Source organism: Melanostigma gelatinosum, assembly GCF_949748355.1.
Source record: "Melanostigma gelatinosum genome assembly, chromosome: 3".
Lineage (NCBI taxonomy): Eukaryota > Metazoa > Chordata > Actinopteri > Perciformes > Zoarcidae > Melanostigma > Melanostigma gelatinosum.
This window is the reverse complement of record NC_136636.1, coordinates 8,759,455-8,813,599: the sequence shown is the minus strand read 5'-3', so window position 1 is coordinate 8,813,599 and position 54,145 is coordinate 8,759,455. Positions and strand designations below refer to the sequence as shown.

The following is a 54,145-nucleotide window of genomic DNA, read 5'->3' as shown; positions in this document are numbered from 1 at the left end:
GGGGTGTTCACGAGATACGCGTAGATGTTGGCGTAGTTTACCGATCGGCACTGAAACCATCTGCACTCATCGTATAGGGATCCAAGTTACCAATAACCTTCAATTTGGCCAGGTAGCGAACCTTTGATGCACTATCCAGTGATTCAAAGTATTGTATTTTCACCGCACTTCCTTGTTTACGCGCCGCCATGTAGGATCTGTATGTACTCCAACATGGCCGACCGACCTCGTAACTAAGGAGATCGTGACGTCGGTGAGACCACTCCATGCAGACATAATGTGCTCTGCTGTCATTATGATGTCCTGTGAGCTTCTTGTTGACAGCACACAGTCTATAGTCCCATATTTACGACGTTTTATATGAGACATTGAATGCGTTGAAATAACGTCTTCGTGTAGACCACATATGAACGGACAGCGGAATATGATTTTGGAGAAATACGTTTAAAGTATCCAAATCGCGTCTCTTTCAACCTACAACTGAACAAACCATCAATATTTTAAAACAAATTGGTGTTTTGTGACACGTTGACATTGTAACCGTAATTTAGCCGGTTCAAAAGACGGTTAAAATACGTCTTAGACGTTTAAAATACGTCTTAGACGTTCAGACCCCACATCAACGCTTTTTCAACCAGAAATCAACGTTGAAATCCGGGTTAGTGCTCACTGGGAACCCGGAAGTAAGACTATTTCAAGAATAAAAGTCAAGGCCTTATAGTCTATGATGCAATCACATACTAGGGCAACGTTAGAAGAAAAATAAATGAATGTAAATAAATAAACCTGGGCCGTTTGGAGTATGTTAGTTTTTCTTCCGATTAAACAGACTATTAAAACGTACACAGACCGTGTGTCAGTATCTGCACGTCAGCATAATGAGGCACAGTCATTTCCTTTTCAGCATATGCTTCACTCAGTACTTTCTAGAATTACTTCCACTTCTCCTTATTTGTTGTGAAACGTGTATTGTCTTCTTATGGGTAGTCTGTATGAGCCATATGTAATATAATATGAGCTTCTCATTTAAGGTTGCTGAAACGTTAAGATGGACAAACCACTGAAGGAGCAGAAGATGAGCGACTCTGGGAAGCCCTCGGAACAGGTTAGTGTTATTAACTCACCGATGTATCTTTATGGCTTTACAGCAGCCGAATGATGACATCTTTTGTGATGTATGAAATTTTACTGGTTGGAAAGATTGACAGCCCTGCCCTAGGTCAAGGCTGTGTGACATGCTGTTTTTTTGCCTGTCATGTCATACATTCGTCAGTTGTGTAAGAAGGTGAGGGACGGAGGTTTTTGTGACTAAACTGCACTTTGACCTGCTGCTGAAACAGATGCCCTCTCTACTGTTGGAATCTGTGCTAAAATCACTTTGATATTAGATTGAAGTATTGACAGGTTTCAAAAATCATCAGTTTATGCTCAGTAATGTAAAAATAAGGAAAATGTAATGTTTTGTTTTTAGTTATCTTATATTTGATATGTAGAATTATCTGGTTGTGTTCACATTGAAGAATATTGTTCCTACTGTTGAATATATACAAAAAATACAGAAAGATAGATTTTTCCCCAGTTACTTTTACTTGGTTTTACCGCTGAGTTACAACTACTTCCTGTAACCTGCTCTCTGAAACGCGGTCATATTGACATTATTTATCAGGTTTCTATGCCTCAGCCTATGCTACACATTTAGACCCTGATTACTTGTATCTAGATGTTTCACCAGAATAGTCTCCACCTTAACTTCCACCCCAGTGAGCATTTTTTGGTTCAAAAGACGTTTAAAAGACGTCTATGCCCGGCGTTGAAAAGACGTTCAGAATTGGTTCAAAAGTGAAAGTTTTTTCGCCGACTATTTGTAGACGTTGAAAAGACGTTCACGCTTAGACCAGATTTAAACGTGATTTGCAATACTATAATTTTTCATCCTCGACATTGTGCTAACACTAATATATCATGATTTAGAGGCTTACTAAGAAACCACATCCACATTTATCAGTTGAAAGCCAGGATTGGACATCACGTAGACATCTGGTCTAAACGTGAGCGTTGAATCAACATCTACAAATAGTCGGCTAAAAACCTTTCACGTTTCACCGTGATTTAACCGTGTATTCAACCTCACCGTGTATTCACCGTGTATTCAACCTCACCGTGTTTTAACCGTGTATTCAATGCCGAAATGCTTACAGTGCTTCTGGGTATATAACACATCAACAGTTTCCACTTACAGGACAAAAGACCAAGTGACACAGCAACAGTTCATTTGTATTTATTAAAGCACAATATAAATATAACAATGTTCTTTATATAAAAACATAATCTCCTTTTCCTTCTTTAAATGTCGTTTTCAAAGCCACACAGGAGCCTGTTTCAGGAGACCTGCCATATTTTCAAGCTGGACATCTGTAAATAAAACAAGTCTGAGAAAAACATATTGACTTAGACCAGTTTTGAACGTCTCTACACCGGAGACCATAGACGTGTCTTCAACGGAACAATGCTGACCTGGATATTACACAATATTGTTTATATTGTTTGTATATTGCCATAACCCAAACAACAATGTTTTGACCATGATCGTATTAGTACAGCACATTAACTAACACACATGTCAACTGTTTACTGTTCGTAACATGCTGACGCTACATGCTAACAAGCTAGCAGCCTCGCCCGCATGATGAGCATAATATGATAGTAATGGTATGGTACCCAGTGGGTTCAAAAGTGGGTTCAAAAGACGTTTAAAAGACGTCTATTTGTGCTCACTTAACCGGGAGCTCCATCTACCAATCTGTGTTTTCGGTTTAGCAATTGGTGTGGTCAGATTTCCACATCAGCATTGTTTGTTTTGTCCAACCTCCTGATGCACACAATCGTGCTGTTTTCGAATTCTGTAAGATCACACTTCAAGACAACTCTAGGGAATCAATTATAATGCAAAAGCAGTGTGGTGGAAGAGATGCTGTTGTATATGCCTTTTTAAGTGGTAACATATGCAAATTGAAATGGAGGACTCATATCAGTGCATATTACAGGCATACCTTTATCAGTGAGCTTTAATGGAACAAAAATACATGGGCAGAAACAACATTGATTTTGCATACCTCTTCTGTAGTATAACTCTCTAGGCGCTAACTATTGGGTGGATTGCTTCCATGTTCACACACTGCTAAAATAACTTACAGCAGCCATGTTTTTCCATCTTCCCATTTAGCGCTTGCTTTTGCTCTGTTGGGCCTTATTGCCACAACCTGTCACATGCAGTCCCTTTACTCACAATTATATATATTATGAATATTCATTGTCCACAGAGGATGATTTCTGGCCACCTTTTAATTTGTCATATCAGGCCAAAGTTTCAACCTGTATACAGGATACATTACAATTTAATGGAAAAATTGCCATGAAATTTGCAACACTTTCATGCTCCCCAGAGTATGAACCTATTCATACATACTCCGCACCTTCTTCTGGCCTAAATGTCAACTTTGCACACAGGATATCTCATAAACTATTTGGTTCAGTTCTATAAAAATGTCAGCAAGGTCATCCTCCTGAAGGGTTTACATGCTTTGACTTCTTGACATTGTCGATTTTCTTCTTGTGTCTGTTTGTTTGCTTAGTATGAACCTGTGACTTATGTGTGCTCTCTCTTTAGCAGCCAATCACAGGCTGTCTGTTGAGCGCAGCCTTCTTCGGTGCCCTGGGGTCATCTTTCATTTACGGCTACAACCTCTCTGTGGTCAACGCTCCGGCTTTGGTGAGTCAAACCTTTGCAGTTCTGCTTGCAGAGAAGCACCATTGATTTTTCTCCATTTGTTAACACTGCTATAAAATCAATAAACATTCATTTCAACAGTGCTTCAAAGCCAGAAATGCACAGTTTCTCAGTCTTTAACCTTCTGGTACCGACCGAGACACATTCAACAGAAACTAGTGGGCCCTATTTTGAAACAAAAAATATACAAAAATGTGTAGCCAGAAGGTCTATTCAGTTTAGATTAAATGGCCGAACAATCAATCAGCGATAGCCAGTTCATATTCTACGATATAGCTCAGTGTTTTTAACATTTTGATCTTTTAAACTCAAAAGTTGCATCATAGTCACTTCAAAAAGATAATTTTAATTCATTACAACATTTTTAGTGATCCTATCTTAAGTCTCAGGATGGAGAAGAGGGAATGTAATTAAAGAGAATATTTGTTTACTGCATAGACCACTGTTAGTTCAGGGTCTCCTGTCAGATAAAGGAAGAAAGACATCAGGCTGGAAGACAATTATGTGTATTTAGCTAAATTAGAATGGCAAACAGCATTTTTGGAGGTCATCCTTTGTTTTTAGTCGGGCCTTGTTGTTTTTTAGTGGTAACTAGAAGTCCCACAGGTCATTTAATTAGTATTAAAACATTATAAAAACATAATTTTAAACATTACAGCTCTGCAGTTACCAATGCAGTATCGGAAATGTTGCACGAAATGTAGAAAACAGATTAAGGTTTCACTGAAAGGAGCCTCATTTTCGGTAAATGGACTGCAATATAATTTAATAAATAATTGCTATTTTTAAAATGACTGTGAAAACAAGGTGAAAGGGATCGCTCGTTGATGGATGAAAGATAAAACTACAAAGAATTTTGGCTGCAGTGGGCAGCATTTTAGTTAATGTTTTAAATTTTTTTTTACATTTGTCTAAGTGGACGACAAGCATGTTTGCATGTCCTCATTGACCCATCATTAGATTTTCTTTCAATATCAAACAAATAAAAATTGCAATTCATACCCATATTATGCTGGTAATTTTGTCATATATTTGTCTGTAACTAAAATAAATAAAAATGTTGAAAGAATCTCAAAAATTGCAATATCGACACAAACGGCAACAATTGTTTTGCATAACAATATGATTTTATAGTGCACTAAACGCCATGTGGTCTTAGCTTAATATGGAGTTACGGCTACAAGTCAAAAACTTCAACCCCACCACATTAAAAGCTGGTCACATGAGGACTAAATAAATGCCTGTATAGGTTTAACTATTCCACTATCCGATGTAGTGATCAGAAATACAATTATTTGCTTCAGAAGTCGTGACCCAAAACGCAGCTGTCTCAGAGAATCACCCATGTGTCCTAGTCCACTCTTCTTGGACAGCTCACATTTTGTCAACCTAATTTAACACACCGAATGAAAATGAAATTAGGAAGGTCTCGAAAGCCTCTACACCTTTAAATAGTGGGTTCATCCTACTATACTGTACTTGTGTACTTCCGCAGTATTGTCAAGGGAGATAATTAAAAAGATAATGTGAAAAGCTTACAACTGGTTTGAAAGTTGCTGCTTCGATTAAGTAGCGTGAAGGTAAAGGAAAAGAAAAAAACCCTCTATCTTTCCTTCACTGACACCCTGAGAGTGTAATTCGGTCACAGAGCAGCGGGGTTCTTCTTTTGGATACTGTATTTACGAGTTGAGCGAACCGCACCGTGATCACACCTAGCCGTGAGTGGTGAATTCAGTAAGCAATAGGAGGATGAGAGGGTGAGACAGGAAACCAGGAGGCTGTGACCTATGAGTCTAATTGGTAATTGTGTGAGCTCCAGGATCAGTCCAGCACGGCTGTGTTGCACACCATCATCACCAGCTGAAGGTGAATGATAGAAAAATACAGGTTCGCTGGAGATGCCCACTATTAAAATCCTGATCCTGGTCAGAATCACAGAGAACCGATGCATCACTAGCACCTCTGCGCTAATACTGACAAAACAAGTCCCAAGTGCTCTCACGAGAGTGTCCCTTCTCTTTTGGCTCTAACCTTTTATTATTTCTGAAAGGGGCCAATGATGGAGTCTTGTTTCTACAAGATAAACCAATTTCTGTTCAGTAGGACCGGGTGTAGCAGAACCCACGTGCTTCACTGTACATGTATGGCCTCCCAGATAGCCCCCTTATAAATCTCTCAGTGACAACCTGATTATGGGTGGTTCAAGCTACACAATGCATTAATATTTAACTCTATGCTGGGCTTTCAAAAGAGATGTGCATATTTCTTAGTCTTAACTATGCCGAAATGTAAATAACTTACTGCAGGCTATGCTCTCATCTATCTGGATTTCGTTTCGTTGTTGGCGGTAGTTTTTCCCATAACCGAAGTGAGGGTCTAAGGGCAGAGGCAGATTTGTGATATTGGGCTATAAAAGTTTAATCAACCTGTTTAATACAAATCCACTAAAATCTGAATCAATTCCACACATATCATACAAGCCAACATTCAGTTTTCCCCATGCACTTTTCCTCCAACAGCGAGCCAATCTGAGAATGTTGTGAAGCTGCAATTTGCAAATGAATATTAAAAGGAGTGTTAAAAAATGCATGGCCATTCAATTCTAATAAGATTCTAAGATCTTAGACATTATTAAACATCTACTCTTTTTAGAGTTGAAACATCTTTTCTCACATTCAAAGCAAACCAATATTCAGTATTCCTTATTTTAAACTCAAATCCAACTCATTGGGAATGCCAGGTGATGGCTTTATGCAGTTACTTTCTTTTGAACATTGTTTATGAGGGAAATCTTATTTCCATATCTGGGGTAGGGGATTAAAGGAACATAATTTACCCTGCCACATTTCTTTGCTTTAACCAGGTTTCTAATTTGCCTTTTTGCTTTTCTCATGTGCCAAACAAAGTAGCCTTCAAAAACATTTGCACCAGAAAAAAACTGCTCTTATGACACAGCCTCCCCTCCCTTTGTACTGGTCTTTGTGTTGGCCCAAATACGTCACGTCAAACACACCGAAACAGGAAGCAGCATAAAATGCTATCAATAAAACAAGACACGGTTCCAAATTCATGGAAGATTGAAAATACCAACATTAACAAAAATCAACATGCGACAACAACATACAACATACAAATAATTCAGTTGTTAATTAAAGTAAAAAAAAAATATGTAGAGGCTGAACTCTTGACTGAACTCTTAACTGACTGAGCTTGTATGTTTGCAGGGAGTGACAAAGTCTGATCCTGAGTAAATATTTATCTTTTTTATTTGATTTGGCTGCTTAAACTGCAGGAAAAATAAGAAGGGTTCCGTGAAAACCCTGTTGAAACCAATGTAGCCCCTTTTGACACCAATAAAAGAAAGGATGTTGGTGTTTTCAGAAGTCGTATCAACGTCGCATCAAAAGTAAGTTTGCCTGGCACTTGCAAGGACATACCACCCCTGAGAGCCACGGCAGACGATGGAGTGGCTGTTACCAGGGCCACTCAGCTCTGTCTGGAGCACGAACAAGACACGCTCTCCACTGTGCATCAGCCTTTCAAGTGTATAAGGATACCGTTTGAATCTTGTTTGGTGGTAGGATGATTAATGAGATTTTCTTTTCATGACCCTGAGCTGCGAAACATCAAACAACACGAGTCTCAAATGTACTGTAATGTAAAGGAAGAAGGTAATTTTGTTTTGTATGCTTTGAGCTGAAAGGTTCTGACATTAATAAAAGGAGACTTCAGTGGAAGCTTCAGTGCTTGACTCGTTGTAGATTGCTTTGATAATCATTTCATGCAGTCACTCAGTTTGCTCTCCCATGTACAACATTGTCAACCTGAAGAGACGATATAGCTGAACATTCCATTATGCGTTGTCATAGTGGATCCACCTTTTAGTTATAGTTTAGTTTTGCCTTTATAGTTGAACGAAAAATAATCTACCATTCAAATGAGCCATCATTTTAAAAGGTGTCTTTCTCTCATGTCTCTTTTGTATTGCAGTACATTAAAGCTTTCTACAACAAGACATGGGTTGAGCGATACGGGGAGCCTCTTGCAGTAGAGACGGCCACCCTCCTCTGGTCCGTCACGGTGTCTATATTTGCTATCGGAGGCCTTCTCGGAGCGCTGTCCGTTTCCATGATTATCAAAGTGCTGGGAAGGTGAGTCGACTCAGTTGCTCTTCTGATCAAGTCTTGTTCAAGTAACACAGAAGTGTTTCTCCGACAATTGTATCAGCCTGGGACCTGACTCCTGAAACAAGATTAGCGAATTTTCCAGCTAACTTTGGGTATCGTGAATAAAATGAAAAGATGTGTTGGTCAAGAATCGCTTGTTTACGGTATTCAAAACAACAGCCAGGCCCCCATGTCAAGACACTCCTTGTGAGCATCTTCACACTTCTTGAAATTAACATGTACTACCGAACAAATTCTTAAGTCAACACTTAAATAAACAGTTTCTCAGAAAACTGTTACTTCCTTTTGGCCTGTACAGTCTGGAAGCTGCTCTCACGATACTCTCTCTTACTGCTTCTTCATCTTGTTAGCCAGTGATCTCACATTTCACATCTCAATGGCAGGTAGATGTATCTTGGCTCTTGCCCCCCCCCCCCCCCCTTTACTTCCTTCACAACTCCTTGAAAGTTGGTCGAAGCAACATCAGTCCCAACTCTGCCAGGATAGGGCACAGGAACACCGGCTGTTCCATTTGTTTCGTTGAATGAATTGCAATGATTACAAAATTCGTTGAGGTGGAAATGTGCGGGCCTATACTTATCAGCTTGAAACAAGAATTTAGACTTTACGCCTCACAAGTCGTCCAAATTAGTGTGGTGAGGTTGACATCACACCTTTGAATAGTACAACACAACTCCTTTCTTTATCCTCTTGATGCCGTGACTGCCATTCTCATTTCTTTTATGAAGTTTATTTTAACCTCTGCTAGCTTTTGCTCTGAAACATGTTGTTGATCAGTCCCCTCTTAAAACTTTTTTTGACAATGAAATCATTTATGAGTATGTTTTCATTCCACTCTTATCGTTTCACATTTTTAACTTAATTGTATTATCCCCTGGTGTTTTATGATCCCTATGTTGTTTTATTTGTTTTTGTTTGTATCTGTAGTGCTACATAAATAAAGTTTATTATTATAGGAATTATTACATTCATGTTTTTTTATATTTAGATAAGCTAGCTGTTGGTTCTGCTATTTAGATATTATATCACAAAAAAAAGATTGTACTCATTTTGACAAATTGAACTGAAGTGAATAAATAATCTTTGTACAGAAATTACATTTGTGTAGGATCATTTACCGTGTACCTATATTGTTTCGTCTTTTTACAACCATGTTCTCTTCTTGACATTAGAAAGGGAACCTTGCTGTTGAATAACAGCTTCGCTCTAATAGCTGCTCTGCTGCTGACCCTGGGGGAAAGGGCCAAATCTTTTGAGATGCTCGTCATTGGTCGGCTCATAATGGGGGTTGACTCTGGTCAGTGTTTCATTTATACTCACCACTCACTAGGCAGTGTACAAACATCAGTGTGCTGCAAAATACTGCATTACTGCAGACAGTAATGGCAAAAATGTAATAATGTAAGTCATGGACAGACCATGGCAGTATACTGGACGATTTATAATCAAAGTTGCACAAAGAAACTTAAACTGTTGGCCCCCTGAGAATGCAACATATCAAAGTTCCTAAAATGTAGATATGCAGTCGGTATCTTTACCATTCAACTGAATTCACTTCAAGCTTATAATAGTTAAGATCACATCTAGAAAACCTAACTTTGTTTATGTGGAAAGGAAATGAGAAAGATGCAAATCACAAAGAGGAATATAGGCTTGTGGTTTAACCCCACCCCAAGGAAAAATACACGTCTATGGGAATTTGCAGATCTCGAGGGTGTTTTACTTGACAGACCTGAGAGCACTGATCAGTGAGCTATCAGCAAGACTTTGATTACAGATCTAACTTTCCCTTCTGAGCGAATATCTCCAATCATAGAGGAAGACCTTAACATCAGTGCTCATTCATCCTTGTGATTGTGGATCACGTGACCTGCAGAAACAAATTTCCGGGAGATTAAATTGTGGAAACCCAAAAATTGCCAGACAGCAGCTTGACTGCTGCTGGAAGAAAATGACCATGTGTAAGTGAGATACACTTATTTTGGCAGTCTGATAAGCACTTGACTCCTGACACACCAAACAAGTGCTCGAGTACCTATATCTTCAAATACGTCTGAGGTCTTAATGTCAAAAGGCTCAGGAACAATATCCAGCTCAGCACCGATGTGTTACCTACAGAAATATACTTTTTCACTGCAGTGCATTGAGTGTGTGCAAAATGCCGTCAGATGGTCAATACAGAGAAAATCAAATATCACAATATTTTTGACTAAATACCTCAATATTGATTTTACAACAATATTGTCGGCTTGACCATTGGTGCCTTTATAAAATATAGATTTTTTGGATAAATAATCATCACTAATTTGGATATAATGACCAAGTGGGTAGAGGCATATGATATAAGTTCAGAAAATGACATCACATTAAACATGGGTCTGTCTTTTGTCCTTTTCATAGCATTTGAATATGTTGTTGTTTCGACAGGTATAGCTCTCAGCGCCCTCCCCATGTACCTGGGAGAAATTACGCCAAGACATATCCGAGGTTCCATTGGCCAGTTCAACTCCATCCTCATCTGCTTGGGAGTGTTCACGGGACAAGTGCTGGGGCTGCCCGAGCTGCTGGGTCAGGTCAGTGTTGTTTTGTTGTGTGTGGCTCATGGTGGGGCCAGGCCCCATGGCCCTCTCGTGACCAGCCGCCACTGCCTGGAGGGAATGGTTTCCTCTTTCCCCCGTTCTCACCTTAATGCCCCCAACTTTAGCAATCCATACTCGGCCTGCTGCTGAAGCATTCTCATGGCAGCAATGCAATCCAGTCTTCACTTGATTATTCATGTGCTAGATTTTAAGTTGATCTTTTAGAGATGAAAACATACTTAGTGACTCTCTGCTGGGGCCAGGGAGCTGCGCTCCTTACAACAATTGAAATACCAATGAATAAGAAAAAATCAAGTGTGTCAAATGATGCTCTGTGATATGGATTGTATGACAAATCCAATATTTTAGAGTTAAGCATTCACATACTGAATCAACACTACATTGGGTCAGTGTGTGGAGTGTACCAGAAGACAACATTGTCAACATCAGCACATTCTTGGTTTTGCTGGTGGTCTGTAGTTAAATTGAACTTGTTGGTCTGATGTAGGCTATAGTAGTAAAACCCACAATCACATTGGAAAATGTAACACAAACTGGTTTGCTAACATGTCTTCCATGAGCATTTTGTGACAAGACAGTGAAGTAATATAAGCTTTACTAATAAGAAGTTATTGGGTTTAAGAAGATAGAATACCTTGTAGTAAGCTGTTCTTCTCGACTGTGAATTAGCACTAAGACACATTCACTAACTAAGTAACACCAAGCACATTCTTCATACACTTAACTGTTCTCACACATCCTAAATCATTTTTCAGACACACAGTTTCTCACTTACCTCACACTCCCCACAAACCACACCCTTACAAACACCCACAAGCACGTGTTTAAGAATAATTTATTTTTAATTTCATCATTATTTTAATATTATGACGTTTTTATTTTATCTTAAAATAGATTTTATTTCATCTTATCCCATCCCACTCACACAAAAACAATCATACACCAGCCACTAACCAAAATGGCAACCAAGCCTCTATCAAAGGAGGTGAAGGATGAAGAACATCTGGATCTCAGCATTTGCAACAGAGAAACCAAAAAGGAAAGACTCAATGGAAGGAAGAAGTCTACACCCAGCACAAAAACAGCTCCATATTCTTCGGAACACTCCGATTTAACTTATTTATTTATCATTTACTCTATTTCTATGATCAGTACCCAATACACACACATTATGTTAGGACTCAAAACCATCCAAGACATCACCCTCACAAAGAAAAACACACAGAGAGCCAGAGCTAGATGTATTTTGAAAGGGTTTGACCAGATTTTCCTCTCCTATTTTGTGCTGACATTGACACATGGGCTTAATGTCCGAGATTCCAGCAAAGTAGGTACTCATTTTTCATTTATAAGTATTGGTTTATCCCATCCATAATTTCGACCTGCAGACGAATATCAAATATCAAATGGAGTCTACACCCACTGCTATGTATTCATGTCACCGCTGTCACACCCTTCCACAAGCATCACAGACACCTTTGACATCTTGTGATAACACCACCATGGTCTTTGCTCCTTCCTTTCAGTGGAGGCATCTGTTTAATGAGAGCTGGTCTAAGATGTCACTTTGTGCTCCAAAATGGTGATACGCTTTGACAAATGATAATTACTCTAACCTTCATGGTTAGCCACTGACCTTTCCTCAGTAGGGACACATGCATATTACATTACAGCAAGAACAGGCTTTTGTCAACTCCCCTGAGACCCTGAACTAATCAGCATGCCTCAAATGCAGCTTACACCAGTAAGGTTAGACTCAGAGGGTGCCTTCATCTTTACATCCTCCATCATACCTGCCTTTGGCTTCAGAGGGTTGTGTAAATGGGCAAAACAAATCAATGGATTGTCAACACTTTATTCAACTAAATGTCTCATATAATGTTTTATCTGTCCTTGGTCTATCGAAGCCACTTTCTCTATAAAATCCTTCAGTTACCAGACTGCAGAAGATAAGTAAACTGTAATTAGTTTATAGAGGAGGTGACATTCCTTACAGCGAAAGGCAGAGGGATGATAGGCTTTCCTTCTTATCCTGGCAGATTTCCACCACTATAGTATTCCAAAGGATGAGATTCTGGTGACGTGAGCTTTTTACCAAGAAGATCTGTGTTGTGTTGCGTTTATACTTTCTACCGATATACAATAACTCCAGGGAAATGTTTATCTCTCAGGTAATGGACGGACTACCGAGATAAAGTATAAAGGGAAATGCAGAATGCGATCTGTGGACCAAATCATTTGGCATGCCATATGCACTGCTGGATGGATAATAAACGCTCTTATTACTTACCACTTAATTGCTCTTCCAGGATATATAAATCACAAGTAATCTCAAGGTATTTTCTTTCCTGTAATGCACCTCGTAATCCATCATGCATTAGTCTTTAACCATCTCATTGTGAGTGGCAGCCAATTAAATCTCACCACCATCTATGGCAGCGGTTCCCAAACTTTTTAGGCCACGCACCCCCTTCTACATCCAGACCGGGTTCACGCACCCCCAATCCCCCCCCCCCCCCCCCACACACCTTTAAAAAAAAAAAAAAGCAACAGAGCCGCATAAAAATCGGACTAATGAGAGAACAGTTTGCTCGCGCGTGGCGTTTGTTTACAAGATAAAAAACACAAAAAACTCTTCCTGCACCGTGCCTTCGAAAAGGTAACGGACGTACACCAGAAGATTGGCCAGATTGGCCACATCTGTAGGCTCGTCTACTTGCAGAGAGTAAAACTCACTCTTCTTCACGCGACCGACCAATGTAGCCAGGATGTCTTCGGACAAAGCATCGATGCGCGCGACAGTGTTGTTGGACGTGGGATCACGTCCAACTTGTTCGCTTCTCTCTCTCCAATCATACATTCCACCATCTCTTTAACATTTTTTTCCCTCTCCACCACCGCCTCGCCTTCTCCCTATTACGCAGTCAGAATACTACCACAACACGCCGCCTGTCTCCGGCAGAAATGCGCTCATACACACACGCACCTCCCCAGCAACGAGGCACATCACCCGGTCACAATACCTCCAGAATGTCCCCGGGTGAAATCCGGGACTTGGTTTTATGGTTCCGAGTGGCGGGCGCTCACCCGTTGGCGCCGGGACGCGAGGTCTCCAGCCGCCCCCGCCGCGAGGCACCCGATCGTCAGGTCTGTCAGCCCTCGGAACAGGCGCGGGTCAATAACTCGTGGGTGGCGGGGCAGAGGCGAGGCAGATCACAGAAACATAAAGACTACAGCAAAGATATGTTGATGAGAAACGTATTTGTAATATGTCAAACACAAACGTAATCAGGGAGAAAATACGTTTGTGGTCAAACGTAATTGAGAATGCATTTTAGTTTTGGGGGAACGTAATTTTTAGGAGACGGGACTGCACCGCCATTACACTTTTTCTCTCGCGCACCCCCTAGAGGCAGCTCGCCCCACTTTGGGAATCCCTGCTCTATGGAAATAAAGACTTGCGATTAACTGTTGCTGCCTGTACCAAACATAGAACATACTGAGCAGTCTCATTTCTCACTTGGAGAATGGTCTGGCAAGGTACAGTAATTAAGACTTACCCAACACAGATAATGTTAGCTTGTATAATTGGATACATCACAGATGTGGGCCACCTGACATTTCCATTACCTCTATCTGAGAAGTTATCTGTTCACACGAACCTCTTATTATTACGATGCCTATTATTAGAAATAATCAGTCTGTGTGTGCAGTCAATATAAGCAAGCTGAATGAAAACTGTATAGAGGTAAAAAATATATTTCTTATTACAGTCTACAGAAATCAATGCTTGTATGACATTAACTCAAATTTGTTTGTGTCATAGCAGCCTCTGAGAAGTCTGATTTAAGCTCCCACGATCATCTCCAGCTGGGATAAGACGACCCGCAGCTCAGTGCGGCATTTACGTAGCACACCCACGACTTAGTGCACAGAGGAACATGGTGAAGAGATGGAGTGTTACGAGTGTTTCATCAGTCAAAAGCCTACATCATACATTTTTTAAATATTTCTAGAAATATCTTTCTGAGAAAGACAGTGCAAGATATCTTCATTTTCCTTCTCATTTTCAATTATTAAAATATATATTTTCTTCTTAAAAGTATCTAGAAGTGTCTTTTATATATTTCTTAGAGAACAGTAATAGACATGAAGGTAAAGGTCCACATGAAAATAGTAGTCTCTCCAGATTGTGAAAGTATTTGTCTTAGAACCTATGATCCCTAGTACAGTATAATAAAAACACATTTTTTTAATTTGATGCAAGTTTGTTTCACTATGTGCACGGTTACACATCATTTCTTAAACGTTCATACACCATCACGCATCGTGGTCTTGTGCAAATTTTAGTTTTGTTGTTTTGAAGGGTTTATGAATTTAAAAAATATTGTAAAAGTGCATCCGCCTCATAACAAAAGAAAGGAGCATCCGGTTTAACTTGTCGATGTAAAAACACAGTCACTAGTGCTGCATGGCTGGTGTTATGCAGAGATAAAGACCTGACAAGTGCTGGGCTGCCACGAACAACAGTGAGAGCAGATGCTGCGCTAGCTGTCCTTTGTGTCAACAGAACAGCTGGGGGAGAGGACTTCACTCTGCCTCATTGCATGTCTCTACATCTCTACCATCGAACCACTTCACTTCTTTATCCTCACAAACCAAACCCTAGATTACATACCATTTATGGTACATTCTATGTTTTTTTTGCGACTGATTTGGCTTTGCTTTTTAAATTCAGTGAAAGGGAAGACTGGTGTAGGCTGGGTTAGAAGACGGTAAGAGCTTTCTCTCTTGGGTTGGATGGGTGCCTCGTCATCCCCTAAATCTATTGATTTGGCGCTGGAGTCTGTGGGAGATGTAACACAGAAGACACACAACACAGCTCTTATGATCGGCTTTCTGGATCCTTTGATGCTGAAAAGCTGATCAGTAGTGTCTTCTTTGATCCTCCAAAGCTTGATATGTATTTACTGTTTTTCCCTCCACATGTTTGGTTCTGCAGGTAATTGAGTACGATGGACAAGGATGATGGGTCCTGTTATGTGTGCTACCTGTGATTTGGTTTTGTATCAAATGCATCAATTTCTTGTACATGAACTGCAAAAACAGTGAAGTCTCAGAGTTGACCCTTGATTGTTAGTATATTTTATAGAACTTCCACAGAGACTTTCACACAAATGTCATACAGCAAAGCTTTGGGTCTGCTAATAATGTTTATGGGTAAAGGTGTTGTTGTCTGCTGCATAAAACCACTGACTGTAGCTTCAACAAGAGCGAAACAAAAGTTTATTTTAATCATAATTCCTAGTTAATATGTGAGGAATACACATCTATAAACTCAGAAAACCATGGTCCAAATTGATTACGAAACTCCATTTGGAAATGTGTTTATTCTTGAAAAGAACTGCTGTCAATTGCGTGTAAGCGCACCACAGGGTGGCTGTGGGTAATTGTGACGACACTATTTTGGTGTGAGCGCCATCTTTGGGCCACCTTGGACTATGGTGCTTAAGTTCTTCCTTCAGTCTTTGAGGAGGAACCACAGACCCGTGGCAAAATTATGCAACTGACTGTTGTGGTGCTCCTCCACCTTAGTGAGTCGAACAAACTGTTTATAATTATGTGTCTTCCGTTGTTATCGAATGTATATATTTACAGCACAATCCTGCATTTCTTGAGAACCTTACGCACTGATGCCAGAAAGGCTTCATTTTGGAATTGGCTTGTAACCCTGACGTTTATCTGCAGATATAAACCCTTTTGGTGGTTGTCAGTGGTGACAGTTGGCCCTATGCGTCCAGTGTTATGTTGTGTTTGATTAACTATCACGCTATTCGATTATTATGTCGCTATTTTATCAATGCTGTATTATCTCCATTATTTGAATACATTCAGATTACTTCTTCTAATCTTTATCGTCACCATTATTTATTTATTCACTACTATTTCCCTATTATTCTGGTTGCTGTTATTATTGTTATGATATTAATAAGGTGCCTGAAAATGAATATACTAATAATTGTGATTGCTAAAGCGGATACAAATATTTCTTTGTACGTTATATTGGGGCGTCTCTACAAGTAACCAAGGAAATTCCACCTTAATCATGTTGATTAAGGTGGAATTTTTACAATTATGACACACACTCGACCAAAAGCAGAGCTAAAAGTTTTTGCTAACATGTTTGACATATCAACTCTATAGAATAACAATATTAATGTGGGGTTTACAGCTTTTTTGTGTTGCCCTCAGGTGGCCAACAACCAATTCTAATAATTCTGCTTTAATTTAAGTCTTTACATTTACTGTTGAAATTGTTTCAGCCGCAAGAATGGGAGCTACATTATACTGCACAGTAGCAGATACTTGACTCCTTAAAGTGTAATCACATTCTGTTGGACAAGTGTTGCAGACTTTATAACTCGCAAGTGAGCAGTTAAGTGACAGCTCAACACGGGTCGTTAAATAGAAGTTAATTATATATTTTTAAAAGTTTTACAGTCTGATTAAAAGTTTTTCTACTCGTGTAGTAAAGGTTATAAGCAACTCAATCCCCAAGACAGTTCTTATGAGTTGAGCGCTGACATTTTCTCCCCAAATGGCATCTCCTTTCCACAGTCTCTGCATAATTGTCTCCCTCCTGTTTGCACGGGTGAGATCACGAAGCGTGCTGAATAGTGGGGCGTCCTGCCATCTTTCTTTTGGGCAATGCTTTGTGTGAGGTGTACTCGTACATTTTCTGTCTTTTTGCAATGTATAAGAGATCTTTTACGGTGTGTGATGGTGGTGACCTCAACACAGACTGATCTTCACACTCCTCTTAGCTTGACTACAAGCATTATCTTATATGACCCTTTGCTGCAGAAAAACACGTCACCGAAAAGCTTTCATGAATCTATGATAAATATTTAGCCTCTGAGGCATTTTGTAAAGATATCACCTTGTAATGGAACCGAGACAACGATGACTAACAGCTTCCCTACTAATGAACTTGTGTTTGGCTATTTCTCTCCATTACTCTATTACTTTGTATCCATGTTGTCCATAGTCACTCCGTAACATCGGCCTAGTTGTGATACAGAAACAAAAACACAGTTTCTTGCATTCCTACTGTAAGTTTGAAGATGTATTGGCCTCATAATCAGCTGATCATTTTGTACTTCGCCTGTCATGGCAGTGACTGGGAGAACAGCCAACTTAATATTTGAGTTTATCGTCTATTAAGGCAGGAGCACCCTTGACCAAAGTCAATTCGAAGACAAAAGGGAGGTGCCAATTAAAAAGAGCCCCCTGTTGTAGACATACTATAAATCCATCTACGGTGGCGACTGTAATGAGAGTTACCTAACAAGAATTATGATTTTGTATTTTTGTAGTTGTTGGGATATGGGGTCAAAACTGAAACACAACACTTTTTAGAGCGATCGCCTATTAAACACATTTGCATACACATTATGCAAATGTTGAATTTACTTCGGTGAAGATACTTTTCCATTTTTCTTCGGGAAACATATGCATGAATAAATGCATCACTTGAAGACCATAAGTCTTATAGCTTATGCATTCCAAGCATTCATGCCTTAAAGTGTCTGCCCTATTTTCTACACGCACTGGAACTCATTGCTGTGTTGCATTTAAATGACAATCGGCACTGCTGGCAGGAATTCTAAATGAGGGTATGATGTGCATCCTCTTATTCTTTGGAGTATCAGTTTTGTTTAATGTCTTAAACCATGACTGCAACATATAACTTTTTTGGATGTTTTGACTGCAGGAAACCAGATGGAGCTACTTGTTTGCCTTCCTGGCGTTGCCGGCAATGCTGCAGCTGTGTGTGCTGCCTTTCCTCCCTGAGAGTCCTCGCTACCTGCTGATGGAGAGGAGGGATGAGGCCGGAGCAGAACGAGGTATTGTATGCGCTACAAAAAACACATGTTCTTGAGTTAGAGGGATGGCCTGTAACTCAAGAACATGTGTAGAATGCATATACAGACTTTGTTCATGTTTCAAATATATTTGTGTTTTAAGAGCAACTTCTTACCAATCACATCCACACCCTTCTGGAGCTTGAAAAAAAATAATTCTATCAGGTAAGAGTGTCAAGGTAGAAATACTAGGGCTGGACCGGAATATACGACTATTCAGATATTCATCCATCGTATTTGCTTTTCAGTTCAGGGATTTGGATTTTCGTTTTATAGTTTTCACCTTCAGGATTACAAACATGCATAAAACCCACCAAACTATTAGAAACAATGTTTTCATACAATAACGACACAAACAAAACTGTAGAATAACAGAATCCCTAAAATAAATACCTTTTAAATAATCTGAAAGACACATGTATCAGCATTATGCCGTCTATTTAGAACACAAAAATGTCCTTCCCTCCAGAGTAATGTCACAGAGACGAGCCAATTCAGAGCCCTCCTTGCTGTTGCTTCTGTCGGAGCGCAACCCAATGCGGGGCTCGTGCAGCAAGGGCTGAGCAGAAGCCTCTGGAGGTTACATTACACGCTGGCTTGCAGCCAGGCACGGCCAGAGAGACGGTGTGAAATGTGCAGAGACAGCAGCCTCAAAACGCTGCCGCTTAGGGGAAGAGGACCCACAAACATGAATTTGTGGTACGTCTACTCTCTCGCCCACACAGCGGGATGAGGAGAGGACACGCTGAGCGCAGACAGAGGCGTGTGTGCACCGTCCACACAAGGCATAGTGTTGAGGGGAAGCCTCCGAAAGCGCTCCTATGGTCACAGCAGTGCAGGTTGATTACACCCACCCCCTGGGATAGCCCTCTATATTAACATGATATATCTGCAGGGTATTAATAGAGTTGTTTACCAAGACCAGAGACTCATTCATTTCTTACCCATTGCTTTGATTTGTGGCTTTTACAGTACCTCACGATTGCTTCGGCTCAGTTTTCCCACTAGAATTGAAATGGGCAAAGCCATTAAAGGATAGGTTCACACAGGTTCGAATGCCCATATGAACACTGGAATCATTCTTCCTGTTCATATCATACATTGTGAACCTATCCAGGGCTGCAACCTAAGATTATTTTCATTGTTGATTAATCTGTTGATTATTGTCTAGATTAATCGATAGTTCTATAAAATGTCAAATTATGAAAAATGTTGATCAGTGTTTCCCAAAGCCCACGATGACGTCCTTGTGTCTTATCTTCAACAATACCATAAGCATAATGTATTAATAATAATGTAAATAATTCTAGCAGCTAAAGTAACCATAACTTAACCGTACCGTATAGATTCCATGAGCTGTGAAGGACCAATCAGCAGCACATGGTTTAGGAGTTTTAGTGACAATTCTTGCAGTCTCCTTGAAGGAAGAGAAGTCTTGAAACTCAAGATGTCTTGGTAGCGTGTGTTAAATGATTTAGGTGTGTGCTCTCAGTCACAACTAATCTATATCCATCTTCTTGCCTAACGTTTTTACATTTCACTGACTTTATGGAAGTAATATAGTGCGATCTCGTTAGATATTAAAATGCTTTGACACGAGAAGGAACAGCATGGCGTAGAGGCATAGCTGCATAAATGAACAAAGCATGTAGAATAATGTGGCGTCAGATATGACTTTGATCGTTTTTTTCTCTGGGTTTGTTTGAAGTCTTTGATGTCTATGCCCATACTATATAAAAGGGCACTCTCTGAAGGTTTGGTTGCTCTGTTGTTTTTAATGCAAAACACATACTGAGTCTTTTTACTAGATTCCAGCTACCTAATACATTTACAATATTTCAAATGTAAGACATTAGGAAGAAGGAAAAGAAAATGCCCTTTGAACTTCCAAGGGACTAAAAATCCAATGTTTGATCTTTTGAATAAAGACAAACTTTGTGGTCAACAACAGAGGCTGACGTGCAGATTTGGGAACCAATATGTTGACAGAAAAAATGAAAGACATCAGAAGAGCAAATTGGCTGTTGTGACGTCAGCTACGTATTCTCTTTGAGCCCCCTTCTTTTGGCAAATGGCTCCATCAAAAGTATGCCAAAACTATCTTATAGCAGTTCCCATTTGCAATGTTCCTGTGGATGTACAGACATCAGATACTGAAGAAAATGTATAAACCTGATGATTCTCAGGCAAGTTCTGAAGCGTCGTGTTCTATAATAATTAAGCAGAATTATCACAATAAAGATGTACATCATCAGTATGAACTCATGGACTTGGAGCTTAGAGCCAGAGTAGGGCTACAACTGTATATTTGGAAACTATTGAGAGATGGACTGTGCATTATTGTTTTGGTCATCTAATGGGACTTGTTGATGATAATAAAAATAGAGAATAACTTACACTTTAAATTCAAGCCAAAATGCATCAACATTAACCTTCTTGTCAGCCCCTTTAAGACAATCTTTATATATTTACCCCTGTTTCAATCAAGGCATTTTTAATGCTACAGTAATAAAGTAGTGTCATTTCTCAAACTCAGTCTCGGCTCTGTAATATAGGCAGTGTCATGGGGTGGAGCCCCGCTGTCCTCCTGCAGGGAAAATACAATAGGTTACCATACATCAACATCACATCATGCCACTGACGGCGACAGCCCCTGTGTGATTCTGAATTAAAACAGATTTCCATAGTTTCTACCAGCAGGGAGAGACAATTGCATCGTCATTTACGTACTGCCTCCTGTGTGGTCACTGTTCACACTCCCACGTCCTAATGACCTGCTTTTAGTCCCTGTTGGTATATAGAGATGTGCTATTCTGGGTCATGGCTTTAGCCTGTTCCCACCTTCAATTCCCATAAGCCCAGGGGCAGGCGAAAGGACTAAAGAGAAGAGAGATGCTTCTTTACAGCCACCTATTCCCTCCAATCCATCACATTCAAGTAGCACAAGTTCAAACAAGCTTCTGCTGGCCGAGTTCCATTCGATTGCCAGAAACCTGGTCAGCTCTGCACACACAAATATAAAATGTGGATGTATTTCTGTTGTTTTCTTCCTTTTGAATGAGAGAAAAACATGTGTCTAGCTTAGGCTTGACATGAAGTAAGTGCATTAACTTGTTGCACAACAAGTAGGGCAGAGGGTTTTAATACAAGTCTTTGTTTTCATCATGAAGCTTGCTATAATATGATATTTGGCATATTTGAGTCTATAACTATGACGATAACTGCATTTGTTTGAGGACAATACAATATATTAGAGCATTTACTACTTTAAATCACTGTGATCGAGAGGGCCAAGTTTCATCGGCATTGCAGTGAAATGTAATATTGTGTTGATGAATTATGTATCCCGGAGGAAGCATTTAAATTGAGAACATGTTGAGCCCAGGATGTAGCCCAAGAGTATGTCACTAATCTGTTTGACTACGCAACGTTTCTCGTTGAATGCAATTCCATTACACAGTTTCAAAGCCAAATCTTTACATATATATATTTTAAAAAATCACAACATATAAACAAAACTGGGACCCACTCAAAACATCAATCAAAACTTCTGCTGGTTTCTGTTTTTCCACAAAACATCTCCACCTCACGAAGTCAACGTCTCCACTGGGGACTTTTTATATGCACACCGATCACTGATCACCATATGGGGGGCTGGGATTTTATTTCTAATGAAACTAATATGCATAATTCAATTTAAAGATGTTTTTTAAACACTGTCCTGGGAGGTGATTAACATTGAGACTGCGTTACCCATACTGTCTACTCATAGACACTTGATAAGGCAACAGAATACTGATTTCAGCAGTGTGTGTGTGTTTGTGTGTGTCTCAGCCTTCCAGAGGTTTTTGGGAAAGAAAGATGTATCCCAGGAGCTGGAGGAGGTCCATGCGGAGGCTCGGGCTCAGGAAAACCAACACACCGCCTCTGTGTTACAGCTGCTGAGGAACCCAGCTGTTCGCTGGCAGCTCATCACCATCGTCATCACCATGGCCTGCTATCAGCTCTGTGGCCTCAACGCTGTAAGATGCAGCTCACATTTGACTTTTCTCAGATTGTCAGTGGAATCTTCTTCTTTGTACCATCCTACTGCATCATATTTAGGATTATTATTATTGTCTATAAAAAAAATGTCTGTCTTTTTTTTATTGAAGACCATTTACGTGACAAACTTTACTGCAGATCAGCTTCAGACTTTTTCTGAAGATGCTCTGTTTCACCTCATCACACCTGAACATTTCCAATCAGTTTTGGACACCAGTGGGCAGATTTGTGCCACGGCAGGAAAGTAAAAAGTGTTTTCCTCCTACTTGAGTGACTCAGACAAGAGAGATAGTCATTCTGCTTTCTATTTACCAGACCATGCAGAACACACCCATTCTCAACCTGGGTCCTTGAGTATTTTAGGCAAACAGCGCAAGATATTTGAAGCTACAATTTGTTTTGTCACTTGGGGGCAGCAAAACAAGTTGAAAACATCACACTGGCATATTGTTACCTTAAACACTTGTTGTAAACAGTACAACAATACTAACACATTCAGCAGACATGGAGCAACATTCACATTTATTTTTAAGTCCAATGTTCCCTCTTAAAAGTCCCATCAGTTTCAAAAGGACTGCTTGTCAGAGGATCAGGTGTGGCAGCACATTGCAGAACCCCATGAGTCGCTACATGCACAGGTGTGACCCCATCTTTGTTGTCTTTGTTATTTCATTATTTACAAAGGTTATGTTTAAAAATCACATTCTGCATACGTACATTTTTTTTCTTTTTCTTTTTTGTTATAAAAGGTAAAAAAAAGAGTACAAATATTCATCACAAAATAGGTCTTATGAAGCCAGTTCCTTGCCCCACTTAGAATGGATCAGATCAAATCCATATTCAGAATGACTATCATAGAGAATAATAGTTGTGCTCAATTTTTCATCATCAAATTTTCACATTTGATAGGTTGATGGATTTTTCAGTAATACTGAATAACACAAAGCCAGAAATCACACGCTCCTCTGAATTAACGTAGATATACACATGACTCGATTTACATACATTTTCACTCCACAAGGACAGGAATTGAATTTAGATCACTCTGGAGCTCTTTATTTTGATTCACCATCACCATCAGACCTGTCAAATGACTCCAGTAAATATTATTGTGTGAGACTGACTTGGTGATGTTACAGAGGCTTATTATGCTGCAGTGAAACTGATTGCTGATTTTGAAGCTGACAGCTGAGAAAGAGTCCTGCAAACAGTGTGAGAGAATCAATCAGTGCCACAGCCTATATACTGTATATACATTGTGTGTGTATTGGTTTTCATAGCTCTGGTACTACACCAGTGGGATCCTTCGGGAGGCAGGCTTTGAAGAGGACATTATCCCCTATATTACACTGAGCACCGGGGCCGTAGAGACTATGGCTGCCATCGTCTCGGTGAGTATTGTCCCTTTAAATCAACCAAACATGTCTGATTCTGGTTATCAGGCTGCACTTGATATAAACAATCACAAGGTATGTTTTGTTTGACTTTCGGATTGGTCTTTAACTTTTATCCGTCCTTAAAATCCTCTCTGTTATTACATTCTTTTTTTCAAAACCTAAGCTTTCGGAGGTTTGATTTTACTATCAGCCTCTTTTGATGTTGGAATATTGTCTGTTTTAATTGAGAAGGGCTTCTAGGTTAGACATGTTTATGTGCGTATGTGTTCAGTTTGTCACGATACACTCAATACGTTTTCCTCAGATATTGTTTCACTGTGCAGGAATGTAAATCTGTACCACTCGTAGTTCACTTCTGCACTAAATATTTGTTTTAGTCTGCTCTTATAATTTTGACATTTTTCTATTGCTGCTCAAACATCTTCAGCTCAGTTGATGTCAAAAGGCACTGCTGCTCTAGCAGCAGATCTGCTGCTAAATGATGAAGCAGAGGGCCCTTTGCATCAAACAACTCAGCTTAGTAATTAATTAATAATTAGGTGGGAGTGGTTATCAAGCACTTTGTTAGGCAGATAATGTTGCATTCCACTCCAGAATAATATGCTTTAAATATTTAGGATATTCAACTCAAACTCTACACTCTACAACTCTACACCTGGCTTTGGATATCCGCTTCTTAATACACCACAGTATGCATTCAGCTGTAGCTCTAACCTTATTTGAATGCCTTTACATCACACAAAGCTGCAAACACACAAACAATAGTTTCTGGCATATACATACATACAATTTTCATATTCCAAAATAAGGTGAAGAAACGCTCACAATACAAAACAAAACAATTTACTTTATACAGAAAAAGAGGTTTAAAGTGATACCAAATTGTTTACTCTACATAATATATTACAAGTCTGTCTATCTAGCAGTGTATGTTATCCATCATTGCAATTAACATACCCGACTAACCCGTTCTCATTACCAACTCGTCAAATATCGATGCTTGGTCTGTGCCCCTCGGCATCTGATACCAACGCACTATTTATCGTCTGCATCAGACGTACCGGGCTTTATTAGTCAGTCAGAGCCACTTCCCACTGATCCACTATTCTTGTGCATCGTGTCCTAGAAGGCATCTTTTATTCAACACATGCGTGAATGATGCCATCCAGGTCTGTCACTATGCACCACGACCCCAGAAAATAACATTAAGAATAGAACAGAATATCGGACTGACATAAACAGGCCATAATGCAAAGAAAATGTCCTTCACAGGTCTCCGCAATAAATGGTTCATGCGATACTTGATCAAAAGCTATGCTGCAATTCGACAATCACCTAGCCGCAGTGCAACATCATAACGTTGTGCATACAGGCGATGGCTTGTCCTCGGACCTGGACAAACTAATGTGTCATCTCCGCCTGAGCTAATTCAACACCTTCTGTCCTGAGGACTATGTCATGAAGTGCACAGTGGGGGAAATGTGTTTCATTACAGTATGTGCTTTAGCTCTGTGACACCCGAACAATGCACGCAGCAACACTGAGCACAAATGAGTGGGTGTAGAAAATATAGGATGGATGAGTCACTCCAGCCTTTTCATTGAATTACTGTTTTTCAGTAGCATGAACACCAGTGGACAGAGGACGGCCACTGTTAAAATGTATCATTTACAAGACAATTGAGGGGATTTATGAATACCCGGCGGCTTAAAGCACATAACATGTGACCCCATTTCGACCCACCCTGGTCACTTTTTTCATGTCGGCATGTCTCCCTCTCTTGCTTCATATTTCCTGTCAAATCTCAAATACAGTTCAAAGTAGGAGTGGAGATAAGGCTCATGTATGTGCACTTTGTTCCATAATGATTATGATGTATGAAGCAGAACCAAGCGCATGAGTGGCTTTTATAAATTTGACCTTGTCTTTGTGCGAGCAGTTGATAATCACAGAGTTTTATGTATGTGGCCCCAGTTGTTTCTCTTGTCTTTTGACCAAGGCCTCTCTTTGTGCTCCTCTTTCTGTGATGCATTAATGGAGTGATGTCGTACTCGAGATAACATTGAATTTTGTCTTTGTATAAAGATGTTTTCAAGCTGAGCATCTTCGCCACAATTCACGCCGCCTGGAGGGAAATTGTATCAGCTCATGTCTCTTTGCATTTGTTCATATCTTTCCATTGGCCTTGTATTAATATGTTCTGCGATGGCATCATTAATCACCAACCAAAGACTTGTTTATTCTGCTTTTATCAACCTCTGATTAACTCTTTTATTCTATTTTTTCATTCTCTTTTGTTACTCGGTATATTCGGAGTCTAACAACGTCTTTCTGAAACACATTATGAGAAACCAAAACAAAAGACAGTCACAATGCATGATTGCTTCATGTAAAATGCTTTCCACTGACCTCCTGCCTCCCTTTCCAGTGCCCTACTGAGCCATCGCCCTTTCACTCCGGCACACTTGTCACTGTACGGCTGGCTAACACACAAGAACTGTGGCGTGTGTGCCACCCCACATTAAATCACACACCGTGTCGTCATACTCTCTACGCTGTGGCAAGTTAAAGTAGAAATACAAACAAATTATCATGGAATACAAAAACTGACCTTTTCTAGCCTGACTTATTCTGCCTGTGGAAGTTGTTTTTTCATGCTGTACAAATACGATTATCTGCAAATGGCATTCTGTGCAGGCAGGAACACAAGCCCTGATATCTTCAGCTATGCTCGGACTGCAGACATATAGCGGGAAAAATGTAAAGCGGAGAGGCAGTCTAGATGATGGGCACAATCCAAGAAGCAAACATATCAGTCTTCTCTTTCAATATCTTGGTCCTACAATGTAATTTGCGCATTGATTGTCTCCAGTGTGAAAAAAACAATGAAAGCAGCGCTGTTACTGTGTTTAATGTGACAGTGTCACCAGTCTGACCTCTGCAGAGTCTGCCCAGAAGTGGGATGCATTTACTATTGTGCATGAGCGGTCATTTAGTCCAGTTTCATCAGTAGTTCATCGTGTTATTCATTTGCACAAAATAGGAAACCTGGAAACACATATTACATTTCAGTGAAAGTTTTGATCGACATTATGAGAAGATCTGCATGCTGTAATAGGACCATCCATTATCAGTGACAACTCAAGGAAAAAGTGTATTTGCACAAATTGTCATGAAACAATGATTGTTTGAAACACACATTCAAACCTTGGGACTGAAGGTATGATACTGAAAAGGTTATCATCAGCCTTTAAGTACACGGAGCGGTGAACACCTGAATGACAGAATTGAGGATTCACACAACAACACTCGCATCTCATTTAATCTCTTATTGGTAATAACATGCACATTTCTACATGCCAACACACATACATTTAGGTGGAAACACCTCAAGTTATCTTGAGCTTGACCATTATTGAATCCGACCTCCATGTCATGTCCCACACTGCACCTATGACCCAAGAGATACCTGGGGTTAGAAAGGCCTGTGGAAATATTGATGAGCCACATGCAGTATTGTATTGTGTAATCTCTAAAATCTCTATGTGCATGTCACTGTATATGTGCCGTGTGGTGAATTATGTATCGGGTATTCTCCAATTCTCTAACTTTCTGTACATTTCACTGGTGGGTTGAAGGGTTAACCAAACAAATGTGATGTGCTATGTCTTCCTTCAGCAAGTCATTGCTTTCAAATTCGTTTTTATTTTGTGTCATGGGCTGTCATGTCCAAGAATGTTACCACATGGCGCACACAGTATGCCATATAGAAAGCTGAGAAAATGCTCCCAAATAGAACATGTTGATCACACATCTTCGTGTTTCTTCATGTGCTAATTGAGAAAACAATTCTTTAGGTTTTTACAAGAGTAAGTGGGCGTTCAGACTAAAAATAACAACGCAAGAGGCTGTGTTGGTGGCGTGTAGCTTCAGGTCCTGGTAAGACATTCAAATACGATCCAGGAAGTCCAGTTGGTGTAACAGATTAATGTGCTTTAGGGTTTATGAGACGGCACTATATAAAATATAGAAAGGATTTTACAACCCAACAACAATTAACACAACATGACAAGAATATTTCAGCTTTTGTCCAATAGTTAAGATGTTTCAGTCTGGACCAAAGTGGTTGACTGACATTGCCATCCCTAAAGATAGCTTTATAATCATGCAGCCATTGGAAACCCCTTGAAATTCTTCTCATATTATACTGCTTTTTTGTCTTCTTCCCAGGGCTTAGTGATAGAACGAATCGGGAGGAAGCCACTTCTCATCTTTGGCTTCTCTGCCATGGCCGTTTTCTTCAGCTTACTCACAGTGTTCCTCAATTTCCAGGTAAGCCACCCTATCATAGGCATACTGTGAGCTATAGGTGTATCTCAATACACATGGGTGATCTGTACTGTGGTCCAATTACACTGTGAACAAATTGTATTATTATCAGAGTTCCAACTCTGAGGAAATTAGGTAATTATACTGTACATCACTTCTGAATGTATATGATATCATATGTGACATTTCTCACGTTTTCAACAAAAATAACTCTTAATTGGCACTGATTAGTGGAACTTGCACAACAAAAAAAAGAAAATAAGAAATGTAATATACGAATGTATGGATTGAATTTTCTTGGATTTATTTGGTGATGTTGGCTGTTTAAACAAAATCTTAATGAAATATAGGATGTAGCTATTAATTATTCATTTTCCTGATATATTTACTCTCATATTGCTGCCTCGAGATTCTTTGCGAACATAATGATTATGGTCACTGCAATGTCATCTCTCTCGCTCTCTTATCTAGGATAGTCTGTCATGGATGCCCTACCTCAGTTACATCTGCATTCTGGCTGTGATTGCGTCCTTTTGCTCTGGGCCAGGTAAAACTACTAACTCACATAACTGATTGAGATTTCTGCTTTTTCTTTTTCTTCACTTTTACTTCTCTGCTATAATCCGTCCTCACTGCTCCACTTCCCTTAAAACTGCACTTAAAAGAGATTAAGTAAATACCCTGCAGAATGTTTTCAGATTGTGTAATTCAAAGCTGGCTGTAATTCAGTGAAGTAGTCATTGAATAAGATATGTGACTGACCAACTCTGGTCCTCACTTTTAAAACTGGCAAAGGGACACAGATTTGTATTTGCAGTGCTTTTTAGACTCAAAGCATTTGACTTATTAGCCAACTGATCATTTTTAGTTGTATATGTTAACAACCGTTAATGTTAGCACACTAAATACACTATATATAAATATATGGCACGGTACTGCAGATGCACATGGGGACAGTATGACTACAGTGAGTCTCGGTGGGAGGTTGACTTTGAGTTTCAAGGTGAGGTCATCGCTGTCACCACACGTATAGATCCCTTCTGAAGAATAATGTCTCCAGGGAGAAAGTGTAGAAAAATGGAGACTTCTCACAACAATCACATGCAGAATGCTCGAGGAAGCACATGTGGTTTTCCTAACCTGAGGGACCTTTAATAAAGATGAGAAAAAGACAACATAAAACGTCACACAGTGCCACCAATGCCCGCTCTACTGTGTAACACCAGCTTTTAATAGTTCACTCAGTGCTTTTGCTCAGGTGCATTTCTGTGGTATTTGTGGAGGGAAGAGAGATGTTTTCTTGTTTATGTCCACCTCACAGTGATGATTTATGGCCCATTGAAATAAATGATGCCCCTAATTGCTTTGGGATGGGGAATGACTGGGAGGGGAAGAGGAGGGAATTCACATACTGTAAGGGATGATCCCAGTGGTGCTTTGAGCTTTTGAGTGGATAAACGAGGAGCCACAATTTCTCTGAAAGCATTTTACAATGGCCCAGATATACCAAAGTTTTATGAAACTCAAAGATATTGAAAGATTATCAAAGCGATTGCTTTTGACATGATGAATTAAAGGGCATAGCTACAGTGTGTTTGTTTGTTATGGGGCTTAGTTGTCAAATCAGACACTGAATATTTCCCACCTTCTAAAATACCTCTTCTGTGAAACACTTGACTGCCCTAAATAGCTCTCTGCCTGCACAGCTGCTCCTTTAGATCTCCTGTATAGATGGAAGTCTGATTTTATACATTTGCCTGATTCGGCCTGTATACCCGTCAATAGCCTGGTTATTGAACAAAATGAATTGCCTTTTACTCCACCTACCATTTTCCAGGTATTAAAATGTACCTGCAATTGTGATACACTTTGTAGAACAATACCAAAAGAACATTAAGTTCGATTTAAGTATTTTAGTTTATAGTGGATCTTTAAACAGAGCAGGTGTACTTCGTACATAAGAAATCATAATCAAATATGAATCTTACTGCATATTGTCTTTTTTTGATGCAGTATTGTGTTCTATAGTTCCGGCTATATACTTTGTGTCGTGGTTTTAGTGGCGTTGTATCCTCCTGGCTTTTATTGTATTTCATTTCACCAGTAGTGCCTGTATAAAACTCAAACAAGGCACATCCAATGCAATATAAGAGCACGCCAGTTTACCACCCTCACAGTGGAGACCACAGACCTCCACTTATTTGCATGGTTGTGTGGCTGCAAAACAGCCAATAAAAAAAAAAAGGCCTATAACTTCCAGCTGCTAGTGACATGATTGATAATACATTTTTTTTTAGCAAATTAGTTTGGATAAATGGTTCTGTTTACAAGATGCTCACATGGATTATTACACTGTGTACAGATGTATGGGTGTGGGGTAATATACGAATGTGTGGATTGAATTTTCTTGGATTTATTTGGTGATGTTGGCTGTTTAATCAAAAATCTTAATGAAATATAGGATGTAGCTATTAATTATTAATTTTCCTGATATATTTACTCTCATATTCCTGAGATTTTTTGCTAACATAATGATTATGGTCACTGCAATGTCATCTCTCTCGCTCTCTTATCTAGGATAGTCTGTCATGGATGCCCTACCTCAGTTACATCTGTATTTTGTCTCAAATTCATACCGATGCCTCTATATTACCAACATACACTAAGTAAATGAGACCAACAGCAAGTAAATAAGAAAATCATTTCTATATCGTTATTCTTAATGTTTGTCATCGGTGCCCCCGGGTTGGATTCCGTGTGAAATCAGATGAAATCATGCAAGTTCACCAGAAACGTCCTCAGCTCAGACACCAGAGGGGCCTCCAGCAGTGACCAGCATGCCTCAGACAGATCCGGCTTCACTGGCCGCCTTTGATCTGTAGTCAGAGCAGCGGCGGGAGGAGGAGAGCTCTGAGCTCGGCAGCAGTGTCTCCTCCTCAGGCTAGGAGCAGAGCTTCACCTTGCTGCTCCGCCGGTCCCTGCTGGGAACCAACACCGATGTAAGGTTAGGGCATGGAGGCACGGGAAAACCAGAACCAGTGCATCGTGTAAAAATAAAAAAGTGTACTCCTTGTTTTTTTTAAAGCATAGAAACCTTTCTAATTTTTCATGACACAAGTGAAGTCCTTGATTTAAAGCAACTCGATTTAGTTTGGTCTAGAGGGCATTTTCATCAATCAGTTGCAAATTGATGAAGCCTCTTGAATGTGTGATAAATTTCAGGAATGCAAGATATTTAGTGACCTGGACAAATGAGAATGTTTATGGACATGATTGTGAATGTAATGCACTGGTTGATTATGAACATGTAAAACAATGGTTCCATATGCAATGTGACCAAGTTACTTTACTCAGTGACTTGAGTCTTTTTTGGCAGAAATGCTGCCTCAGAAGTACATTTTTTTCTGGATGGATGGATTGATGGATACTGTTCTGTGCGCTCGTATCACGTGCACTTGCCTGGTTTTATGTGCACGGGTTTTGAGACTAACTAAACGCAATATCAAAGTATACTCGAAAAATGATGTATGGAACAATTATTTCACATGCTAAGAATCACCCGGTATATTCAGCATCATCTCGGCAGTGTGGCCCAGCGTAACACATTTTTCTCTCGTGTGGAAGCAAAGTGGCAAACTACTGTATATGTGCTGTTTTTTGACATGCACCACACTTTTAATTGGCATGGACAGTTGCTGGAGCGCCAGGTGAGAAATGTTCAGCAAATTTCTCAAAGGTAGATGGATTTTCAGATAGTTTGAGTCAGATGATTGACTCAACGTGGAACTGTTCTCTGCTGAGGCAAATCCATTCTTCTGCCGAGCACCTGAGCTAGTGATGAGGACACAGTGCAGATACATATGTCTATTCAAGGTTAATTCCTTTCACTGCTGGAGGCTGCAACTGGGAGTAACTGTATAGGTTTCTGAAGCGAACCTATTTGTTTGCTTGTCATCAAAAAAAGACAGCTGTGCAAATGGTATGGAGATCAAACTTTTAGCATTTAGGCAATAGTTACACTATTGTTGCATAATAGTTCAATTCCTGTTTTTCCATTTTTATTAATTTAGTGGAACAAAGATGTGCTTTCCAAAGTTTTCTTTGAAGCTAAGATTTAGACTTTTTTTCAACCCATTAAACCATTTAACCATTTAAAAACTGAAAAAAACAATTATTTTTAAATATTTGAGCTCAGTTCGAAGGTTCTTGGCTTATTTTGGGCTTCTTCCAGCAGGCTGACACTGTCAGCTCATTAACTGGAAATTATGGATGCTTTCTTTCTGACTCTCCAGTTGATTGTGTCAGATTGTGCCGCCTTGTCAAACCAGGGAAAACAACTCAACCCGAGCTGTTTCACAACCCTTATAATTCTGGTGCCTATATGAAAAACGAACAAGAGCAGATACGACTGTTTCAGCATTCTGGGCAAGGAATGGGATGACAGTTGGCATTTTGATGAGTGTTGTATACATTCTAAGAACTGGAGTTGCTGATGTTGAAATAAAAAAACAAATAGCACCAACACTGAGCATGTTGTTACTGTTCCCATGTGGCACAGCAGAGACCGACACTACCCAAAGACGCATTGATCCTTTTATTAGATTGTGACAAGTTGCTTTCCCCCATATGTTTGTGGCTGTGACATACTGTTTATGTCCTTCTAAAACTTTCAGGGCGAGGATGCGATGACAAACACCTGCAGTGTTAACTCCTTTCATATATTAATGTACTTTGATTATTAAGAAACGGAAGTTCTTTTTTTTCGCTTTCTGTGGTGTCATGTTGTTCTCGAGGTTTTGAAGATGGGAGCTCTAGTTTTCCTAATGTAATGTTTCTGTGGCATCGGCATTGTGTAAATTCACGATAATTAACAACCCATGAATGTTTTTCCCATTCATGAGGTGATTGTTTATCATCAACATATGTGGAACAGAAACAGCTGCTTCTGAACGTTTGTTACATCCAACGTGGGTTTGAGTTACAATTTGTATGGGCACATTTGTCCACAAATTATGATTGTTTCATAAATGAGTTATATTTGATTCATACCGACTGCAGGGTAATTCTGTGGCAGCCATCTCATCGAAGGAAACAATATTCTCGGCTCGTGTCTCACTCAACATTTGGTGCAGCTACATCATACTTCATGGTCCTGCAGCTGTTGGTGACAGCAGTGCGGAAGCTGGTTGTACCTCCACAGTGTGAAGTACTTGCATTTAAATCTCAATCAATCCTTGTTCCTCTTTGCACACGGCCGAAAACGGCCGTGTGCAAAGACGGCCGTGTGTTTAAACTTACACACTTAGGTGCTCTTCATGTTATCACTAGATTGCGTTTACTTCTTTTTTTTGTTCGCTTCGACCACCTACCAAGCAATTGTACTCACAGCACACACAGTTGATACCTGCGTTAATTATTAAAATTGTTTAGTCTGGAAAAGTCAAGACAGAAGAGGAAATAACGAAACATGCACCATGCTGTGTTGTAACTGTTGAAAAAAATGACTTTGCCTTGCCCTCCTCTGAGATGTCAGGCTCAACAATGTGCACAACGTGCACAAGGTGCTGCTTCCTAAGCAGATGGTGACTGAAAAACAATTTTGGTCAGGAATTTAACAAAAACATTTGCTCACTTCAGTAGCAAACAAATAAGCCCACCTGGTGTTTATAAATTTTATATATGAGACAAAATGCAAATGATATTATTTTGTGCACTCTGGTGAGACGCTGACTGTGATAATTGTTGTTGTCAAATGACACTGAACCCTTCCCAGTCCTTTTGTAAAAGAATCGCTTGGTCCTCGCTGTTAACAGGCAGATCACAAGATACTAATGGTGCACTGGTTTTGTTTTTCCTTTCCTTCTTGAATAAATGTTTCAATCACAATGTTTGACCCATGATTTAAATCACTTAATTGCTTCTGACAGTCAACTGATGTTTGAAGAAGCAGTTTAGCTATTCAAGCAGATTATTCACTGCTGCCTTTCACTCACCAAAGAGGTGAGGATGTGCCATGGTGAGCATTTTCATTCTTCCATAATCTCCCTCAGTAGCTGTCCTCTTTTCAGAGTGAGTGACGCCGCTGTTTTACGACACTTCGATCCATAACAATTTTAAATCCACAGAAAGGCAGGACAAATCTATTGATTGTGCAACAAATTCGATTTTACCTTTTGAACACTTGAGTTTTTGCTTTAAATTGATGGACTTGTTTACAGTCACAGCATGGTGGAACAGACAATATGCCCCCGTCATATAGTTGGATGGTGTATTCACTCAATTGTCCTGGGAAGAGAAAATACCTTATCGGTGGAAAGAAGATAGAGAGGGGGTTATAAAGTGCTGACAGACAGGCCCTATAGGAGAAGACAGAAGTCCATTGAACAAGATGAATCATCTTTCATGTGGGATTGTGGAAACAACATTATTGGGCAGCCGGACTTGCTGTTGTGTGAGTTAACAGGTAACGACAGATACCAGAGGTGAAATGAATGAACCCGTCCTGACAAAGAGCGGCATCTGTTGCTTTTTAGGAGCCACGAGCAAAGTACACGCACAGCAGTGAAGAGAGGTGACTGAACTCAAGCCAAGGAGAAATCTAATGTGTGGCAGCCAGTATTAGAATACGATTAAACGGGAAGGGAAAAATAAATGAAGCAAAAAGTAAAGGCTGTATGCAATTTGAATAATCTGTCATTTAGATTTATGAGTGAAAACATCAAGCCCCTATTTTTACACTTTGTCACATAGACATTTACCGTTAAAACATGAATTCTTATCATAAATCCTCATGTAATTGCCTGTAATTCTCAGTTGTCCCTGTTTGATTGTATCCCACATAACTGAAGCCTCCTGAGGATCAGAGCCATGATTGTTCTTATTCCTTGCCTAGTTTATCCCACACATTGCCGTGATTACCAGATCCAATGTCTCCTTTGAGACTGACTCGTGTAGTATTTCCCTGTACTCAGACCCCCTGAGATGTGTTTACTAAAAAGCACGAAATGTTTTCCACACCCGCTATTTATTACTGTGACGATGATCTTCTGCCAGCAGCATGTCCTCTGAAGGGAAAGATTTCTTCTCCTTTGTGTCCTGAAATATTTGCAATGGAAGACTTGAGACGTTTTGGATTCATCCCCCCCTTAACCCCCCCTTAACCAGCCAGGAAGTTTTTCTTTCGTTGGAAGGAATAACTTCGGGTTCTACTCTTATTGTATCAGTTTTATACAACATTTCAGTGAAGAACTGTGATTCCTTTACCATGCTCAACCGTAAACATCTTAAAAGAATACGTTTGTATATCGCTATATCGCTTAAAACCATACTATTTAAAGCACTTTTGCATGAAGAGTCTCAGGCTTGCACAGGCGCGCTACTCCTGTTTGGGAAGTGCTGACTATACGACTGGATAAATAAGACTTGGATTATACTGCAGGAGATTTCAGAGTTTGTAAACGGATGTTTCGATGAAGTTTTGCTGTTTTCAAACACGGCCCCCATTTACTTCAATTCATTAAGACATTTCTAAGTTTTCTTCAGGTGTTCAGGGTAACACTGAGTGAGTCATTTATATACAAATGGCCATTTTGTGGGTGAAGTAGACCTTTAACACATTGCATTTCTATAACTGCTTCTCAATAAAATCCTACTGCTGGAAATTTTCAAGGCTGATATCTGAAAGTGCGAACATGAACCCGGGAGTGCAACTGAACTCCAAACCACAGAAATTCAGTTACAAGTGTTAAAGGTACTGCGAGTTGAATGGGTTTGCATGATGATCTCCTGTTGGCAGTCTGCAGTATGTGTTCACGGCTTGATGCGATTTGAGACCGCAGAACTGTGCCCATGAAAAAAATGTGTTTGTGGTGATGCCAGTTGGGCTGTCCACACCCTTGTTGCCTTTTAAGCTTTGATGAATAATTCCCTTCAAGTGATTCTTTAAATATTTGATTTTGTCAATTCAAATGAAATTGTTTTCGTGCTTGCAGCAACATACTCAGCACGTGCGGTCATTGCTCAAAAAAGTCTTTACTTCAACTATTTGAGCTTTGAAAACTAGCAATAGGAATGCTATTTTCACACAGAGTTCAAAGGTGTAACAGGCAATTTGAAGCGTTAAAGTGCAGCATCATCATTCCCACAGTTGCTACTGACTATCCCTGACCCTATACAGTCATTTATAGTGGAGTACGCTTCTGAGGCGGAACGTTTATTCCTTTGTGACGTGTCCTTCTGACTTTTCTGTGCCCAGCCACAGGCAACCTTGCTCTTATCGTGACTGGATTTCAATCCTGGCGTTCCTTCCTACCGCCACAGTTAATTCCACTATGCTCATTGTTGCTGACAGGATCTTGAATGCTGCTTATTTTATCCCACAGCCCAAATAACCGTCAGCAAGTTAAACACCCACAGTGTGATTAATCATTGTGTTTTCTGGACTGCCATGTGATATTGTTTCAAATCAGTCTAATTCTGTTTTCGTTCAGCTATTGCTTTGTTGTTGTGGGGAGAATGTGAGCTTGACTCCTTCCAGTTTTTTGTCACAGACCTCAGAGAAAATAGGGTGGACTGAGTGATCCGCCAGCTAAGAAGTTGAAGTGCTGCTATTCATCCTCAGCGAGGGCACTTCCAGTTTTGGGGAAAAAAGGGGCAGGTGCATCATGTTAATAAGGACCACGCTGTTGATCTTGACCATGGTGTTAAGTCTTGTACTCATAGACATCACCAAATGCTGAGTTCCTCCCTATGAGATGCTTTGCCAGGCCTTTCACTGCAGCCTCCTTCAGTTGCAGCTTGTCTGTGGGACTTTTTCCATCCTGTCACTTTGTCAGTGGTCTGCACCTTGTCGTAAACCCTCTGTATTTACATTCATCAAGGCGTCTCAATTGTAGATTTTTCTTCACCAAAGAAAGAATTCCACTTTAGATGTCTTCCGTGGTCTTCCAGGCCTTTTGGTGTTGGTTAGCTTGCCAGTGCACCAGTGCATTCCTTCTTTTTAGGAATGTACCACACTGTTGATTTGGTCAATCCTAATGTTTCTATCTGCCTGACAGGTATGTTTAGGTTTTTCAGCATAAAAATGGCCTCATTCACTTGCACTGATATGGTCGGCATGCTGAGAGTTCCTTGAAACAGCTACCAAATGCAAATTCAACATTTTGAATCAACTCCAGACGTTTTATCTGCTTAAATGACACCATTTGTCAGAAAGTTGTCCAATTAGTTTTGAACCTCTGAAAATATGGGGGACTTGTTTAAAAATGGCTGTAATTCCTAAACGGTTGATGTGATACTTGTGTTATATCAACTGAATTCAAGCTTCATTCACAAGCTTTCATTTCAAATCCATTGGAGCTGTGTAAAGAGGCAAAGCAAGAATAAATTGTGTCACAGACCAAATACTTATGGCCCTGACTGTATGGCCAGATCCTGGACCAATTTGCACCATTTAAGCAGAAAAAAACCCTTTAATGTTTTCATGCCATGTACAGGAGCATATGTCCTACAGAGGAACTGTCGGAAAGCAGAAAGCATGTAAACAGTGCACTTGGTTTTTTAAGAGATTCTAAAATGAATCTTTTTACATCAGTTAAAAATGCCAGAGCTCGGTATCTTTCAGACCTTATTGAAAAGACCCAACACAACAGGGGCTTTGTTTACCACATCACTCCACCAAGTGTCAGTATGGACTTCTTTTCCTTAGAAATTGTCAACAAAGTCTCGAGCATAACAATGCACATTTCCCCTCTTGCACATGACACAAAGATGTATTTGAAACCCACTGCCTTCTTTGAGTCCTTTGACACAATATCTATTGACACTCTCGCTGAGGCGATTAATACAATGAAGCCCTCTTTGTGTGCTCTCGACATCCTGCTTTAGAGACTTCTAAAGGGAGGAAACAGATCGGCCAGTTCCTATATTCTCTCCATAATTAACATGTCACTATATGGACTGGTTCTTGCTTATTTAACCCTTTGTATGGTGTCCAGGTCTGTGGGACCCGTTTTCATTTTTTATCAAAAATTATTTTTTCAAACTCAGACTCATTGGCTTTGGCTCATTTTCAGTGAAGAACATATAACAGAACACATTTTCAATGACCACACACTGTACACCCCCCCTACACATTACATTACATACAGGATGTCCGGATCCACTGCACTGAAGATTAAAGATAAAACCGAATAAACATCTGAGATGTTTGATAAAACGTATTTACTGCTGTCATGAAGCTGTTTGTTTTGTCTTCACTTTTCTTTTTAAAGTCAAATATTTGACCGACCTCGTCTTAAATCACAGACCTCGTCTTAAATCAGGTGGTGACACAGCTGAACTGAGCCAACCTGTCTCGTGGCATCAGCAACACCAAACTTCTGTTTGACAAAAAGACAACTCATCATTTCAGCCTATGTGGCAGATGATTCAGACCATCACAGGCCTTTTACAGCAATGTCTCTCTGTGGAACCAACTCAACTACTTCCATGTACATTTTGAAGCATGAAACAACACACTTGCACAGAGGACACCGCCTCCTCTCAACGACTCTTCCCCAGCCAGCATGTAAAACACTGAATGATTAATGCTTGCAAAGCTGCCGGTCCAGACAACACACCCGATTGTGTGTTTAAAGAGTGTGCAGAAGAGCACGGGCATGTGGGTCACATCAGCAATGACGGGAGAAACAACAGCAATGAGATGAACCAACTGGCCATGTTGTGTAAAGATAAGCAATTGTTCCTAGTAAACACAAAGGAGATTGCGATTGATTTCGGGAGAGCCCACACCCAACACATATGCGGCTGACCAACACTTCCGGGTGTGTACATCACTGAGGACATCGTCTGGACAAATAACAGTGCATCACTAGCCCAGAAAGCCCTGCAGCATCTTTAGCCCTGGCACCCATCATGTGCTCCTTCTACCGAGGGATCGTGGAGAGCATTCTGATAATCCCTGCAGCACACAGTGAATGCGACTAGGAAGGGACTGTTTCCTCCCTCCCCTCCCTCCTGGGCTTTTACAACATCTGCCTAGTCTGCAAAGCCACCTGCATTGCGAGAGACCCCACCCATCCCTCGCACAGCCTCTTCAGTCTCCTGCTATCTGGGAGAAGATACCACAGCCTACCGGCTTATATCACCAGACTTGGTCACAGCTTTATACATCAGGCTGTCAGGATGCTGAACTCTCTCCCCTCTGCCTCCAAAAAGATGGACTGTAACTTATGTGCTCATCTGTATCAATAACGTGCCTTCCTGATTGTGCTCAGACACAATCAGATGCAGTTTAGCTGTTAAGTTAAAAGGGCACTTTTCTGTTGCCTCTAACATTCTCTGTGATCAGAATAATGTAACCAGGATGTGTGTGTGTCCTACAGCGCACAACTCTTGGGTTTGCTGAACAAAGAAGTGGAAAAAGAAAATATAAGCGATCTTCATATTGCCATTTCATTTAACTTACATCTGCACTGCTTGTGACCATTCATTTATTGTGATCAGTCTTTAATATGCCCATGATTGCTGTGTGCAATCTGGCCAACTCTGGGCATGCGAGAACACAAACACTTGTAATTAGCTGGTCACATTTGTTTAAACAGCAAGGCATCTTATTCATAGCATGAGATGGTTTATTATCGCAAGCAATTAAATCTAAGAGGATGCTGAGGGCTAATGTGAGCCATACCTCCCTTCATTGAGCTCTAAATTAAAGTGTCTCTGTTGCTTCTATAGCTCATTAACTGTCTTCTCTGTTATGCTTTATATGGACAACTATATTAAAAATAAATGTGCCAGCTGCCAAACCGCTAGTGTACGTTCCATAGCAACTGCTGTTTCATAGCAATTATATATAGTATATTAATTATATAGTAAAATACTATTATTATGTAGTTATTACATCACAGCTTCGCGTCGGCTGAACAATACTCCTCAGCTGTGATATATTTTCATCATACCACGGCCTGTCATAAACTATTGCATGCCAAAGTCAAACGAAATAACTTGGAATGTTGAAATGAAATGATCGAGTAGACTCTTGGGTTTGTTTTGAGACAAAAATTCAGTAATTATGAAAAGTAAACTTCCAAATCCAAATTGACGGGGAGGCGGAACAATGGGAAATGAACCAGTTTTCTTTGAAATTAGATCGCTGATTGAGACTATTTTAACTCTGCAGCAGCAGCATTTTTCCTTCAACTTTACTCCTAACTTGAGAAATGTGTTTTAAATTGCTCCCCAGTCCTCTTCACTGAGTTTGCAATAATCTGTCAGGATGGATTACTACCGCTTACATTTGAACTCAGTGGGCCATGTTTGTCAATTTAAGCCTCCTAGTTTGATGTCATGGCCCACCAAAACATCCAAATGTCAACATCTGCTCTCGGAGGTTTGGAAATGTTGGTTGCACATTGTACTCGGGGAGAGGCCTGAGGCATTTTTGACTTTCAACAAAGGGGCCACCATATTACAACATTTAAACTGTGATTGTACTATGTCGAGATATTACCGGCAAAAACTTTTGGGCCATAATGTTTTCTTTTAGAATATTGGAAAGAAAACCTACAGAAATACACGTGTGTTTATTTTACTACACTCTGTCAAGTTGAGTCGCAGTTTTCTTCCTAAATTCACCAACAGTTAGAATCAGATTATGCCTCATTTTCATATTCAAACACATTTTATGGTGATATCTATTATTTAAAATGTTATGCTATTCACCTGTAGTGTCTCTCTTTAAAACACAGTAACATAAATCAAGAGTTGTATTCTAACAGTCAAAGAAAGTTTCATTTTACGAGTCCAACTCAATTCAATTCGGTCAAATACATTGTTGATTGTATCTCCGTGGCCTGAAACGGTAATATGAGCTTCATCTGAGTTTGTTCTGATAAACCGGATTCAGTGTTGTGGGAATTGAATAGGACGATGGATTATAGAGTCAGACGCGCACTACTATTGATTACACTTGGAGGGCAGGAAGAACACAAGACAATATCGCTTGGATTAAACACCACCTCCTAACTCTTTCACCTTTTGCCATCATTGTGCCTTTCCTTAATTAAACAAAAGGATAACATTTTCTATGACATCCATGTCTATAATGCATTATAAACATTATTATTATTCTACATTATTATATTATTAGCACTCATAAACATTCACAATGAGTTATATCACATTATTATTATTATTATAACACATTACAAAGCATTTTATAATGAGTATAAACTATAATTGTCATAGTTATAATATATTTTAATCTTAAATTGCTGATTGTTTTCTTTAAGTAAAGTCAAAATGAGTTTTACGTTTTGTGTGTGATACATTTCATCTTCAACAACGACCACTTAAAGTAATAAAAAACTTATTATTATAAGTAATAATAATGAGTGTTGATAAAAAGTGTTACCAATAAATGTTGACTCTGACGTAGGAGCAAACAATAAGCAATCCTTTTCCACTTCATGTGGTTTATAAGCACAGAATACTTAACGCTCAGAGCGGAGCTGTTTGCTTCTGTTCCGCGGTTCGTTAGAACTAATGGTCTTCTCCCTTCTCTCTCAGGTGGCATCCCATTTGTCTTGACCGGAGAACTGTTTGAACAGTCCTACCGACCTGCCGCCTTCATGATCGCTGGCATAGTAAACTGGCTGTCCAACTTTGCCGTCGGCTTCCTGTTCCCATTCATTCAAGTGAGTTACCTCATCTAATTGTGTGCACTTGTACACGTTTTAGTTTTGGGGTTGGGGTCAGGTTTTGGAGCCCAATGTCAAGAGAGATGAGTGACACTTTTCTAAAATAAAGCATTGCCCACACTGTTAAAACAAAATAACACCAACTATGTTTGTCACTTTAGCCTTTGGCAAGCCTTTGGCACTCCAGTGTGTTCCGTTGGGCATTTATAACTCAACTGTGATTACAAGGCACAGTTTTTATTTCCCTTGTAAGTGTGGCGATTTGTGAGATTCTTGCCACATAACTGCAAGATATTAACAGTACAACATACTGTAAAGGGGCACTCAAGTCTCTTTAGAGCTTGGCCCATATTAGGGAATTAAACACAGGATGTCTTGGCCTCTTCAACTTCTATTTCGATGCAGTATCAAACATGTAACTACATCATGTTTGGTTAGGTTTTTTTCTTTTTTTCTTTTTTGGGTTGTGAGCTCTGTCAGAGTGCGCAGCAGTACTGAAAAGATCCAGTGTGGACACTGACTGGCTGCTGACATGCTGATTTTGCTGCTCAGCCTTGTAAGCAAGGTGTTGCTGGTGAAACTTGAGATGTGACAGGAAAGCTGAATGTAAAATATTAGACACAGAAGCACTTTCAAAGCCTTGTAGAAACTATAGTTGTTGGTTGTCAAAACGGAAGTGGGTTTGATTTTTGGCCCTCTATTGTGGAATGCTCCCTTTCTATTATTAAATTGCCAAAATGGGCATCTTTGAAGTGCTATGGGACCCGGGATAGAACTCCTTTGTAAGGAGGGCAAATGTGTTTTTAGAGTATTATAAGCACAGTTTCAGATGGAAGAGTGTATTAGTGTCTGACACTGGAATGTTTTTCCTGGAAACTGCAGGGTCCTCTTTCAACCTCTAAAACTTGACTGTTGCTCCTGGCGGCTCCGCATCACTGCCTCCTCTCATTTTACCTCCTCTGTCTCTCCCCTGCCTCTCCCTCTTCCTCTCTCTTTCTCTCTCGGACTCTCTCTTTCAGATTTTCATACCTTTAACTTAAATGTTTTTCCCGTTACAATCTCTTGACTGAAGCACCATCCTTAGGAAACATAGTGTTTGTACAATTTAGAATTGGGTTTGTTGGTGTGAGAGGATATTGGCACCTTGGTGTATGAATAGCTAGTAAAAGTATAAAGGTAATATGCACTAGTGCGGTGTGAATAAAGTGTTATGTGATGAGTTCAAGAGCTCACGAGCTCAGCAGTCTTATGGCCTGTGGGATGAAGTTATCCCTGAGCCTGTTGGTCCGAGACCGGAATGCTGCATTAGCGTCTGCCAAACGACAGCCGGCAGAACCGGTTGTGGCTGGCGTGATTTGGATATTTGATGATCTTATTTGCCTTTTTCCTGGTCTTCTGGGTGTCGAGGTTTTCATTTTTCATTCAGACTATTCACTCATATAGGCTGTGTCTGAAATCACTGCCAGTTTACTTCATCGTGCAATATAATTACTGTCTGCTATTTTATGTTGGTGTTCGAAATCTGTGTGGGATTTATTCTCTATATAGTGCGCTCAAACAATCCTAAAGCAAAGTCGTGCCTGTATTATTCGAATGCATTGTTTTTGGGGTTTTACATATGTTTTATTTATTAACGAAACAATTTGGCGCTGTCCCGGGTGCTGAAATGCACGAGAGGATATTGATAGGCAGACGGTCAAAAAGCCATGTCTTTTATTTTATATGTTGGCATAAGCTTCAGTCTATTTATTTAATCATTTGTTTATAGGCCTATATATGAGTAATATATGAGTCAATTAGTTTTTGCGGTCCATTTTTGTGTCAATAAAAAGTTGGCTTACAGTGGGCTGGCCTGTACCTTTTCGTGAAACAATTTCCGTAACATATATTTGATTACCATTTCTTAACATGTTGGCCCTTTTGGATCTTGCACATGACGAGCACTCAATATTGGTATAAAATCTCTAGGAAATTAGCATGTCACTTTGTTACTAATATGATAACTTGTAATTATGTATGTAAGTCCTATAAACTGGTGTCTAAATGCAAATACACATTTAGTTGAATTTATTGATCAAGCAGCACAGTTTTCTTAAGTGAGACGAACTCAAATTGAACAGAAAATAGCCAAGAAGCATCACTATACATGACATATCTCTGTCATTTCCTGATTTAATTCCTTCCGTGAAACTACACTCGGTAATCAGATAGATAAATACCGTATTTTTAACTGGGGCTTATTTTCCTGAGAGTAGCTGGAAAGATTACAAAAATGTCATTGATTGAAAATCTATTCATCTGAAAATGATTTATTCATTGTCAGTGTAATTATCACTGACTACATTCACTAAAGAGCTCACAAACTTCTCTGTGATGTAAGTATGATGGTAAGATGCTTCTGTAGCTGATAGTGAGACGTGTCTGATGTAATATGCATTTTTTCCACTTGGTCTACAGGACTTAAACCCGCCTCAAGGTAAACGTCCTGGGCTCTTGGTTCTTCTACGCCGGGGTCCTTGGCTGTAAATAATTGAGAACCTCTGGCTTAGGTTGTTGCTATAGTTTCTATTCTCAGGGTGCAACCTGCAGATTTTATTGGCCACTCGGAGGAAATAAGCTGTGAAAACTGATCTAATATCACCTCTTAAGTCGATATATGCTAACAGACTTTTTAGCGAACATTAGCATTTATTTACGTTTGGATGACTTCTTAAAGTGTAGCTCTTCTTTTAGCTCTGTTTTTGCTCGCTACCAACTCCTGAGGGAAATATCTGACTCTTTACTTTCTAAATGCTCCACTATGTTCACCAGCTAGTGGCTTTCTTTGTCTGTCTGACTTTTGGTCTGGGCAGGTGAAGTACAGTGTTTTTATTTTGCTGGTAAGAGCTTCCTGCTATACCAAAGAGGACACTGATGAGAGTGAATCACAACAGTAAAGCTGCAAAACCAAACCATTGACCCGAATAATGCTTAAACGCTTTATAGCGCTCAGGGGAATTCAGGGTGGGTTCATTACTATGAACGACCAATTTCATATCCAAATAGTTAAGCTATAGGTGCATCCATTGTTCATATCCATTCATTTACGCAGTGATACAAATAACACACAATCCATTCATTTAAAAAAAGATCCTGAACTAAATACAATGTGCTATTATCTAGAAACCATCAAAACAAAGTCTGAGAGAAACATTATTAAACACAGTAGATTATAAATCTTCATAATAATGTATTCAATTGTATATTTTATATTAAAGGATAAGTCATATTAATTGCCCTATATGCCAAGAACATTGTTCAGCTCAGCTTTTTAGAGAGGCAGAACGTTGCCCTCGGTCATAATGTCCCACTTGTCCCTCATTAGACTCTAATTGCATTTGACATTTCAATCTTTGTGAGCTGAAAACACATAGATATGTATGCTGAAGTCCATGCCCTCTTAAACCTGCAGTTTTCTCAACTTATACAAGCACTTCTTCACTTTTTCATTCTGGCTTTCTCAGAAAGAGCCTGAGGCTTGTTTGTTTAAATTCAATTAAATTCATGATTGAATGTAAGGTACCCCAATACCTGATTGTAAGTCCAACCTTGGAAACAGTAGATTGCTTTTTTGAAAAGCAACTTCTCCTTGAATATACCTCTCAAAACATCGGCTGTCTTCAACTGAATGCAGGAAAACATTCACGCTTCAGAGCACTGAGAGGAAGGACAGTTAATACTGGTGAATCTATACATGCATCCGTCTCTGCTTCGTGAGTAATTGCATGTGATTTGCAACATATTAAGTACTGAGGCACCAAACATTATAGAATCTATAACACATGAATATTTTCAGATACTCGTGGGTGCGTTGGTGCACTCACCTGCTTATGTTAATCACACAGGATGATAGATCGACTGTGATGTTATATTAAGCCCAATATATTTCAATGTGTGTGCCTGTGCCTGTATCTTCTCTTAAACCGTTCTTACATGGGGAATTTGTTTAACCCAGCGGCTATTGCCGTTTTGTCTGCCTCATCTGCATCCTCGATCTTGTATTGAATTTTTAACACTCCTCTTTGCCTAACGACAGCGTGCATGTATGGCGCTAATGTGAGGGAACTTTAGAGGCAATTATAATTACATTGTATTACTGTACACCTGTCTCCGTTACAGCTGACTTTATATTTTAGCTCATGTTACTAAATGGCATACTTGTACTGCTGCAGCTGTTGTATGTCATATAGAGATGCTAAACCACCATGAATTATGTTTGTTGCACCTTCTCGAACTACAGATACGATTAAGATTACGACGTGGTCACGGTGAACAAATCATTAAAAGGTGCCATTGAGTTGAGCGAAGTTGGGTAGCAGGACCACAATTACAAGTTCAATTTTACCTCTTGCTGTTCAACCAATAGAGAGCTGCAGGGATGAAGCATTTTTGAAGGCCAAACTCGGAAGTTAGCATCGCACTGGTTCCCTCGACAAAAAGCCAATGGGACTATTCCATTGGATGTTGGATTACTGCTGAAAATGAACTCTGGCAATCAAATGTTCATGAAACTCGCACGTTTTGTTCAGCAAGATGATGAACAAATGAACACCTTTATGATTTCTGAAGCGTGAATTCAATCGGCACAAGAAAAAAGCTCATGCCAGTCTATGAACAAACTACGACATCGTCAAATGAGCGCGAGTTTACAAAACAAGGCCGTAATGGCCGGCTTGTCGTCATGATGACGATTTTAGTCTCATTCAGCTACTTGTTGGCAACCGCCTTTTTAAAGATACTTAAAAGCTTCAAAATTCACCAGAGGGGTATCTACTGAAGTATTGTATATTGTACAACAAAGCCTTAAAATCTCTTAAGCTTGTGTTAACCAAATACCTTATTTCAGGCCTCTAACAAAAACTAATTTACTTTGAGATGAGGGAACCTGAAGTACAAAAATGCCAACTCATTGCCGGGTTTTACTACTCATTCCTGCACCACTCTATGTTCTGCCCTCTGCTGAAGCTGCAACCTTTACTCTTTTTAAAAAACTATTAAAATGCATTTTTCCAGCCAAACACACACACGTGCACGCACACACACACAGGCAATGTTACTCTTACTGTAACTTGAAGGACATGTCCATCGAGAGGAACAGAAAAAAGTTAGACAACAGTCAGCACATAAGTTTGGGATTAAAGTGAATCTTTGCTTGCGGCATGCTGGACATTGTACTGATGTCAGGTTGACCTTCCGTTGAATGTTTTCTCTACGGTCCCTGCAGACAAACCTAATTTTGTCCTTTCAGCCAGCTGCACCAGAGTGTCATGTATGGGACAAAAAGAGAGACCTAAGATAAAGGGCTTATCAAACACACAGAGCGTGGTTTCTCAGAGGTTGTTATTCTAACAGGATCAGTCAATTGTCTAAGGTGATACGAAAACAGGGCACAAAAATATAACAAGAAATACCAGTATTCTGTATTTGATGGCTTCGCGCCCCAATAATTACAGGAGGAACAGATGTGTGTGTGTTATCCCTAAAGTGCAGGTGTCAAGATACAAACACTTACACTGTGAAGGTACCCTGTGGATGTTTTTTTGACACAAGCACGTGTTAAATATTTCTGCCGACTGGGCTATAACGTGTACTAATTAAGGAGGGGACAAAGATCACAAGCAAATGTTAACAACACAGCGTTTAACTGCATCATACTTTCTCACATTTACACGGAGAGAAAGTCAAGGTAACAGAGCTTAACATGCTAATGTTTGGCAGGTCTAATGTTATGTTAACCACCTTACTTTAGCCTGTCAGGATGCTAATATGTTAATCTGCAGTAAACCCAAAGTACAGCTGAGACTGACAGGAGTGTCATTAGTTTTGCAGGTATTTGGTCATAAACTAAAGTAGTGGAACTTTCATTTTGTTTTGATTTTTGTGGTCCTGTGGTGTGTTTCTGAGCACCAGATTCCCTTTTAAAAAGCTCTCTTTACTGCAGCAGGGGTTTGACAGTTGGTTCTGGTTCTTGCATGCTTCCCTTCCCTCCAGCGGGCCCAGCAATATGGCCTGGTCTCCAGTAGCATGTTGTCGGTGTTGGCTCCCAGCGGGGAGCGGGAAAGCAGCTAAGTGAAGCTCGGCTCCAACGTCTCGTTGGAGCTTCTGACTGCTGGTGGAAGGTGGCAGCAAAGCTGGATCTGTGTGTGTCTGCGGCGGGCTGGTTGCCTGCATTACCTGGATGATTTTACCAGATTTCACACGGAATCCGACCCTTTGACACCGATGACATGCATTAACTATATAGAAGTAGCTAATCTCCTCGCTAATGGTCTCGTTTACTTATGTAGGTCATAAAGAGGCATCAGTATTAAATTGAGACTGTTTTATAATCAGTTAAAAGTTCCTCATAGTTACTATAACACTAAAACCAGGAAGGAGATATCTGCTACGAGTAGAAACATGATTTTATGGATGTCATTTTGAAACAATTACAGTAATGTGTTGAACTCTACAGGTTTCAATGTTTCAGCGACACACTCTCTAAGAAATGTTTATTGGTTTTCAGTGATCAGATGGTGTTTGCTGTGTTATCAGGAAGGTACACACATATATATATTTATATATATATATATATACTAGCCTGCTCTGTATTATCCCGTCCCGCCCTGTCCAAGACTGTCCTTTCCTGTTCTTCTGTCCCATCCTGTACCAATTTGTCCTATCCAGTCTTGTCTTGTTCTATTCTATTGTCCCATTCAACTCTGTTCTTTCTTAACCTGTTCCATCGTGTCTTGTCCAGTCCAGTCCTATCATACGCAGCCCTTTTTTCTGTTTAGTCCTGTCCTGTCTTGTCCCATCCTGTACAGTACTGGCATATCCCATCTTGTCTTGCCTTGCTCTGTCTTAGATTGTACCATTCTGTGCTGTTCTTTTCCATCACATCTGTCCCATCCTGTCCTGCACTGTTCTGTCCTGTCTTGTCCCACTCTGTACTGGCCTGGCCTATCCCAACCTGACTTGCATTCTGTTCTATCCCATCCAATCCCATCCAATCCTGCAATGGCCTGTCCGGTCCTGTCTGGTATTGTTCTATTTCACCCAGTTTTGCACTGTCCTGTTTTATCCCCTCCCCACAGGGTTCCCCACAACTGCAAGTGCCACCTCTATTCTTTATGTCACTCTGGGTGCAACATGTGTTTGAACATGAGACGTGAAAATATAATTCACGTTTGTGTTTGACTGCAGCCACTCAGCCTTCATGAGTCCTTACGTGCATGCCTAATTGTTTGTGTGAACCAAGCTGAACCCAGCTGAGCCATCACAGCAGATCAAAGGCTTATCCCTGCATCAAAGATGGGGCTGTCTCATTCTCCTCAATCCACGGGGCTTGCCAACATTTGATAAATGAAAGACGGAGTGGACACATAAATGTCCTGTTTGTAGCATGACTCATCTAATATGACAACTGAGAGAGGAAGGCAGTGTTTTCTGAGGAATTTGCTAACTTTGCAGACGAGCGTTACGTCACAGAGGCGACATGGAAACTGGGTCAGGGCTTTTCACGATGCTCTGGTTTTGTTATAAAACACACTCAACCGAGGAAACGGTGTCAGAGACTAACAGCAGTGATGATGTAACAGTTGAAATCAAAGCAGTAAGTCGTTCTTCATTGAGGTCATGGTTGTTTGGACGCTGCATTTCTAATACCAGTTACATAGCGCCGCATTTGAGTTCTGTCCTCTCATGAGCAAGGTATTATAGCTTAAGACACACTGGTGGGATCAGTCATATCCGCTCATGCAAAATATCTTCCTCTCTCTCTCTCTCTCCCCCCCCCCCCATGTCACACACACACACACACACAAACAGACCTTCTCTCAAACTCTAAATCCCCCTCTGGGTAATCAGTCAGTGTGTATTTTTAAATCTGTCACTAATCTCCATTATTGGCATAACACACTGGACAAGGTTGGCGTTCAGACTTACATTGTTCAAAACTCTGAAGCGGACATGTCTTGCACGTACCCTCATTCACATGCCTGTATGACCTTTTAAGTGGAAAATCGTGGGGATGTTGTACTGTTCCCAGCATGACACACACAGATGACAAAACAGATGTCACAGACAAACTTCTCTCTGGAGTTGGCAAGAGTTTAGGATGGGTGAAAAATGGCCAGATTTGGGAGGGTATCAGTAATCATCAAATGCTTATCATGCTAAAATAGGACAATCTAAATTTGTGAAATTAAACTGTCAGTTCATTTTACTCTTGAAGTTATGGTAATTGTTGGTGCTTGATATTGACATTTTCATTCCTTTTACAGAGTTCTTTCGGAAAATGTACGCTGGATAGACACAGATGAATCGAATCTGTCTAATTCATAGTTCTGTGTTTTCTGTTTGTGTAGGAGAAGCTGCAGTCTTTCGCCTTCTTGGTGTTTGTGGTGGTCTGCGTCTTGGGATCTATCTACCTCTATGTCGTCCTCCCTGAGACCAAAAATAAAACATTCATGGACATCAGTCAGAGCTTTGCCAAGATCAACAAAATCCCTGTCCCCTCCCCTGGCCATGAAATGGAGCTGGTTCTGTCCAGTAAGCCTGACATGAATGGAAAAGTCCAAGATGGAGAGTGCCTTCTAGCCGAACAAACAACACAAGTTGTGAAGAAACAAGGTTTAAATTTAAACTAGAAGTATTTGTTGTTGTACATATTTATTTCATGACCGTGGTCAATGAAATGAAGTCAGTGATCAAATCTTTTTGTTTAAATGCATTTCTGGATTTTTTATTTTTTGTATGACTGGAATATTTAGGAATACCATGACCAAATAAATATGTAAAGTGTCAACTATAACGACCTAAATAAATATTCCTCTTACCCACCACTGTCTGCTATAATCAATCCAGATTGAATGTATTCATATTTCCTCACCACACACTTTGGACTTGGAACTGATTAAACTTGTCTGAATCAGACAAGCTGCAGCAGCATGCGACATCATCTTGGTCAGATTTCATCTTTGTCGTCGTCTCAAAGCAGCTTCATAATGAGAGGGGGGCAGACGTGTGTCTGATGAGAGACATATTTTGCAGGATTAAAAGCCTAAAGCTGATGTCTTGGTTAACTTCCCGATATAGACAACAAGAGAGGGAGAGAGAGAACGCATAGAGCGCAGGAAAGCTCAAGGGGACAATTTTTTGGAGCCTCTCCAAATCTGAAAGGAGCCAACGCTGCTTCCCACCAGACGGCTGGAGCCAGCGAAGGAGGTGATCTGAACACAGGCAGACAAGCGTGGCTTTGAACAGCAGTTCCAGTGTTCTCCACAGTAGGGTGTACTCCACATTTCAAAGTCCACTGCTGGTCGAGCTAACTCCCCAATCTCTCATATAGACACAGATACGCAGGTATGTGTGCCATGCAATGGCAAAGGGGTGTCCATGTATCTACGCGGCATTGTTGAAGAGAGGTGGGGAAATCTTAGTTTAATTCCTGATCATATCCAGTGAGCTAGTGCCACATATTATAAGTGTTCAACTGGGAAGCAGGTATAAAGTGAGGAGAATAATAATGTGTAATAAAGTCTTGTCTCTTATAGCTCTGTTCCAGCATGTGAGACGATGGCTGTGACGGTGTTTACTGCATGCTTGAGGATCTATAATATCCTCGTGCTTAGCTGCAATGATCAATGGGTCATTTGGTGCCGTGTTTGCCTCCCCACCCTTCCACACAGTCTGCCTCGGCACAGAAACTTCAATATACTTGTGTCCTTACTCTCTTCATAAGAAGGCTGCCTGTCTGAATAGGTCCCGCGCTGTTCATGCAAAGTACAGGCTCAGAATATGCAGATGTTTTTTTTGGTCCATTTTCCTGTACAATCCTCAAAACCATGAACCCTTTCATGCTCCATACGCTAAAATAATTGTATCATACAGTCTGCAGGATGCAACATAACTAATAAGAGCATTTCATCTTTAACTTATTCATCTGCATGCTTTTCTCATGACATTTACATGCAAAATAATGTCCCAGCTATTCCTCTTATCCATGTTCTGATCAGGATACGATGTTTAGCTGCAACACACCAAAAAAGCGGTCTATTCTCCTTGCATGCATGCTTGTATTTCATGTGCGCAGCATGAATAGACTCCTCAACATCCCTGCCACTCTGTCACTCCTGCACCGACTGAGTTACCTCAGCAGTGGGGGATTAACCCACTTTGGTTTCTCTCTGCCTGCTGCATTCTGATGATATCCAGGATGCTGCTATATCAGTCAGTGTCTTATTTTCTGCAACACGATAAACCTTTTACTCGCACAGGTCTTGTTGGAAAGTAACATTGGCCTGTTGTATCCCAGCCTCCCACCCCTGCATCTTGGGGCACTTTGCTGTTTGTGTGGTATATTCTCTTCTGATCTTATTTTGCAGACTGAACTGAGACTTAATCATTTGAACTCTGTCACCTGGCAGCGGGGCTTGCGGGTATTCTTGATAGTTTGAATTTCAACTTTGTTGTGGTGGCTGTAGCTTCAAGACCTTTGTTGACATTTGCACTTAATAAAACAATCATTTAGCTGAAAGGCCCTTCAACTGGCAGTTCCATTAGAAGGCTGCTGAGCCCCTGAAGCATCTGCTTTCTCCTTCAGCCTCAGTGGTGCTCGTTTACCACAAGTGAGTATTTTAGACAGCCTCAGGTAAACATTGAGACAGTAAATGTGTCTTGTAGTTTGGCTGTGTGTGTTAAAGGTATAATATGTAGTCACGTCGTCGGTGGCAGTTTGTAAACGCAGCAATGAAAATCCGCCGCTCAATGAGCAAGCGAGAGAGCGCAACGGTGGTCAAGCAAGCTACTCAGTGAATGAAGAGAAGGATCAACGTTAATGCGAACAAAGCTGTGAATCAGAAGAACACCTTTATGGCGGTTACTTTCTAAAGCACAAAAAAACATATCCACACCTCCTAACTAACCTGTGGGGGTAGGTGCCAGATTGTGAATGAATTCAATTGTTACATCTTTAAAATGCAAATAAGCTACTAAGAGTGCTGGAGTCAGGTGAGGAGAGGCTTTCTTTCTCTGGTTCATTCCAGTCGACTTGGCTAAATGGAAAGTGGTGTGTATACAACGTTTCCCTTCAATGACAGCTGCGATATCGTGAGAAACCTTCCTTAACAGTTGTCTATGTTCATCAAAAAGACCATTATCATCAGTAACGCAACAACGAACGGATTTGCTTTGGGATTTCAACTTCATTATTCCAATGGAGTGAAAGCTCGGGCACCGTGTTAACTCCCATGCCCCTTTATCACTTGACACTGCGCAGTGTCAAGTGAGTCAGTGTGTTACACCGACAATAAATGACTCACAGTCCAAGATGATCTCTCTAAATGTTTGACGCAGATACAGACAATGTACGCAGCGGAGCCTCAACTGAAACAACACTGTCATTGAATTACAAATGTGACAGATAATAGTCACCACTCTCCTTGGTGATGTTTGTTTTCCCGACATACAATCTTACTCTGCTTGCGCCACGTCTACAACTTCTTGAATGACAAGGTGAGAGGGCTCCATAAGCAAGCTGTTTCGCACAGACTTCACCCTCTTAGCTCGACAAGTTTAAAGGGGGGCTGAGAGCCAGACACCTTTACCCGCCGCTGTGACACCGACACAATCGATTTGAAAACATATGTACACCAGTCAAACCCTGGGCGGAAAGGCAGGATCTGCTGCTCCAGTTCATGCCTGATTGACCTTGTACAGTACAGGAAAGGCAACTCAGTCAGGCAGCAACACGCCACCTCTCACCACTGCGGTGGTGAAGGAGGGGGTTGTCACGCTAATGAGCCACTCATGCTAATGAGCATGCTGCTCGTGGCTGACAACGTTGCTGCTCTTATTATACAGCACTCAAGCCCTCTGGGCAGCAAACAAAAAAAATAGGTTCAACCTACACTTAGCGTGGATGAGGGAGCTGCTGCAGGACAAAACAGACAGCCGTCCTCTGTAACCAATCATTTACCTCACACAGTGAATCATGTAGAAAGATCATAAAAGATCAGCCCAGTATTAATATTTGACAGACGTCGAATGGTAATGGTAAATTGTGTCCCCTCGATGCAGCAAAGTGGAAAGTGAAGGGTCGCTCATACAGTCGGGGGTCTGCATATATTCAGTTGCATTTCACACACTAGAAAACT

At 40.3% G+C, this 54,145-nt stretch overlaps 1 protein-coding gene across 1 annotated transcript; it reads left to right on the top strand.

Annotated features, from left to right (window-relative positions):
* The first annotated feature begins 987 nt into the window (after positions 1 to 987).
* On the top strand, positions 988 to 50,819 carry slc2a9l2 (solute carrier family 2 member 9, like 2). The gene is made up of 12 exons (XM_079297293.1): positions 988 to 1,105; positions 3,668 to 3,769; positions 7,778 to 7,938; positions 9,147 to 9,271; positions 10,402 to 10,547; positions 18,349 to 18,481; positions 22,334 to 22,521; positions 23,824 to 23,934; positions 28,171 to 28,272; positions 28,741 to 28,816; positions 41,839 to 41,966; positions 50,357 to 50,819. Exons 1-12 carry the CDS (start codon positions 1,049 to 1,051, stop codon positions 50,636 to 50,638), a joined length of 1,611 nt encoding a protein of 536 aa, XP_079153419.1. The 5' UTR covers positions 988 to 1,048; the 3' UTR covers positions 50,639 to 50,819.
* Positions 50,820 to 54,145: the final 3,326 nt, after the last annotated feature.

What these genes read in the sequence shown, in the direction of transcription:
- slc2a9l2 (XM_079297293.1), top strand. Translation starts at nt 1,049, where the DNA reads ATGGACAAACCACTGAAGGAGCAGAAGATGAGCGACTCTGGGAAGCCC. An exon ending in TGCCCGAGCTGCTGGGTCAG is followed by an intron (nt 10,548 to 18,348) that starts GTCAGTGTTGTT and finishes TTTTGACTGCAG; the next exon opens with GAAACCAGATGGAGCTACTT. An exon ending in GTCCTTTTGCTCTGGGCCAG is followed by an intron (nt 28,817 to 41,838) that starts GTAAAACTACTA and finishes CTTCTCTCTCAG; the next exon opens with GTGGCATCCCATTTGTCTTG.